This window comes from Borostomias antarcticus (genome assembly GCF_949987555.1).
Source record: "Borostomias antarcticus genome assembly, chromosome: 15".
Taxonomy (NCBI): Eukaryota; Metazoa; Chordata; class Actinopteri; order Stomiiformes; family Stomiidae; genus Borostomias; species Borostomias antarcticus.
Genome location: NC_140248.1, coordinates 10,140,612 through 10,211,153, shown reverse-complemented (window position 1 = coordinate 10,211,153; position 70,542 = coordinate 10,140,612). Strand labels below are relative to the sequence as shown.

At 42.6% G+C, this 70,542-nt stretch overlaps 6 protein-coding genes and 1 long non-coding RNA gene across 9 annotated transcripts in view; 6 read left to right on the top strand and 1 right to left on the bottom strand.

Annotated features, from left to right (window-relative positions):
- Positions 1 to 29,496: 29,496 nt before the first annotated feature.
- Positions 29,497 to 32,558, top strand: LOC311318177. Its single transcript, XR_014630794.1, has 3 exons — positions 29,497 to 31,407; positions 32,026 to 32,091; positions 32,210 to 32,558. It is a non-coding gene; the product is annotated as an uncharacterized lncRNA (long non-coding RNA).
- Positions 32,559 to 34,046: 1,488 nt separating this feature from the next.
- amn1 (antagonist of mitotic exit network 1 homolog) lies at positions 34,047 to 37,682 on the top strand. 2 transcript variants are annotated; one of them, XM_084450524.1, is made up of 7 exons: positions 34,047 to 34,190; positions 34,560 to 34,692; positions 34,800 to 34,929; positions 35,127 to 35,344; positions 35,643 to 35,699; positions 37,203 to 37,314; positions 37,543 to 37,682. In XM_084450524.1, the coding sequence occupies exons 1-7, from the start codon at positions 34,138 to 34,140 to the stop codon at positions 37,614 to 37,616; spliced, it is 777 nt and encodes a 258-aa protein (XP_084306650.1). In that variant the 5' UTR covers positions 34,047 to 34,137; the 3' UTR covers positions 37,617 to 37,682. The 2 variants fall into 2 exon arrangements, with proteins under 2 accessions (XP_084306650.1, XP_084306651.1); XM_084450525.1 differs by lacking the exon at positions 34,047 to 34,190 and adding an exon at positions 34,199 to 34,294.
- Positions 37,683 to 38,069: 387 nt separating this feature from the next.
- On the bottom strand, positions 38,070 to 40,557 carry etfbkmt (electron transfer flavoprotein subunit beta lysine methyltransferase). The gene is made up of 3 exons (XM_084450526.1): positions 40,244 to 40,557; positions 39,974 to 40,104; positions 38,070 to 38,434 (listed from the first exon to the last, which is right to left on the bottom strand). Exons 1-3 carry the CDS (start codon positions 40,531 to 40,533, stop codon positions 38,085 to 38,087), a joined length of 771 nt encoding a protein of 256 aa, XP_084306652.1. The 5' UTR covers positions 40,534 to 40,557; the 3' UTR covers positions 38,070 to 38,084.
- A 2,008-nt stretch (positions 40,558 to 42,565) lies between these two features.
- On the top strand, positions 42,566 to 45,965 carry LOC311318764 (cytoskeleton-associated protein 2; the record flags this gene model as incomplete). Its single annotated transcript, XM_084450197.1, has 6 exons — positions 42,566 to 42,604; positions 42,736 to 43,499; positions 43,645 to 44,011; positions 44,137 to 44,197; positions 44,462 to 44,696; positions 45,689 to 45,965. 6 exons carry the CDS (start codon positions 42,566 to 42,568, stop codon positions 45,963 to 45,965), a joined length of 1,743 nt encoding a protein of 580 aa, XP_084306323.1.
- A 745-nt stretch (positions 45,966 to 46,710) lies between these two features.
- Positions 46,711 to 50,531, top strand: thap12a (THAP domain containing 12a). 2 transcript variants are annotated; one of them, XM_084450576.1, is made up of 5 exons: positions 46,711 to 46,831; positions 47,254 to 47,374; positions 47,482 to 47,589; positions 47,986 to 48,022; positions 48,133 to 50,531. In XM_084450576.1, exons 1-5 carry the CDS (start codon positions 46,734 to 46,736, stop codon positions 49,947 to 49,949), a joined length of 2,181 nt encoding a protein of 726 aa, XP_084306702.1. In that variant the 5' UTR covers positions 46,711 to 46,733; the 3' UTR covers positions 49,950 to 50,531. The 2 variants fall into 2 exon arrangements, with proteins under 2 accessions (XP_084306702.1, XP_084306701.1); XM_084450575.1 differs by having other exon boundaries at positions 47,479 to 47,589.
- A 722-nt stretch (positions 50,532 to 51,253) lies between these two features.
- Positions 51,254 to 62,259, top strand: LOC311318142 (uncharacterized protein). The gene is made up of 11 exons (XM_084449378.1): positions 51,254 to 51,514; positions 52,018 to 52,135; positions 53,175 to 53,288; positions 53,516 to 53,552; positions 53,704 to 55,520; positions 55,673 to 55,703; positions 55,805 to 57,585; positions 57,711 to 57,759; positions 58,023 to 59,818; positions 59,973 to 60,009; positions 60,185 to 62,259. The coding sequence occupies exons 1-11, from the start codon at positions 51,414 to 51,416 to the stop codon at positions 61,690 to 61,692; spliced, it is 7,389 nt and encodes a 2,462-aa protein (XP_084305504.1). The 5' UTR covers positions 51,254 to 51,413; the 3' UTR covers positions 61,693 to 62,259.
- A 6,706-nt stretch (positions 62,260 to 68,965) lies between these two features.
- Positions 68,966 to 70,542, top strand: part of wnt11 (wingless-type MMTV integration site family, member 11) — an 11,054-nt gene continuing 9,477 nt past the window's right edge. The window contains exons 1-2 of the mRNA XM_084449541.1: positions 68,966 to 69,263; positions 70,524 to 70,542. The exon at positions 70,524 to 70,542 is cut by the window's right edge and continues 167 nt beyond it. The gene's annotated coding sequence lies outside the window, so the exon portion shown is untranslated. The remainder of the gene's footprint in view (positions 69,264 to 70,523) is intronic.

Genomic DNA, 70,542 nt, shown 5'->3' with positions numbered 1-70,542 from the left:
ACAGTTTACATTGTTATAGCAGCTACTATATTACATTGTTATGAGGCAATTGCTACTATACCGTACAGAGTTGTTGTCGTAGCAGCTGTGAGGCTAGCAAGCTAACAAGACTGGCTGGAAAGCTAAGCTACCAGCTAACATAGAGACACTTGTCTTTAAGTATGTTTCGAGTGGGTCAGAAGACAGATCATGTCACGGTGTCGAATGCAATCGTGCTCAATATGGCCATTTGTCAATCAGCCAGGTCAAGATTAGATCGTTGCTAGGGCGACCAGAATATTCTAGGCCGTTTCTAATGTCTTGTTGAGCAATCCCACACCTGTTGCCTACTGCTGACTGCCGGCTTCTGATGGTCAACAAGTCAGCAGAGAACATTCTTAACTTCCTTCATGACTCAGACTGTGTGGCTATTTATATACTGTCTAGGGCCTAGCAAAGGTTATCAGAGTTCACTTCACAAAGCTGTGAAGTGAGCTATCTAAATAGTAGGCTAAATCTACTTCACTAACCAACATCTATAATGCTGCTAATTCATGGAAGTATAATGTTAGCTGGCTACTGCTAATCTCACATTCATGAAGCTAGAATAGTAGGCTACCTGGCAACCCTGCAGTACCAATGCTGTAATACCATTGGCTGGTATGATATCAACAGAGTGTCATTGGAAAAGCAATACTTTTACTCTGCAGCCTTCGCAAAGCCCTATGGATGTATTATTTTTGAAAAAAATGTTTATTTTAATCCACATATTACATATTATACCTTTAAAAAATAATGTCACTGAGGCATTTTTATTCACAAGGGTTCACACAATCACAAGGGTTGCATGTAAATGTCACAGGTGCCTAACATGGACTTTTCACCAGTTTGCACAAAATGTTTGTTGAAATAAAGGCATCACGAGGGGGGGAAAACAAAATCAAAGACTAAACAATAAAACCAAGGTATAAACTCAACAAGTGGAGAACAAAAAACAAAGCTTACAGACTTAATAGTTGGCACAGGACAACACCAGGGACAACGCACAGCTACAGCAAATAATAAACAGAAAGAACGAGGGGAGCTACATGTAGGCTATATATACACATAATAACAAGAAAGGTTGAAACCAGTCAAACAATCAGTGGTCCTCTAGCGCCGAGGCTTCAAAACCCAGCATTTGTTAAAATAGACCCTTTGGCTTAGGTAAGTGAAGTTTCATGTTTATCTGACACTTAAATATGAGTGCCTCTCCTAACTAGGCCGACACTGATTTATTTTGACGGCAAAGTGAATGGAGCAGCAAAGGACTGTTGTCTGGCATGAGCAAGCGGAAAGCGACAACGGGACTGAGAAGGGCTAGCAGAAATCTAGACAGGACACGTACGACGACGACATTCTGCTTGGCCAGTATTGTGGTTGCGACAGTAGTGAGTCCTCATGTAGTCTACGGCAATATTTGCGATAGCGTAGGAGTTGGTTTCCGGCTAGCTTTCGTTTTGAGGGCCAGATGCTTTCAGACCACAACTGAATCGTAAGGGAGAACGCTTGAATCGAGATGAGACCACCCTCTCCAGGTGGGCTCGTCGCGGTTGGTTTGTTGTGGAACAGGTCACAGTTTCTATGTTCACACATGCCAAAATGAATCGTAATACGAGGGAAACGCAATTTCGGAATAAAACCCCTGGTGTGAAAGCACCCTAAGAAAAGGTAAGGCAAGCTAAGCTAGAGAGGGGAATGCTAATGCTAATGAATGTACACTGCTGACATGCAAGCTGAAGATAAACATGAGTTACATCATTAATAACCTGTCTGAGGAGTCCATCATTGGTCCACACTACAATGGTGTCAGAAGTGGCATGGACTCCTTTGTTAAAACTAAGAAGGTCAGAGGGCGCATTGAATTTGTGGCAGAGACTGGATGCTGGTATTTAAGCACTCCTCCCGTTGGGAGCTGTGTTGCGCGTACTCGGATAGGTGGAGAGTCAACCCAGGATTCTCCACTTAGGATTCTGAGCAAGCCGAAGGTCGGACGGCATGTCGGAACGGCCAAGACAAGCGGGGAGCGGATCAAACAAATGGCCAAGGAAATCGCGGCTCTTGAGGCGGAGATCAGGAGACTGGTCAACCCTCTGGGCGAGAGCAGATCAGCGTGGACTCAGAGAGGTGGAGACCTGTGCCATAGCCACGCTGGGTACTGTCACCCACGGGGCGGTGTCCCAGGGGCAAGGAAAAGCCTTACCTTCTCAGGCATCCAAAGGAGCGTTCCTGCTGCCTTGAACCCCGATCTCCCGGCTGGGAGTCCAATGCTTTCACCGCTACTCGACTTGTGCAGTAGAGATCGGCTGGTTGATTTTGGTGTTGTTCTTTATTTTGGTGTGCTGGGACTACTGCCTCTTGTGGTGCCAACGGAGAAATGCAGGTCAACATTGACCGGAGGGAGGGAGTGATAACCGGACAAACGCTATCCTGGGTGCATTGGCTTACATCCACACACAAAAAAACTGGAGGTGGTGTTAAAAATGGCGTTGCATTCATTCCAAAGGATGTTGCTCACCCAGCGCATGAAGCCAGCAGGCGGGTGTTGTGATTTATTTTTGATTAAGCCTCTGCATCCTGATCATTTTTATTGTAATCATTTCATTAAATGGTATGATATACTCTAGAGAGAAAATGCTGATGTAGCAGAGGGAATGCTGACAAAGCAGCAGGAATGTTTAAACACTAGGCACTCATCTCCATGTCTGTTTATTCGTGTTTGTTCATCACCCCTCATGTGTGTTCATCAACCCTCATGTTCTCAGATCATATTCCCCTGCTCAGCAATTTCACTGCCAAACAAAAGGGCACACTGGGACCAATTTTCCCGGCTCAGCAATTTGGTTGCCAAATAAAAGTGCACACTGGCAGTTTAATGTTTTTTAAAAATACTGGAAAGTCCCGTCCAAACCTAATGGTGTCGAGAGTGAAAAGTTAGGGGTCTTTCCGTCCGCTAGGGGGTGCTAGGGAGAGTTTTAGACACCATTAGAATCAAGCCAATTTAGGGGTGTGTTTTAAAAAATGGGTTGTGGCTAAAATAGAAGGGCGGGGATTGCCATAGGGTATATTAGGAGCTGCACAGAGCAGAGGAGTGTGTCTTCTTAAGAACTCACCCGTTTGTTGCTGTATTCTGCTGAATGAGCAATAAAACCTGTTGCATCGACTCTGCGTGTTTCCAGTGCCTCTTTGTTTGGACTTAGAATTATTTTGACTGCTGATCCAGAACTTTGACCACTCATCATCTGAGCATTAGTAAATTACGCAACACGGGAAATACCAACTACGTTAGCTATCTGATATAGCTAGGGACTAACATACATCAAAATGAACTCCTGAGGATAAAATGATCTCCTTAATCCATTTGCAGTAGTTTTCGCTGTAATCAACATGTACTACAACTTGGTCCTCTGTTAAGCTGTCCTTCAGCATCTTCAGTCTGATGAACTGGTGCCCATATAAATGTGTACAGAAACGGGGTAGGTCCTCCTTGGCAAGGTTTACAAGCCTCTCTACGCTTGCAACCTTCTTCTCCAGGATAGTGTGAGTTTTTACCTCAAACTCTGATGTAGAGCCATCTTGATGTTTCTTGGTGATTGGAATGGACCTACTGACCCACTCTTTCCAAGACACAATGTTATCTGTTGTGTTAGGATTCATTTCGACAGGGAATGTTGTTGTCTTGCACTTGTCACACCTATTGTACATACAGTCAATGTTTCCTATATCACATACTGATGAAGCCACCACTTCTGTTGATGACATGGTTCTTGTGATGCCAAGCTGGTGTAACCTTTTCAGCCTTCTGTTGAAATTCTCATGAATCTTGCATCCACAAGTCTCCCTGTCTGTAACTCTTGGGCTAACAATCCAAAAAGGCCTGTTTGCAGAACTGAGACCGAGAAATCTTCAGACTGGGATTCTCTCCAATGAACTTCTTGTGGAGATTTTCCATGGTGTCAGTCAGATACCTCTGATCACAGTTGTGATGTCATCCATGTGTAGGAAGGTTTCAAAGAGTTCCCATCCTCTTCCTTTTATTGACTGGCACCAACCTCTCTCTCCTCTTTTGCCTCTGGTTTGCTCTTTCTCTGTTTTTCCTCCAGTCTTCTTACCTTCTTCCTCAAACACTCAAGTTCTCTTTCTTTTTGCTTCAGTTTCTTCTTTATGTCTCAGTTTTCTCCTCAGTTTTGATTGTGTTTGTTTCCTTTTTGGCGTTGATGCTTGTGGAACCAATGTTGGGGGTGGCTGATTTTGTTCAATGGGTCGCAGGACCCAATGATTTTTTTTTTGCCTATTAGAATTCTCCCTCCACTTTGTTTTCTTCATTTGTTTTGCATGCTGACTTTAACAGACCACTCTCCTTTCTTTTTCGATACCTGCAAATATATTACCAAAGTTAGCCTAGCTATAACACTAAGACAAAAGTGCAGAACCAAAAGTACTCGATAGAACCAAACAAAAGTAGGCCTATATCTATATAGTTATATGCTACTATGCCCATCAATAAGTGAACTGTATCAGGTATGCAAGTTGTGGTCACATTGTATATTAAGTGTAACATCATTATGCATTAATAAAGCCTTAAAGGATAAGTATCCTTAACAGCACATTTAGCCCAATTTGTGTCTATCTAGCAGCTTCGTAGCTAACTCGAGACTGGGTGGATTGCTCAAATTATTGTCTGTACGTGTCAGAAACATTTGATGTTGGATCACCTGATTAACCTTACTGGTCAATGAATGCTGAGAAGAGAATAATCTTTCTGTTGTTTTATTCATCATCAAAAGCATGTATCAAAAACATACAGTATCAAAGCTTTGGGCTTTGGATCAATATTGATTTGACACACATAGCTTAGTTCAACAGTTATGTAACAGGATTAGACAATATAACATACCTGTGAACAGATGAGCAGATGTTTGACAACAGGTGGATGTAGCATGCTAACATGCTAGCTTGCTAAGCTAAGCTAAAGCCAGCGTGAGATAGTTTAAGCCTTCATGAGTTACGAGGTAAGCGCGCGTAAGACTCCTTGGTCCGGTGGTTCTACTTTTATACGGTTCAGTGTAGAGGCTTAATATAGGCTGTCAGCTGACCATTCTTTATTATGGCCATGAAGCAGTGATGAAACATTACCTAGGTCAAGATTAGATCTGACCTATATCCAATGTCTGGATTGACCAATGTTCCCTGTTGACAGCTCTTTTGCTGACTGCATGGTCAACTGAGAGACCCCTGACCTTCTATGACCCTTGGCCGTAGCTAAATATACACTGGTATTAGAGTCACTAGCAGTCTAATATAGCGTTTATATGACAGCGAATAAGATCACTGAAATTAGAGACAGAGAAAACCACAACAGACCCCCGTCTGAGGGATTAATTTCCCTCAAAACCAGTAACATCACAGTTGGCTTCTAGCTTAACTCATAAATGTCAATAAAACAACAATTAACATTAAACAATAACTTCAGACAATAGATGCTAACTCAAAAACACACAGTCAATTTTCAAAAGAATTGTGTTTGTTATTCAGAAAACATTAGCTTTGTCTGTAGGTTGGAGTAGGGAGCGGAGTCCTGCGTCGCTGTCCTCAATGTTCATGGGACAGTCGGCGCCAGTCTCCACTGCCTCGTCCAGAACCCCACAGCCAAGCCATCTCGCGAGAGAGAGTTTCTCGAACACATGTGGAGAGGAAACCCACATGTTAGTCACAGTCCTTAACCTTTTTTTTTTCTTTTTCTTAAAACATAAGACAGTTAAACACTTTTAAGACTGTTAAACAAAACAAACAAAAATTCGTACATTGACAGATAAATAAACTGCTTTGTCCTGTTACAGATAACTAATGACAATATGTATATATTAGTGATTATTCATTAAGAAACGTCATTCTCACGGACATGTTTTTCTGCCTCCTCGCGATGTCCGTTGAGGTCCTTCTGTTTTCCTCCTCCCCCCGTCTGATTCATTGGCACACGTTCAGTCTTTTGCCACCCGTCTGATGGTCACCGTCTAATCCTCTGCCACTCGTCTGATGGCATCCATAGGAATGTCCTTTACCACCCGTCTGATCCTTAACACTCACACTCCCTAGCATAGGAGTGTCCTTTGTCCGATCAGTCCAGTAGAGTGTAGAGGAGACTGGGTAGACTGGCACTCCATAGACGCCTTTCCTTGATGGTCTTTGGCTCAGGAGTCACCTTGCTCCTTTGTTAGTGGAACTTCAGCACAATGCAGAGGTTACAGATGTCCACATTCACTTTTGGGTAGAGGGGAGACTGGAACTCAGCATAGCGTAGGAGTTAGGGTACATTCCATCAGCAAAAACATTTGCAATTTTCTTGTTCCAATTAAAAATTAAAGTTATTATACATTTCTAATAAACTTGTTGTGCAGATAAATTTCGGACCAGCGCCTTGTCTGTACATTAACTTAAACTTGCTGCTTGGTTGGTATCAAAATAGAACTTATTTAAAACTTTAACTTGAGTTTAAATAAACCTTGCCAAAATCAAACCACACCTAAGGTTGCTACGCACAGTGAGGCGTGGCCAGGCAATTTCAGGCAAGTTTTGGAGCAATGAGCAAGAGAATATGAAGACAACAAGAAAGTTGACATTCCAATGTTCATTTTGCATCAGTTTAGGATTGAACTTGTAACTTCTGACACCAAACAACATCCTCTATCTCACTGAGCTAATTAACAACAACTCACGTTTGGTTTTACAAATAGACTATGTGTCATCATAAAACACTGAACGTGTGGTATATGCAATAGCCCATGAAATATCGTTGTTGATTAAAGTATACACTGAAACAAAGGATACAACAATAGATGTTGCATCATATACTAATGGTCTGCTCTTTAAAGTGTGGATGAGTGGCCTAAGTGATCAGAGTTTCATAATATATTCAACAAATTAAAGAGACAGCTGGTGACAATACTTTGTATTGTAAAACATTTTGATGCATTGTCGCTCAATCTTAATGACACTCTGGTCACTGAGTTTGTGAATGACAGTCTGAAGATCTAATGTATCCTCGGCAGGGGCTAGGTATGTTTGCCAACAGCGATGTCTCCGATTGGTGGAGCTTGCGTTGGATTGTGGGTAATGTAGTGTTGGTTTCAGAGAACAGAATTAAACATTTTCCAAAAATCCAATTTCTGAAATAAAATTCTGAAAGAAATCACACTACATCTATCCTTTATGACAATCTTCGCTGATGTGTTGTCCACGAGAAGTTAGACTTTAGTGGAAGATGAATAATAATAACAACATAGGCAAATACAATAGGGTCCCTGCAGCTACACTGCCTGGCTCCTAAATAAACCAATCCCCCCCTTGGACACGAAATTATCAAAATAATGCAGTGGACAATTAATGACATGTTTTCACTAAATCTTTCCTATAGGGGACTGTAATCAATAATTCAATTCCTTAGTGGAGCACAAAGCATTGACCACTCATAGCAGAATTAATGTCCATACTCCTGGCGTTCTAGAGCTATCTTTCTTCACTGTTTCTATTATATCATTTTTATTTCATTTTATTGTATTTTATCTTATTTTTATTTATTTTTCAAAACCCCATTCCCTGGCCTTCCCTTTGTGTCCCTCTCAGAGGTCTGGCTGGGGGTAAGGTGCCATTCTCCTTTCTCTTTGCCCCGTGCGGCATCACATTCCATGTTCCACGCACCTGAACCATAGGCCTCCTTTCGGAACCCTATCGTCCAGCCGCCGGAACCCCACAGTCCAACCGCCGGGCTCACCCGTCAATCACCTCCCCCGTCTGGCGCCAGCCTCGTTGGGGTACACATTCTTTTGGGCGATGACCTCAGCATGTCTCATGGTCACACCTGGCCTTTGGGGTATGATGAGATTTCACAAACAATGAACAGTTGATAATCTCTGACGCTCTCTACTCTACCTGCTTCCTGTCGCTGTGGCCTGTCTCCATTCACTACTGCCTTGACCCCGCCCCCTCTCTGTAATGGAGAGAGAGACAACATTGGTCAACAATCACACTTGGCTTTCACACAGTGGTAAATGCAGGCTAGAAAGAGATGTTTTGTTTCTGCCAGGACAATTTCCGCATGTGTGCTCAACACTTGTCTTGGCATTCATGTACTGCTCTGTTCTGATTCTGCCATGTTGCTCTATCTTCCTTTGGATTGAATTAAAAACACACAAATTAACACCACAGTATAATACTTTGTTAGTACAGCTCTAAGATGAAAGTAAAAATACAACAATCTCAATGGTAAAGACAATAATGGCAATTGATTGCGCTTAAGTCTTAATTACCATACCGACGGTTCATGTTGGTATCCTGACCTCCATTGCTGCGCGACTGGTCTGGTTCCAATTTTATTTCTGCTGCACACAGAGACTTTAACAACAGATTAACAAATTCCTTATTCAATACTACAATTGTATAACTACAGTGTAATATAACAATTTGTTCAATTTCTCATATAATCATTGATTTTCTCTCCACATTCCTTTCTCTCATTATTTCCTGGTGATAATAGTGAGTAAAAATCGACAGATTATGATTTGGACAGTTCAATTAAAATTTTCAAAAATATAAATTATTCTAGCAACAATTCAGCTTATAAAACTAACACTATTATTCTAAAAAACATTCTATACCTATTTCTAATATTTTACATCTATTTTCTTATAAAAAATATAAATTATTCTAAACAATGTCTTGCCCTGCTTTTTAACACTACCCTAGCTAAGAGCAAACACTAATTGGGACAATGTTTTTATTAAAAGAATGATTTTATAATTCTCTTTGCTAAATGACTTTGCAGAAGATAAAATATTACTAATTTCTTCCCCTGCAGGGCACTAGATTTCCAATGAGATTTTCGCTTGGGATAGTTAGTCTAGAATATAATTTAGCAAATAGTATTTACTCTCTCTTCCTTGCCCTCATGTACACACTAATCTTTTCTTTGTCCCGCCTATGCCACTGAGTTTAAATAGTTCACTTAATTACTGCTTCTTGCTTTCCCTATAACTCAAATAAGTCATTGCCTACTTTCCCATCAGGGATAGGTATTAGTCACTAAAGTCGTCACTCTAGTCACTACGCTTCCCCTATTACTTTTTAACAGTAATTTCCAGTCAGGTTAAGCATGTTACTTGGTTAATTGGCTACTCACTCACAGCTCACCTGATCCTCTCTTCAGTGTAACTCTTGATGGTTAGTCTCCAGCTCTCGGACGTCAGGTCACGATGGACAATACAATCCCATCGTAGAACGGACCTTGGCTCCAGAGCACCTCACAAGTTAGTTCAGTCAGTTATTAGATTGTATGTCAATAGAAATATTTATCTCCAGTGGAGATAACATTTCTTGTGTAGTCATATTGTATTCGCTTGACCCAATGGCTGGTTCACCACGGCCGCTCTGTCCATCCTGCAGGTAAAAATACACTTCACAGATGTTACCCAGCTACGTCGTATTATTAAAGCTTTGATCAGAAACCTTAATCACGTGCCTTCCTACGAGCCTGCAAGATGGAAGACGTGGAGCGGTGGCACCCAGGCGATTAACCAATTAATCACTGGGTCAGTTATTTGTCTTAAATCTGCGCGCCATTCACCACCGGTGACGGTGTTGGCCCAATCAAACCACGTTGGTAGACGCACAGGAATCGATTCTTCTTCACGACTTCGTCTCTCCTTACTCTTCACGACTTAATCTCTCCTTACTCTGGAACAATACTCTCAGGAAGTCATATTATTGTTATGTTGTACATTCATTACAGCAATATTTCCTTAAGTAGTCTATTGTTCTGTAGATTCTGATCGCTTGATATTGTTACGTTATTTCACACGCGTTACAGTGCCAATTCTTAAAACAGTACTATATATATCTTCAGGGTATTTCAAAATGCAGTTTCAATAGTTTAATATCATAATTTACTAACAACTAATCATAGTTTTGACTCAATTCAATATTCTTTGGGGTACTGTAATTTTGAAAGAGAGAGGGAGAGACAGAGACAGAGACAGAGAGGGAGTGAGAGAGAGGGGTGGGGGCTAGCCCGCCCGCCTGAGCCGGGGCCGTTGCTATTAATAGCCTTAAGAATTGTGTGTAACCTTCCCCAACTGACGCACACACCAACCCTGAAGATTTCTGCTCTCCTGCCTCTCACTCTCCTGATCTCCCAAAAGCGTTATAATAGCACTTTATTCAAATCAGCTGGCTTTTTTAGTGAGTAAGTTTCAGCACATTAGCATAGCTGTAGCGCTTAGCATTTTAAGCATCGTCACAGTTATTTTTATGACAGACATTATTCTTTAGTCGTCACTCGCTTTTTCTGGTATTTTCCTGACGCTTTCAACTACAATTCATTTACTGGAATCTGGCGTAACCTACAAATGTCACTTGTTTTCGAATTCCCTGGTCTGGTGTTTGTATCCGTTAGTTTGCGGTTAAATTATCAAATTAGGTACGGTACCGGTACAATTACGACCGAATGACTTCTCGACCATTCTACCATGAAATCAGGCCCCGTTTCTACATTCCTTCCCCGCGGAATCGTTTATATTTCCACTTTTCTGCCAAGGTGATGCGTCTAAAATCTGCAGTTTTATAATCAACACATCCAATCGAGAAGTCACTATCTGGGGTCCCTTGTTTTGCTGTTTTTGGTTACAACGCAGGGAAAACGACTGTGTCAGTCCTGGCCAACTGCCAGCGGTCGGTCCTTTCCCTTAGATCTTAACAATGCGTCTGTATATCATTCACTTCTAAGGAATATCTATATCACTCATTCCAAATCAATCAAATCTCTGGGAAATAGCACTGACTGGCGGTTGGTGCTCAAACATACATATTTTAAGCATCATTTTCCTGTTAGTTACAGTGACAACATTAAACTTATGCAAATTTTCACACAGCTTAAATCTGGCATTATTCCCGTTCAACATTCATTGACCCTTCAATCAATCAGTTCCATATCAGGTTCTTTTGACTGAAATATATTCAATCCTTGCCTGACAACGCCATTTTGATGTTGGATCACCTGATTAACCTTACTGGTCAATGAATGCTGAGAAGAGAATAATCTTTCTGTTGTTTTATTCATCATCAAAAGCATGTATCAAAAACATACAGTATCAAAGCTTTGGGCTTTGGATCAATATTGATTTGACACACATAGCTTAGTTCAACAGTTATGTAACAGGATTAGACAATATAACATACCTGTGAACAGATGAGCAGATGTTTGACAACAGGTGGATGTAGCATGCTAACATGCTAGCTTGCTAAGCTAAGCTAAAGCCAGCGTGAGATAGTTTAAGCCTTCATGAGTTACGAGGTAAGCGCGCGTAAGACTCCTTGGTCCGGTGGTTCTACTTTTATACGGTTCAGTGTAGAGGCTTAATATAGGCTGTCAGCTGACCATTCTTTATTATGGCCATGAAGCAGTGATGAAACATTACCTAGGTCAAGATTAGATCTGACCTATATCCAATGTCTGGATTGACCAATGTTCCCTGTTGACAGCTCTTTTGCTGACTGCATGGTCAACTGAGAGACCCCTGACCTTCTATGACCCTTGGCCGTAGCTAAATATACACTGGTATTAGAGTCACTAGCAGTCTAATATAGCGTTTATATGACAGCGAATAAGATCACTGAAATTAGAGACAGAGAAAACCACAACACATTCTAGACACACCACAAATAGGGCTAAAAGTGCCACTAAGAATACATACCTTTAATAAATATGACAATGCATTAAAAACACTGTACATTGAAGTATGCTTTATATAATTGTACTTGTACAATGACAATAAAGACAGAAATAATAATAAAAAAAAAAAAAGAATTCATGGTCCAATGTCACATTTTACATTTAAAAAAATGTCATGACATTGGATCCCTTCACTGATTTTAATAATTCATTACGCATCAGAATGTATCAATTACCTTCATTATAACATTTTAGAAAAAGCCAAATGACATTGGAGATGGAAAGACCATCCATAATGGATTAATGAATGACAAACTCATAATGTAGGACATTCATGTATTTGTAACACGTTATGACCAGTGAATCATACGCACAGTTTTACTTTCTGATCAGGAGGGGCAATCAGTTGCCAAAAAAAGATTATAGGCCTAATAGCCCTGCATGCGCTTATTCTGTTACAGCTGCATGATTTACCCACAACAGTTCAAAACACAGTGCGTTTTCTAACCCATATCCACATTTCGTTCAACTCAATTTCATTCATTCGAACTGGCAACGTGCCTCCTCTGCAGTCCATTCATTCATTCATTCATTCATTTAATCATTCATTCATTCATTCAAAATGTTGAATAGCCTACTGTTGAGTAATTACTAATCTTCAGTTGTTGATGAGTGGTCAAAGTTCTTGATCAGCAGTCCAAATAATTCCAAACAAAGAGGCACTGGAAACACACAGTCGATGCAACAGGTTTTATTGCTTAATTCAGCAGAATATAGCAACAAACGGGTGAGTTCTTAAGAAGACACACTCCTCTGCTGTCTGTGCAGCTCCTTATATACTCTCATATATACTCCTTATACCCTTATGGCAATCCCCACCCTTCTATCTTAGCCACAACCCATTTTTTAAAACACGCCCCTAAATCGGCTTGATTCTAATGGTGTCTAAAAATTCCCCTAGTGGACGGAAAGATCCCTCACTTATCACTCTTGACACCATTAGGTTTGGATGGTACTTTCCAGTATTTAAAAAAAAACACATTAAAACGCCAGTGTGCACTTTTATTTGGCAACCAAAATGCTGAGCGGGGGAATATGGTCCCAGTGTGCACTTTTATTTGGCAACCAAAATGCTGAGCGGGGGAATATGATCTAATCACAACACTACTACTGGTTAGAATACATGACGTGTCAACATTCTTGCGATGATGTATCTAGAATACATTTTTGAATGAGTTGCTGACAGTTTGCACCTCTGGCCACCAGGGGGGGGCAATTTGGCGCCGATTGCTTTGATTGGATCGGAGGGCTAGGGGCGGGAGGCACTTTCCATACAGCCACTGCCTTGGAGACAGCAGTGAGAGCTGCTCACTGAGCTGCTCGATGGTGTTTTGAGCCCTCACTGCTGTCTCCAAAGCAGCTGCTGCCTGGAAAGTACCTCCCGCCCCTAGCCCTACGATCCAATTTTTTTTTTTTCCCATTGTCAGTGAATATGTGTATCAATTTATTAAAGACATGGCTTCAGGTGGATTCATGAGAACCACCCGGTAGCTCTGTAGGCTTCATACACCGCAAGGCTCTACAGATTAGGCTACTTGGTGAACTGACCCGAGGGGGTGGAGTTGGGTAGCCCGGAGAGGGCTCCACTGCCCCCGACCCAATATGACGCGAGGGGGCAGAGTCTCGCCACCACGCCACGGATTCCACAACTCAGCCCTTGAGTGGGCTAGAGACACAGGGTCTTCACTGGTGGGGGCATGTGGGTGGCCCGGAGAGAGGTACATTGTCCACGACAAGCTCTGACCTGAGGGGGCGGAGTCTCGCCATCACGCCACTATCCACGCCACGGATCCCACAACTCAGCCCCTGAGTGGGCTAGAGACACACTTGTCTTCACTGGTGGGGGCAGGTGGGTAGCCCAGAGAGGGGTCCACAGCCCCCGACCCAATATGACGTGAGGGGGCGGAGTCTTGCCACCACGCCACTGTCCACGCCACGGACCCCCCAACTCAGCCCCTGAGTGGGCCGGAGACACACTTGTCTTCACCGGTGGGGGCAGGTGGGTAGCCCAGAGAGGGGTCCACAGCCCCCGACCCAATATGACGCGAGGGGGCAGAGTCTCGCCACCACGCCACGGACCCCACAACTCAGCCTTCGAGTGGGTTAGAAACACAGGGTCTTCACTGGTGGGGGCAGGTGGGTGGCCCGGACAGAGGTACACTGTCCACGACCAGCTCTGACCCGAGGGGGCGGAGTCTCGCCATCACGCTACTATCCACGCCAATGATCCCACAACTCAGCCCCTGAGTGGGCTAGAGACACATGGTCTTCGCCAGTGCGTGCAAGGAGATTGCCCAGAGGTCACTGTACTGCGCTCAATCAGCTCTGACCCAAGTGGGTGGAGTCTCGCCACCACACCACTATCCATGCCATGAACACCACAACTCAGCCCCTGAGCGGGCTAGAGATACACGGTTTTCACCAGTGGGTCTATGGAGATTGCTCGGAAGTAACTGCACTACACCCGAACCGCTCTGACGCGAGGGGGTGGAGTCTTGCCACCACGCCACGGACCCCATGGCCAATGGGCCTAGGATATAGACAACTAACTACCTGTGGAATGGTGGTGGAGCATCCATCGGGGACCCGCTGTAGGTCCGTTAGCCTTGTGTTATATTCCGCCGGAGGTCCGTCAACTCGTCCATCGGGGACCCGCTGTAGGTCCGCTAGCCTTGTGTTATCTGGGTTTATCCCTTACCTTTGTCCAGAAACAGAAGTTGAACCAATTGCAGCAAAATAGCTAACGTTACAGGAATCACCAGTGTAATTGCTTTAGCCACTGACTGCTACCATTAATGTTATGGAAGCTGCTGCTAGTTGTTGTGAGCTCATGAGCTAACTGGCTATCTTGCTCTTATTGTGCAGGATTAGCATTGGAAGCATTGGAACTGATGTGTCCAGGCAACAAGAACTATCTTAATTTACCAGACATCATTTCATGTCATTTCAATTCACAGTTATTTCAGTGGCATGACTAGCTTCCGTCCTACCAGTCCTGAACAGAAACAAGCCAGCCACTGTCGTGGAATTTTACAACTAGTCTCAAGACTATTCAGATTCTTTTCTTTTCTTTAAAACCTATTCATCCAGTCCCCTGCCTTTTGCTATTGTAAACACCTTAACCCTTTGTTTCTCTCTCTCTTTTGTAATTCCAAACACCTCCTCTACCTCGCTCTTCCTCATCTCTTTGTTTAAGTCAGAAGGGCCACACCTTCGTCCTTCCCGTCCTGGCTCAGACCTTTTGTTCCTTTGTTTATATTCAAAGTGTACCACACATAGCTCCGGCCCTCGTGTGTGAATGCGGTTTTCCCTTGTGAGACTCTTGCCATGGAGCAAGTCCCAAAACTATCTTTCAAACATCATCTCTTATAGTCTTAACCTTGGCCTTTCTCCCCTCCTTTCCAAACATCACATCAATATCAACCACTCAGTGGTACACACAATTAATCTCAAGTTAGTCACTCATCATTTGACTATCACCCAACACAGTTTTCACCTTGCAGAAATCACATGATCTAACAATGACTCTTCTTGAGAATGACTATGCACATTTCCTATGCAAAAAGGGAAACCTTGGTACCTGTACTTTCCTATGCAGAAAAGGAGTCATTCACAGGCACACCCTGTCTTTGTGATTGTGTTGTTATTATAGTACATAATATTGGTTCCGCCCTATGTTGTTGGACCCGGACCGGGACCTGACATGAGGTCCAGAGTGCCTGGAAGTAAGGGATGAGCAACTTGTGATTAAAAGCCAGCTCAGAAACCCAGCCTGTTTATTACTAGTTAGGAACACTGGAAATAACAAACATAACAGTGATTACAGTTTCAAAGGTCACACACAGTTAGATCAATTAGAACAGTGTTGGCTTTTGAGGTCTTCTTTGTTGCTCTGCGTTGTGTAATTTTTTGTAAGCCTTAATAAACAGTTGCAGCACCATCTAATTATGAACCACAATGTTAATTGCCTTTCTTGATGGAATCACCAACACGGGATTGGAATTGGCGAAAGGTGATTTATTATACAGAGATACACTCACATGGAACACAGTCCCTGTCTCTCCCTGCTCTCTGCTGCCGTGCGAACTGTGGACGAAGAAGATATACAACTCATAGAATCACAGGAGGGATTGATGAATCTAGGGAGAAATGTCTGTATAACATCTACAGAGTTTCACTGCTGTGTATTTGAGTTGATTTTGTTTGTTTGTTCTCACGTGGACACAATTCTAGTACTATATAGCTGAATCCCAAATCGCGCACTTAGGCGAAAGGGCAGAGCACTCCCGGCCTTGTGGCCTTACATGCGCGTTCCCGCCAAGTCCATAAGGGCTCAGGGTAGTCCCAAAACGGAATTGCTAGGTCCACAAGTGCGCCACTGCCGTCATTTTGCGCACTTTAACCGCACTTACCAAAAGTCCGCAATTTTGCTTACTTAGGAGCAGAAAATACCCACAGTCCACCGCGTCTCGTGACACAGTGCTTGAGTGCATCCGAGTCATGATCCGAGTGCATCACACATAAATGATGACATTTGCCAATAACACAACATTTATCTTGAAATCCACATGCTGCAAACATATCCCACCCAACATAAATTTTAAATTATTATTAAATTAAAACAGAAGTCAATTTGCAGAGCCGAGCGGAGCTGAGGAGTTGCGTCAGAGCAGCCTCTGCGTGGAGGGATGCGGCAGCCAATGAAAACGAAGTGGGAGGGGCATTGAGCTAAACTGGCTTGGGAATTGTTGGCTCGCCGCTGGAAGTGCTGTCCCATTTAATTCACGGCCCTGCACCCTCTGGCCCTTCCAGCCGACGTCAATTAAGTGCTCAGGCCGCAAGTGCGAAGGGCTGCAAGGGTGGTTTGCACACTCAGATTGGGATTCAGCTTTTGTGATGGTAGGGATTGAAGGAGACAGCTGCTGCTAATGCTGTGGCCGTGGGTCAAGAGGTCACACTTAGGCGCCACAGGGGAGGGGAGTTCTCTCCCTCTGGGGTGTCAATTGCACCTCTTCATAGGATACCATAAACAGCACCACTAGGTCTGACAACCATTGGTGATTGAGAAATCATGTTCAGGGTGACAGGCAACACATCTATGACAGTATGGTCACTCCTCAACCAATCTGGCTTCACTAGGCCTAATGGTGCTGTTTATGGTATCCTATGGAGAGGTGCAATTGACACCCCAGAGGGAGAGAACCCCCCCCCCGTGGCGCCTACAGTAAGTGTGACCTCTTGAGCCACAGCATCAGCAGAAGCTGTCTCCTTCAATCCCTACCATCACACAGTGTCCACGTGAGAACAGACAAAATCAACTCAAATACACAGCAGTAAGACTGTAGATGTTATACAGACATGTCTCCCTAGATTCATCAACAGTTATTCTCTTCATGATTCACTTTTGTTAATAGGCAAGGCAAGTTTATTTATATAGCACATTTCAGCCACAGAGCAATTCAAGGTGCTTTACATGAGACATTAAAAGCATTAAAACAAAATGCAAGACATTATAGACATTTAAAACAAAAAGCAGGACAAATAGAATACAGGAATAAAAGTTACAGTGCAGTATACAGTGTCGTGGAATTTTACAACTAGTCTCAAGACTATTCAGATTCTTTTCTTTTCTTTAAAACCTATTCATCCAGTCCCCTGCCTTTTGCTATTGTAAACACCTTAACCCTTTGTTTCTCTCTCTCTTTTGTAATTCCAAACACCTCCTCTACCTCGCTCTTCCTCATCTCTTTGTTTAAGTCAGAAGGGCCACACCTTCGTCCTTCCCGTCCTGTCTCAGACCTTTTGTTTCTTTGTTTATATTCAAAGTGTACCGCGCTTTTCTTTTCATCCCTCGACCACTGTTTGATATCCGTCACCTTACGATGACGTATAGACGACTCAGCCAACCAAATGTCGGCTGCACCACATCCTTGTTTTGAGCACATATAAGGGGGGGTACTCGGCGAGCTCTTTTACTTCTGTTCTGGTGAACCACTCTGTATTTTATCTTGATGTCCTTTTGCAATCGTATTGTTTTCTTAATAAATCTGACTGAACCTTTTTGAACGAACCTTTGGCAAATACTCGAAACTTCTACTACAACAGATAAACATAACTCCTCTTAGAAAGCAGTGGCAAAAAGAAAAGTCTTCAGGCTTGTTTTAAAAGAACCAAGAGTTGCAGCAGACCTGCAGTTTTCTGGAAGTTTGTTCCAGATATGTGGGGCATAAAAACTGAATGCTGCTTCTCCATGTTTTGTTTTAACAGAAAGCAGACCTGTGCCAGACGACCTGAGGGGTCCGGATGGTTCATAGCGTATGCGCAGATCAGAAATATATTTTGGCCCTAGACCATTCAGTGCTTTGTAAACCAAGTCAATTCTTTGACAGACAGGAAGCCAGTGTAAAGATCTTAGAACTGGTGTGATGTGATCCACTTTCTTAGTCTTAGTGAGGACTCGAGCAGCAGCGTTCTGAATCAGCTGCAGCTGTTGGATCGATTTTTTAGAGAGACCTGTAAACATGCCGTTACAGTAGTCCAGTCTACTGAAGATAAATGCATGGCCAAGTTTTTCCAAATCATTCTGGGACATAAATCCTTTGATCCTTGATATATTCTTCAGGTGATAGTAGGCTGACTTTGTAATTGACATAATGTGGCTGTTGAAATGCAGGTCTGAGTCCATGACTACACCAAGATTTCTGGCTTCGTTTGTGGTTTTTAGCATTACTGATTGAAGTTGAGCACTGACTTTTAATCGTTCATCTTTGGCTCCAAAAACAATTACTTAAGTTTTATTTTTGTTTAATTGGAGCAATCCAATCATTGATTTGTTTAATGCACTTACTCAGCGCTTCTATGGGATTATAGTCTCCTGGTGATATGGTGATATAAATTTGTGTGTCTGCATAGCTATGGTGACATATTTTGTTGTTTTCCATAATTTGAGTTAGTGGGAGCATGTATATGTTGAACAGAATAGGCCCCAGGATGGAGCCTTGGGGAACTCCACAGGTCATTTTTGTCAGCTCAGATTTGTAATTGCCTATAGACACAAAATAGTCCCTGTCCTTTAAGTAGGATTCAAACCAATCTAACACTGTACCAGAAATTACCAGCCAATTTTCCAGTCGGCCTAGTAGTATATTGTGGTCTACCGTGTCGAACGCAGCGCTGAGTAGTACTAAGACTGAGATTTTGCCATTATCTGTGTTTAAATGGATGTCATTAAATACCTTAATTAGAGCAGTCTCAGTGCTGTGGTGTGGTCGAAATCCTGACTGGAAGACATCAAAGCCATTACTTAGTGCCAGGAAGTTATTCAGTTGTTGGAAAACAACCTTTTCAATTATTTTGGATAGAAATGGGATTCGATATGGGCCTATAATTGTTCATTTGTGAGGTGTCTAGATTATTCTTTTTGAGTGGCTTGATGACTGCCGTTTTTAGGGTTTGCGGGAACACACCTGAAAGAAGAGATGTGTTTACAATTTGTAATAAATCAGAGGCCATGCAGTTGGATACAGTTTTGAAGAAGTCTGTAGGTAGAACATCAAGGCAACAGGTGGAGGATTTCAGATATTGTATAGTGTCCCCCAGGGTTTTATGGTTGATCAGATGAAATTGTGTCATGGTATTGATTTTAAGAAATGAAACCATTAGGATTTTGCGAAACCATAATCTCTAGATCTGGTCTGAGTGAGAGAGAGAGAGTGAGAGAGAGAGTGAGAGATATGCTATCACAATCAGAGTCGTGGAATGAATGATACTGTCACAGTTTTCTTGTGTTTTTCTGTGCTAACAGGTGGAGTTGGAGAGAAGGACTTCCAGGTTGACTTGGGACACGAGTGATCAACGTGTGCTGGAGTTCAGCAGGGAGGACTACACTACTCCGGGTGGAGACGTCAACAGGCCAAGACGGGACATTTGAACTTTCACACCACACAATAACCACATCTTCCATTCACAGCTTGCTGGTCAGGGACAGGATGTGGAGGGTGTAGGTTATTGTCATTCTGTGAATAAAAACTCCAGGTTGCACTTGAGATATATTCATTAAAACGGAGACAGGTGTATTGTGAAGTATATTTTGTTAAAAAGATTCTGTATCTCTGGGCTGGGGACACTCGGATTTGGAGTAATTTTCCTTTCACAGCAGAGCACAGCAATTAAAGAACGTCTCTCAGGGAGAAGACACGTTGATTACAAACTCACAGACTAGATTTGGGTGGTTTCAAGTTGTTTGTGTCTTATCATCCTGTGGTTTTCCGTGGTTAGACCAACACAGTCAGCCGTGGAAAACCTCGCTTCGAAATTGGGTTTATGAGGTAGCTACGTCAGTCAAGAATGTCACCATGTTTTGTGTGACTCCCAAGCGAGCGGAGTGCCTCAAATGGCACACCCCTTTAACTCTACTTTAATGCTACGATACATCAACTGTTCCAGGGAAGTAGCAGACGCTGAATTAGAAAGAGGGATTGTTCAGATGATGGTGTTAGATTCCACTCTGGAGGGACCTACAGAGAACGGGGGGTTAGGACCGCAAAAGTGGGCTCAGACAAGTTCCCTAGTGTATCTTCCGTTGAAAACCCAGGGCTGTTTTTGTCTACAGAGAGAGAGGGGAGCAGGGAATGTGGGGCACAGCCAGTGTCTGCATACTAGGCTTTGTACTGCTCCGAAATGTGGTAGATGGAACTTGAGCACCCTAGGGGGGAGACTGCCTAGACGGTCCTACCAAGGAACTGGATGGGTTCCTGTTTGTTTGGGGTTTTACCTTGCCAGGGGTGGTTACCCATCAGGATTACGGGACTCAGCGGTAGGAGGTTAAAGGGATAGTGGGAGAAAGACCGATTAAACATTCTGAAATCCGCTGTACTAGGAGAGAGACTATGGCGGGGGTTGTGGACGGCCTACTCACTCAACATGGGGTCTAGAAAGATAGTTTGCTTTTCTATTTCGCGCCTAGCGTGGGGGTCGAATTATTAGTGACGGACATTGAGAAACTTGCAGTGGCATTTGGGACGTTGTCCAACAGAACAACTGATGCTTAGGGTTTGATTAATGAGGAGATGTCTAGCATGCGGAAGGCAGTGTAAGAAATTAAGGCGGACATGCTGTTTCACCATTGCGGATAATCAACTCCCGTTGCAGAATCAGATTGAACAGATCAGAGCCATGACTAATTCGCTACACATAGGTGGGGTGTCTCATTTCACAGATCTGTTTGGTTAGTTGCAGGGCAATCCGGTCATATCTTTCTTACGGCAGCTAGCGACACTTGTTTACACATCTCGCTGTATCCTTAGCAGGGCATGTTCTGCAGGGAGGTCACGTTCGCACGTCAGTAGACTGGAGATGAGATCCAGTGCCCGTAGGTTCTGTAAGAATGTTCTAAGGGACACATGTGAAGCTATGCTACTGTATGTAGGGCGTACCTGTATGGATGTTAGGTTCATACAGTAACCTAATAGTTAGTTATTTAGTTTTCCTTTGAAATTGTAATCCTGCTAGAGGAAGCAACGATTGGGTTATTATGTAACTGTTCATCCGTTTATCTTAAGCACGCTTTTCTGTTCAGTTATTCTTTTTCTTTCTGCATAATGTCTGTTCAGGTTTAGATTTTGGAAGTCAACATTTCTCTTGATCATTATGATTCTGCGTGTTCACGTATAATCTTAGGAGGGATTGTTGAATATGGTTGATTTTCAGAGAAATGCCTTTTAATATGATCCTGTTAGCTATTTCCTAATTATGATGATTGACCTCTGAGTATGGCTGTCGGCTTGAGTTTTCGGTAAGAAACGGTGTCCCTCTTCCATAGACATTCCATGGCTGGTACACTCTGTGCCAAACACCATTGTTGTGGTTAGAGATAAAGGCCTGGGTGCCGAGGCGGCGTAGGTTAACGTGACCAAACAAGGCCACAGAAGAGACCAGAAAGACAGTCTTATCGGAGAAGAGACGAGGGAGGGGGGACACCACATAAGAACGTTGCAACGAGACCAATGCTTTGATTTGGGTCCAGACAGCATACCGAGAGGTCAACTGTTCATAAGACTATATGCCATCGTCTTTTGTATGCAAAACCTTCTGGAATAAACATGCTTTTGCTTGAGGCTCAAATCCCGTGTTGGAGAGATTTATTTGGGATACATCAGAACAAGGAGACACTGGACTGTGTGGTACATTGTGAGATTGGGGGCCGTCTTTTATTGTCATCGAAACACAATGCAGAGCTGAATAAGGACAATGACAAAAGACAACGAAAGTCATCACCACACATTTGTGACAGTAGGGCCCCTCCGGGGGAGCGAATCTGACTTCACTAGGCCTTAAGAGACGCGTATGGGTGGGGCGAGAGAGTACTATTTAATGTATTGACCAAACCTTGAGACTTTGATTGTGAATGCGGTAGACTCTGTTTGTGGCTGCCCAGCCCCGATAAGACCAAGCGGGGGAGTACGGAAGGAGACGCAGGCCTCGTTTTCTGCCCACAGCTCCAGCCAGCCGAGAGACAGGGAAAGACAGGGACTGTTTCCATGTGAGTGAAGTTCTGTCTAATAAATCATCTTTTGCCGCTTCCAATCCTGTGTGGGGGATCAATGGGTATCACATCAAGAATAGGCAATTAACATCATGGTCCATATTAGATTATGCTGCAACTTGTATTAAGGCTTACAAGAAATTACACAACGCAGAGCAACAGAAGAACTCCAAAAGCCAACAATTGATTCAGTATAATATCAGCATAGCTAGCTGTATAGTATTACTCTAGTCATTTTCTATAGTGTGTATTACAATAGTAATTCTTCAGAAAAAACAACAACAAAGAATTACTATCGAAATGCCTAAAACTCAGTAATACTATAGTATTTCCTATAGTATTTCCTATTTCCAGAATCTCGTGAAACTCCACGAGTCAGACCGGGAGGGGGTCTACTACCACTGTGTAGCATAGAACCCGTGGCATCTTGGGTAGTTTTCTTTTAATCCTGATTTAATCCTGATTTAAGCAGTTTTTGAGACTTTAGAAGGCTTTTTTTTTTAAATGCCACATCAGAATCTTGTGAAACTCCACGGGTCAGACCGGGAGGGGGTCTACTACCACTGTGTAGCATAGAACCCGTGGCATCTTGGGTAGTTTTCTTTTAATCCTGATTCAAGCCGTTTTTGAGACATTAGAAGGCTTTTATTTTGAAATGGCACATCAGAATCTCATGCCACTCCACGAGTCCGACTGTGAGGAGGTCTACTACCACTGTGTAGCATAGAACCCGTGGCATTTTAGGTAGTTTTCTTTTAATCCTGATTTAAGCAGTTTTTGAGACTTTAGAAGGGTTTATGTTGAAATGCCACATCAGAATCTCGTGAAACTCCACGAGTCAGACCGGGAGGGGGTCTACTACCACTGTGTAGTATAGAACCCATGACATTTTGCGGTAGTTTTCTTTTAATCTTGATTCAATCCCGATTTGAACCTTATTTTAAGGTGGACCGGATAATTCCAAACGGGTTCTGAGAAACGGGTTCTAACTTCAGCCTCGTATAGCCAGCTCTATAGTAGTAGGCTACTATAGTAATTTTCTATAGTGCGTCCCAAAAAACCATAGGTTTCAGTAGTACAATGGTAATACTGATAGTTTTTTGTGGTATTTCAATAGTAATTCTATATAGTAATAGCCTACTATAGTGTTTTTGTAAGGGTGTTGACCTGCCTGGAAAAATTCAAGAGGCATCTGCCTGCAGGCCTACCTTCTCAAGACACAGTGTTGCTACACCACTCTCAGGACACACCATCACCACGCCCACACCACTCTCAGGACAATGAGGCCACGCTCACACCACTCTCAGGCAAAAACTACCAGAGCGATTTTCACGAAACTCGGTGGAGGGGTGTAGAATGGGCCAACCTAGAACCCATAACATTGTAGAGCCGATCCGAATGACTGGGGGGATATACGAAGGAAAATGAACATTTGGTGAAGGACGGAACGCTCAGTGAGAATGAGAGGATTTGACGCAACGGACCGCCGCTGCGATATTCCTGTCACGGTGACCTTGGGCTCGAATAACTATCACCTTTTTAGTTATTCTAGGTAACCTTAAAAAGCTACTTATAGCTAAATTAATTTAGAGCTTTATCCTATAGCCGTTCTTAATCTCATCTTATAACACGAATGTAACAAAAGAGATAGAGACAATTATCCTAAGCTAACATGCAGTATTTATACAATACATCAAAGGTGCGCCCACGCTGCGGGGGCGAAGCATAATTCGTCAATGGCCAGTTACTTGCGTCAATGCTGACCATCAGCAGTTTCAGTTCACATAAGCATAACTTTAAAAAAGGTATGAAGGAACTCCTTATAAGGTGAACATTTCCTTACATCTGCATCACACGTGCATCAATACAGATGTCAATCAGACAGTTCAAAGCTCAACAAAAAACACAAAATGCATCAATCAAGCTACATGCGTATATGAAACTAACACCTACGTCAATGCAAGAGGAGAAAAACTCCCCTATCACATAAGACATACAATACCTAAAGCCGGAAACACCATATTTGGAAGCTACAGTATGCAGATCCATAGGAAACACCATATTTGGAAGCTACAGTATGCAGGCAGAAAAGAGAGACGGAACAGAGACAAGAGATGAAATCCCCAGGTACCCCAAGGTCAAAATGGACTGTGAATGGCCACTCGTTCAACAGGGGCAAACAAACTATTTACATATTTACAAACGTGTTTATTCTGTTGCTGTATAACATTAGCTTTTTTTTTTTTTTACAGTGCAACCCTAGTAGCCTACATCAGCCATGTGATGATGATGGGTATGGAACAAACAATCAAACTATTGACTTATTTACAAACTTTTTTTTTTTTTGCTGTATAACTATAATAATAATTAGTTTTTTTCTTTAGACAACGTCAACCTAAAGAATAATGGGAAAAAATATAGCCTACATGGCTTAATTAAAACTTAACCTAACGTCACGAGTATCTAAGTAAACTAGCCGTTTCTGACAATATGATTGGTTGTTGCGGGAGGGATCCCAGCGCGTGTGGTGTGTGTGTGGGCGAGCGAGGGAGAGAGGACGTGAAGGCAGCCAAAAAAGTTCTCTCTCGTTGTGACTCATGAGCTGAGCTTGCTTCCTTGTCAACACAATAATTCCCCAAATGACCAGAAAAAGTAGCTAGTCGCTTTTCATGAAATAAGTCGCCAGGGGGGTCTGGAAAGTCGCTAAATCTAGCGACAAAGTCGCTAAGTTGGCATCACTGGGTGTGCGCGTGGCGATGGTGTGTCCTGAGAGTGGTGTAGCAACAGTCTTGAGAAGGTATGAAAAATTCGGCTGCAGATGACAGTCCATAATGGCGGAAACGCTACTTGAGCATCCTCTTCAGGCGGGTGAGTAAAATTCAACTAACTGTTTCCTCTTGGCATTCCATTAATACTCGGTGGAGTGGTAGTACATAGCTGGTATGGGGTTGGGCCACAGAATGTGAGCTCACTAGATCACGATGGTCTTGAGGTTCAATTTAACTGTGGCCATGGACGTACGTTCCCTCACACTGCCCGTGACGCCCCGAAAATAATTGTTGGCTTCGGCCGCCTTGCGGCCACCATCGCCTTTTTGCACCGTTAGAATCTCGAGGTTGCTTTAAACGCGCCAATAGTCCTACCCTGCTCTCTCACTGTACTTCTCCTGAATTATCCAAATGCTGCAAAGACTGCAGTTCGGTTCGAATTGGGAGAGCGCACATCTAGGACAACATACTATATGCAGGTAAGCAGCAAGGTCTGTGAATTGACTATCAAGAACATTAATTATGACACTGTTCAAAATTTCGCATTGTTCAACTGTTCTTTTCCTTACAAAAACAACTTCTAGAGCAGATACATGAGTGTGCCCGGTGCTAGCTAGCTGGCTTCACAAATCGCATCTTTCCGCATGTACGGTCAGCGTTCAAGTTAGCCCTGGTCCAGGTCGGTATGCTATTCGGGGCTATATTAAGTGATGGCGAAACGAGGCTTTCTGAAGCATCGAACCTTTTAGGCACATTGTATTGCAAAAGGATTTATTACTAGAAGCCTCATTTAATGCTTTGTTCGCTACTGACACCTGCTGGCAAAGATAATTTAGAGCAGCCAATATCACTGTGCAGCCACTTGAGCGCTGAAACATAACTGATTCTGATTGACAACTTCATCACTGATTGTTATCTTAGCTACACCTGTAGGCCGAACCTAATTGGTGCGTGCTGCATATAAAGGAAGAGGAAAAGTATATTTGTCTTGCTATTTATCTGGACCCTGGGTCTGAAATAAAGTTTAATTGAGTTGGAGTCCAGACGAGACAAAAGTGTCTACTCTCAATTTAGTCAGACGAAAATATTCAAGAACAAACAGGATGTGACGTTCGATTGTCAGTTGGACAGAGTCGATCGGATCTCAAACAGATCGTGTTGAAGGTAATCAAAACGCATATTAATGCCAGGTGTAAATGTAATCAGGCTAAATCATTATCTAGATACAGATCTCGATAGGAGACACATTTTAATGCAAGGTGTAAACGGGGTCTTATTGACGTCACCTGGAAAGTGATTGAGTGTGAGAGGATGCCAGGGCTCTAAATGGTATAAAAAGGAATGGGACAGCAAATTGTGTTACTTTACATTCTTACTATTGTGGGTTTGGGACTTTTTATTTTATGTTGTTTTTCTTGTAGACCTAATGCCCCTACATATACATTAATTTTGGGCTAAGCCAATCCCCTTTACATTATCACAACCCTTTTTTGTTACCCTCAATACATTTCTGTTCAACTTGTTGAAATATTTTCATTTTGTGGTCATCCACTAACTATATTACTGCCTGTGGTTCTTGTTTGTGATGAATCCAAAAGTATTTAATCAAGAATGGCAACACACATTTCTTCACAAATACTTCACAACTCTTTCGATATTCATGCTGGAAATCTCAATTCAAAGAACACTGCATTGAGATGGATTATTATCTATGATTTATGGCAAGATTCATAAACAATAGCCCATATTTTAAAACAAATCAAATTATACAAATCCATAGGGTTGATAACCTACAGTATACAAAAAATGCTGAAACCTAAATAATTATAAGGCCACTTGCAGATAAGCAAGTTTAGCTGAAAACATGAAAATATTTTTTGTAATATGAACATTGGGGTTGGTTGATCCATCCGTGCTTGTTTATTGGCCGTTCCTCATATCCCCGGTTGTGGCCCGTGTTTCACGTCACAATGACATGAACTGTGGGTAATTCCCTTAGGCTCTGCAGAAGTGCAGACTTACCCCTCAATTCCACTTACTCCATTTCCAGTGCATTCCGGTTACCGTACGGCAGCCTGAGTTGACTGCAGCCATTGTAGACAATGATTGTGTTCCCACCAGATGCGGTGCAGAAGTGTCCCAGAACCGTCTCTCTGCGAAGCTCCGGTAGAAATAGACAGCAGGTCTATTTCAAAGGTACAGCCCCAATCCCTCTAGGTCAATGGGACAATCCCTCATGCACTTAAGGTTGGGACTCCGCCCTTGTGTTTCCTTTCTTCCTTGTCCGCTCCACCTGCATCTCGTTACTTTGATTAGCTCTCTGCACCTACCTCACCTGTGCCGTCAGCAATTGTCTCCCTCCTGCCTTACACACACAGTCCTGACACTACCTCCTAGTTTGGGGGAATGTATGGTTAAAACTGAGGAATGTTGAATAAGTGATTTAGCAACCTTTTCCCATAGTAAGTTTATCAACAACGGAATCTTTGTTTTCATGAGGCCATATTTCAGAGGCTCAATCTTCACTCTCTCTTCAGGCTTAGATGTAATTTGTTTATTTGTTGCTTGCTTTTCCATTGCTAATACCTGTTTATCATTTTTGTTATTTCAGAATTTGGTGTCTCTCCACCCTAACGTGAGATAAAGAAAAGACGGAAAAGCCTACACTTAAGAGCAGAGAATGGAGACCTCTACGAGAACCCAAGCCAATGTTGGACAATCTTCAAACCCCCTCGTCATCAGAGAAGGTCATCAGGACGGAGGTCAACTGAGGAGTTCAACCATCATTTCTAATCAGTATGTGTTGATTGTGCCAGTTTTACCACAGACACAGGGTGGTCAGCCATCCAATCAACAGTCTTCAAGCAGACAGGTGACCCCCTCTCAGCCAGCATCGGAAGCAGATTTCTCAAGAGGGCAATCCTTATTAGACAACTCAGATTCACAAACTGCTTGTGTATATGCACAAAATGGAAACCTTCCCCAGCCTGAAAAAGGCAAATTTGAAAACCTGTCTCTGTTGCAGAGCTACAAAGAACAGTCTAAGGACAGTCAAGTGTCATCTCAAAACTCTCCCACAGCCATAATCACACAACAGGGCAGGCAAGAGATGGCTTCGTGTGGTATCCCTCAGCAGGCAGTATTGATTCAGCAAGCTTCAAATAGAATGATTCTACCTCGGCCGTTACAATACAGCGGTACCTCAAACTATTTATTTTGTTCCGATTCTGTCCAAAGTGCACAGACTTCCAGCCCTTCCAGCCATGTTTTGGTAACACGTCTAAATACTTCAGTTGGATTACAGAGAATGACTATAAAAAATGGAGTCCTCCATATGAATGTGCATGACAAGATGGTGCCATCAGACCAGACAGGGACACAAGCTCTGCAGCACGGATCAAACCAAGTGTTGTCCTCTTGCATTGGGCTATACAATACTAATAGCCTCAATGCTTTGATATCTCAGACAGGAGCATTTGTGGCAAACCATAGCGTACAGTCACCGCCATCTGACCCTGCACCACCACCATACCCTGTCAGGCAGGGTTTCAATGCGGCTGTAACAAAGGACCAAAGTGGAAATGGATTTATGGTGGGAAATGTAATTTTTATGGGAGGTAAACCTAATGAGAATATTCTAGTCCTGCAGGGCCAACAACAGCAAGGACCATCTGTAAGTAATGGATCACAACTGGAACAGATCAATATGTCTCACCTGCTGGTTCACCAAGTCCCACAGAATGATATCCGAGTTCACCCGTCTGCAGCACCAGTGTCCTCTACTCGGCACAGGCAAAAAGCCATTGCAGTGGTACAACCACTTTCTCAAGCACAGCAAGTCATGACCACTGATACATTAAGCATCAGGAAGCCTGTTGAATTGCTACTTACAAACACCACAACAGACACTGAAGCTGTGGGCAACCCTGGCCGAATTTCCCATGAAACAAAATCACAGGCCGGAGCAGAGGGCCTTCAATCCACATCCTTGCTTGCTGAATCTAAGCAAGGAGACCCGCATATTGGATTGGGAAGTACCCCAGCAGCTAAGGCTGAAGGAGCACTGACTCTGGATTCATCAGCACCTATTGACACTGGACAGTCCCCAGAACAGCTGTATGCAGAGCAGGACCATTCTCAGGTGTTTCCCAGTGTGAACCATCAACCCACACTCACTCCTACTCAAGGGAAAGACACTGAATATGACACTGTAGTGAACCAAGTCCCTGTAAACCATTCAAGTAAGGAAACGATGGAAACAAAAGGGCCAGTAACTTTATCTGAGGACACTGTTGAGTTGTGCTCAGTTCCAGTAGTCGAATGGACAAACAGGAAATTGATGGCATTGCTTAAGTGGGGCCAATACTTTATCCATAATGGAGATTGTGCTGAAACAGATGTTACAAACACAATATTAGCCCATTATTGGGATGGAAGTTATAAAAAAATGGTAGACATGGCAACCTCTGGTTATTACAAGAATGTAATGGCTGAGGTAGTAGAGGTCTGTAGGGAGTATGCGTTACCACAGAGTGTCATATTTTCATATGTCAGGGATGAACACCTGAGTCGTCTTAAAGACAAATGTCATGTTCTGGGACATAATACTGTATATCCTAAGATTGTGCACAAGTCATCATGGTTGAATACCAATGAACAGCTAGATGACATAGATAAAGAATATGGCTTGCCATGGTGTTTGAAGAACAGCCAACATACTCATTCTCAGAGAGAGGAGCAACTAGAGCTGATGGGAACTGAAGATGACAGATCTGAAGCAGCCAGTGAGATGCAAGAAATGATGCCTCAGTCTAAGACTGTATCTCCCGGGCCTGAACCCGATGTGGCTAGTGAAATTAAAGAGTCTTGTCTGACACACAGCTGCACACAGAGAGACATACCTGTAAAAATGGAACGTGCAGAAGATGATGGCTCAGGTGATCCATTTTACTCTATGAAGATCCATGTTCTAGCTCCAGAAGAGGCCAAATATTTGTGTTTGTTTGAAGATGTGCAGGTGCAAGGTGAAGAGAGTGCAGATCAGCAGAGAGGGGCCACACTTTGCTCTGTGGGGGATGAGTTACCTGAGGAAATGGATGTGGTGTTGACTGAGGCGAAGTCAGAGAACAAGGTTGAGGATCTAATGGAAAAATACTGCTGTCTCTCAAGTTTGATGGCCAAACTGCGTGGCATGAACTGCGCCATACCCTGCCCATGTCAGTGCAAGTCTGAACTTACTCCTGGAACGCCCACTTTCAAAGACGACTCTTTTGGGGAGGAAAACTCAGTTGAGCGGAACTTTTTGGCAGTGCCAAAAGTTCAGGACAGGTCTGTGGTAGAATGTGGGAGAGAAGTGAAGTCTAATGTGAATCCAATGAAAGTCAATGTTGGGAGCAAAACATTTGGAAGAAAGAGGAACCAATGTGTGGAAGGCTCTTATTTACAATTGCCTGTCCCGAAGAAGTATAAAATTAAAAGATGCTTGCAATCTACCTTGCAGCCTGCTGTACACAACTGGAGTGTAAACTGTAATAAGTCATTTGGGGAGCATAACACATCTGATGAGGATATTGAAGTTATCAAATCAAAGGCTACTGAGTCATTTGAGGAAGAACAGCCACAGGCTAGCACCACCCAAAGGTTGACAGGATATGATCATGTGACCAGCAGCCTAACGGTCAGTGTTGTACAACTGGCCTTGTTTGGCTCCTCCCCCCAGCGGAAGTATGGAACTGTAACAACTGGAAAAAGCAGAGGCAAACGAACCAATCCTTTTACAGACAGGGCTCCAACGCCCCCTCCGACCATTAATGTGAATGTCAGTTCCTGGATGAGAAAGGGCTCTTCGGTTGGTAACCTGGTGATGAAAAGCCCTGAGGTCAAGAGCCCCAAGGCCAAGAGTGCAGTCAAAGAGCGGCTTCTCAAAGATTGGAAGGACAATTTTGTGCCCACAAAGACGACAAAATCCAAGCGAGATGGGTGCCCTGAAGTTAGAAAGAAGTATGTTGTGAATGCTACGTCTACTAAAATGGATGGAATTCTGTCGGCAGTCCCTGAGGACCCAGCTGGATCAGAACAAACCAGGAGCAAGAAAGAATCCATATTAAATGGTCTTAAACTAAGACTGAAAAAGGCTAAGATTAGCCCACCTGAGAAAAGTAAATACGAGATTGGGAACCCTGATTTCAGTCCTTCTCAGGACAGCAGTGCTCTGAGTTTCAGTGTGCTGCCAAAGTCTTTCGACTTCAGAGAGCAAGAACACACAGACCGTGACACAACCACAGGTTCAAAGGCAGGCAAGTAATGTCAAACTTTTAAGGTTTCCCTCTGTCCAAGTTTGCTTAATAAAGAGCATAATGTAGATTGGGGACCCCAGTGAGTCAATGTGCAGAAAAATATGTAGGAATTAGATTTTAATAAAAACTATATATAATATGTACTACAGTGATTTCTGGAGTTGTATTTGTTACTTCCTCATCTAAAACATCGCCAAACCGGAAGTGACGTAGCAGAAGGAAGTCGGAGTTCAACAACAGTAGAACAACAAAAAAATGGCTAGTATTGCGATATCTAACGCTGTGTTCACATTATAACAGTGAAACAGGTGCAGTATGTGCTATTGCAAATAGCTAATTCTGGACTCAGCAGTTTGCTGTGACGATAGACGTTTATGCTGTGACAGCCTGCAGGGTCTGGGACTCCCTTCTGCTACGTCATCGCTGAAATATGAAGAAAAAAAAACCTTTCTCACCATATTTCTGCCCTTGGTGTCTGTAAAGATGGATTTTTTCAATTCTTTTTAGTTGGCCTAATCATGATCAAAATGTAAATTCATTTAAAAAATCAAGCTGCAATATGCTCTTTAAAGGTAAGATGTGTGCCCTATTGTAAACAATCAACCCTTATTTTGTCAGATATGGGTGACGACGCTGTCAGTTGGAAATATAAGAGCTCAAGGACTACAATCCAGAAACCCAAAGGTAGCTAGCTACAATGCACGGTACTGATTGGGAAGATGAGTTATTAGAATAGGGGGGATACTCATGCATATGTTTGATTGGTCACTTTTTTTAAATGAAACTATAACTCTTTCTCTAGTTGCCTGGTCCACTGACTCTGAGAAGAAATATTCACCTCTCCCTTGTACTAAACCCAACCCCCCCAAGTCCACCAATGCCTTTAAAGAGTACCAGATGAAATACACAGAGAATATGGAGCACATGGAATACCAGAAGAAATACACAGAGAATATCATGACTTGATATTCTCCATAATTGATTAGAGGTGAGAGTTCCTCAACCGGATGCATTAGCATACCCTACTGTAGCCTATGCCTACGGCTACAAATTGGGAAAGACTTTTGATTTTTCCTTGACTTAAAGACTCACCTATTCTACACTGAATGTATGTGCATGCACCATTGTGCCTTATTGTAATATTTTTTACTTTCTCCAAAACTAGTCAATACTATATTTTTTTTAATAAACATTCAAAAAGGAAATGTACATCATGGTGTTATTTCTGACCTGTGGGTGATTGCTGCAAACTGGAACGTCACACTTGAGATGAGATAGCCCTGCCTGTATGCTTATATTCTGAAGCCATGTCATACTGGGAGGCAGGAAGTGTCATGCTGTAATGCAGTTGTAAACAGGGAATGACTGATGTACAGAACAGTGTCTTCGCATAGTGTTGACACCTTGTGTGTCGATGATTGTGTCGGGTGTGCTTTTATAGCGTGTGAAAGTTGGTGATAAGGTGCAGAGTAGTTAAAGGGAGTGGGCGGCTGGGGGAAGGATTTATTAGGTGGGCTAGCTTGCAGAAGCTAGCCCAACTTGTGATATTCCCACTATTTCTTTATTAGGTGGGGTAGCTTGCAGAAGCTAGCCCAACTTGTGATATTCCCACTATTTCTTTATTAGGTGGGCTAGCTTGCAGAAGCTAGCCCAACTTGTGATATTCCCACTATTTCTTTCTTTCTTTCTTTATTATTATTCTCCCCGCTTTTTTGAACCTTAACTAGTTCTTCATACTTTGTGCTAGAAACTTCATTCAAACTTTAAAATGTTCATGACGTTCAGCTCTTGAACGGATCCATTCAGATTTTTGATATTTTTGATAGTTTTTTAGAAATTTAACTTTTAAAACTATTTTTTGTCCCATTGAAACTGCTTAAAACTGCTTTTGAGACCACCACGCCACAGACCCCACAACTCAGCCCTTGATTGAGCTAGAGACACACAGTCTTCACCAGTGGGTGCAAGGAGACTGCCCGGAGGTCTTCATGGTGGAGTCAGGTAGGTGGCCCGGAGAGGGTTACACTGTCCCCGACTGGCTCTGACCTGAGGGGGTGGAGTCTCATCACCACGCCACTATCCACGCCACGGGCCCAACAACTCAACTCTTGAGTGGGCTAGAGACACAGTCTTCATTGGTGGATGCATTGAAATTGCCCAGAGGTCACTGTACTGTCCCCGACTAGCTGTGACCCAAGGGGGCGGGGCCTAACCAGCACGCCACTATCCACGCCACGGGCCCACAACTCAGCCCCAGTTGGCTAGAGACACATGTGGTCTTCACCGGTGCGGGCGGGTAGGTGGCCCGGAGAGGGGTACACTGTCCTCGACCAGCTCTGACCTGAGGGGGCGGAGTCTCACCACCATGCCACTGTCCACGCCCACAACTCAGCCCCTGAGTGGGCTAGAGACGCACGGTCTTCGCAGGTGGGTGCATGGAGATTGCCTGGTCCATAGTAGTTCTAGCAGTAGCTGTTACATACAGCTGCAGCAGCTAGCCCACCTCACATTTTCTCCAGGAAATGTACTTTCTAGTTTGATATGCTATTCATATCAAATATAGTAGACTGCGCAGCTAGGCTTTTCATATCAAATATAGTAGACTGCGCAGCTCTCTTGTATAAGCCCCACCCCCAAACAAAAGACTCATGAGAGGACTGCAGACGACGTCGTCTAAATAAAGCTTTATTTATTTTCACGCCAACGGTAACTAAGCAGTAGCAGTTTAGCATGTTAAAACGCGAAGTTGACTTCAGTATGGCAGTGGACTCGCTTTTGAATATGTGAGTAACCTTTGCAAGTTAAGCCTACGAAGCTGGGGACCCAAGCATTAAATCAGACATTGTTCTTTTCATTTGGTCTAAAATAATGCACCGCACATTTGCTGGTAAGATCATGGTTAACTTACATTCCTGTTTTAACGAGCATTAGCTAACGTAAATAGCTATAATTAAGAAAATATATAAAAGCAGGTCATTATTTGTGCTTGTACACCATCAGTGTAAATGAGCTAGGCATCCACATCACTGGGTTAGCCTGCACAGCAGGTGGAGTTACTGCCGTAGGGTACTTGGTATGGTAGCTAATGTTTAGGCTACTGGGTCCCAACCATAGAGGAGTTTGGCACGACCAGTGCTCGTTTTCATTCGCAGATGTGCTGGTTGTGTGGCGATCTATGCAGACCACTATAAAAACGACATCGTGGCCTTACCTGGGGACATCAAGGACAAATTGGTCCGGATCATGACGAGCCATGGCACAGTCACTGACCTCAACATCAGTCAGGTATGGTATCAGTAATCGATGGCTGTAAGGTTGAAATATACAATCTGGTGCTAACTAGCATTGCTAGGTATCAGGTACATTGGTGTTAATGCTATATGTACCCTCAGCTATTGCATCCTGCGATACAAATACTGAACCTGCAGAACTGCCAGGTCTCAAACTCCACTCTACTCCAGCTCCACTGCCCTCAGCTTAGGACCATACTACTGAGGGGCTGCCAAAGCATTACTTCTGAGGGTACTTCTCTACTCAGCTCACCTCTACCTTTTGTCATCACACAATAGGAGTATTGAATCAGCTAACTGCGAGGATATCACAACATTTTACTTCCATTAGGAGCCTCCATAGATGATCTTTAGGCACACAAATGATCTAATTCATGAACATGATAAGTACAATGTGACAACCTTCCTTCCTTCTTTGGTCCTGCCTAGGTGTGATAGCCGTGGCCTCCTTCTGCCCTGGCCTGCAGGTTGTGGATTTGTCTGAATGTACTGGGGTGACAGATGAGGGAGTCCTGGCCTTGGCCCACAGCTGCCGCTCCCTGGAGGTCCTCTCACTGAGAGACTGCCCAGCCATAGGAGATGCTGCCATGCTCGCCCTGGCTGGGAACTGCAGGCTGCTGCAAAGCCTCTACCTCTCTGGAACACAGGTCGCTAACCACCACAATTCATGTTAACAATGAGCATTGTCTGTCTGCAGCGATTGGCCACTGATATCAATACATGGTTAAATTTACTTACTTCATGGGGTTTAACCAATTAAATTGCCAATGGCAGATTTAATCAACTCTTCTTGCATTGGCCTTGGAATCAACTTTCTCTTTCACAGATTTTACAAGATTTGGAGAATGGCCACAATACTAAATCTGCATGCACACACAGATACTGTACACACACACACCTGTCAGCACCCTCACATATATGAACAGACCTTGTTTTTATTCTCAGATCACAGATGTTGGCATCATTGGACTGGCCACAGGACTCAGCTCCAACAATCTAAAGGTAAGATGGAAAAAAAAAAAATCAATCATAAAGATTTGATACCTTAAAACTTCACTTCCTGACAGTGTTGCCAGATGGGAAATATCTTAAAATAGTATTTTGAGGAAAATTATCACACCCCATAACCAAGAGAAATAGGCGTAAATGTGTAATTTAAAAAACACGTAGGCTATTGAGACAAACAACTTTTCATTTTTTTAGCATATAAGTGGACAGGGCACAGGAAAACACAAAAATGTGTAGCCTTTTCCGATATGAGAAGCTCATGGTTTAATCATACTTGGTCTCTGAATGATGTCCTGTGAAATGTAGGCTATTCGCAAACCGAATGTTGAAACGACCGTTAATTTGAACTGGAACTATTTCGCTGACCACACTACCACTGTAAATCTCCCTTGTAGAGACCACACATAGTCCTCTGTGGAGCGGAATTTACACTATATGGACAAAAGTATTGGGACACACCTCTTAATCATTGATTTCAAGTGTTTCATTCAGTCCCATTGACACAGGTGTATAAAATCAAGCACCTAGCCATGCACTCTGTCTCTACAAACATTTGTGAAGCTGCAGGCAAGCCTCACATCACCAAGCGCAATGCCAAGCGTCGGATGGAGTGGTGTAAAGCACGCGGCCACCGGACTCTGAAGCAGTGGAAACGTGTTCTGTGGAGTGACGAATCACGCTTCTCTATCTGTCAGTCTGATGGACGAGTCTGGATTTGGTGAATGCCAGGAGAACGTTACCTGCCTGACTGCATTGTGCCAACTGTAAAGTTTGGTGGAGGAGGGATGATGGTCTGGGGTTGTTTTTCTGGGATTGGCCTGGGCCCCTTAGTTCCAGTGAAGGGAAATGTTAATGCTTCAGCTTACCAAGACATTTTGGACAATTCTATGCTTCCAACTTTGTAGGAACCGTTTGGGGAAGGCCCTTTTCTGTTCCAGCATGACTGCCCCAGTGCACAAAGCAAGGTTTATAATGGCATGGTTGGGTGAGGTTGGTGTGGAAGAACTTGACTGGCCCGCACAGAGCCCTAGCTGACCTCAACCCCATCAAGCACCTTTGGGATGAACTAGAATGGAGATTGCAAGCTAGGCCCTCGCGTCCAACATCAGTGTCTGACCTCACAAATGCTCTTCTAGATCAATGGGCAAAAATTCCCAGACAGTACAACATTTTGCAGAAAGCCTTCCCAGAAGAGTAGAAGCTGTTGTAGCTGCAAAGGGGGACCAATTCCATATTTAATATTATTAATGCCTATGAATTTAGAATGTCATAAAAGCTCCCATGTAATGTGTAGGTGGCCCAATACTTTTGTCCATATAGTGTATATCCTGATGATGTCGGGACTCGGGGAAATGAATGACTAAACTGATAATTATTGATCGTACAGAGGGCAAAATTATTGGACAAATATAATTATTGTACATCTGGCAACGCTTACCTTTTCCAAGTTCCTCTCTATTGTGCCTCTGAATAATGTATACATTTCCTGTCTTGTAGGAAATGGAGCTGGCTCGATGTGCTAACCTGACAGACGAGGCTGTGACAGCTGTGCTCACACACTGCCCCAACATCCGCATCTTCAACTTCCATGGGTGTCCTCAGATTACAAGTATGCTTCCAAATCTGGCTGTCAATGTGTTTAGTAGTTATTCTTTTGTCTTGTACTCCTGAGGAAGGAATGTGGACTGCTAGAGTCTCATGGAGTCTGAGCACACAATATAGGATGAGGTCTTATCCGTTTATGACTTTTATCTGTATGACTATACAGCTGTTAAGGAAACCACCCCTATGAGTTGTTATTAAACTCTTGAATCAGTTTTTTTTTTTTGTCCCTCAGATCGGTCCAGGGAGGCCCTCCATAACTTTATAGGCCCTGATAAGATACATCAGGTGTCCTGGACAGTCTACTGATGAAGTATTGAGAAGAACCGAATGAAGAGACTAACTTAACAGTGTAACAATCCTTTGTATGTCAAGGTCTACCACTGAATCTGTGTCTTTTACCAGTTATAACTATATGCACACAGGTCACTTGAGGAATGAATGTTGATTCATTAAACAGGTAGGGAGGGGAAGAGCTTCACAATAAGTGAAAACTTGTTTTAATGGAGTGTGACCACCCTCTTCTGTTACATATGGTAAATTAATTGCACTGTTTATTGATATACTAGACCTAGAAACCCAAAACCTGTAATTTATAAACGTGTATGTGAGGCACTTTGTGATATTCATTCTACAATTAATTATTTGGTATTAACACAAGTACATACTGTACTGTAAAACAATCAGAACAGTCACGGTTTGTTGTATTGGAGATGGCCGCTGTAAAACGGTCAAAAGTCTTTTAGTGTAGAGAGAGACCAGGTCCTGGTGGAGTAGTCAGAGCTGAGGCTGGTAGTGCCACACAGTGCTGCAGGTCAGCCCATAGTTCTCTTCCCGGACCGCCGCCGGCAGCTCATACTGGGCCAGACGGTGCAGCAGTCTCCTAATGCCGTGGCCCTCGAATTGGGCTCTCCCTGGGTCTCCTATCAGAACCTGGGTGCCCCGCGTCTGGATGCAGTGGTCCAGCCAGCCATGGAGGCTGTCGGCCAAGGCTTCCTCATAGAACATGTCTCCCAGGAGGATGAGGTCATAACCTGCAGGCTCTGAACCAATTATGTTCTCCGTCACGCCGACAAGGGCGTTCAACCCATTCAGCGCACAATTAATCTGGGTGGCCACCACTGCAACTGCAACGGAAAGGATCAGACACAGTTTCCTTTAATCGTGTATCAGATATGGTTGTATATACTTTTTTTGTTAGAGATTGAGAGGTTGGCAGCACAGCAGGTGTAGGAGCTGTTAATGGTGGCTATAGCTATACATAAATACAACTATATATACAGACGTGGACAAAATTGTTGGTACCCTTCCGTTAACGAAAGAAAAACCCACAATGGTCACTGAAATAACTTGAAACTGACAAAAGTAATAAATAAAAATTAACTGATGAAAATCAGCCTTTGCCTTTGAATTATGGTTCAACAGAATAATAATAAAATAAAAAACGAATGAAACTGGCCTGAACAAAAATTATGGTACTTTTAACTTAATATTTTGTTGCACAACCTTTTGAGACAATCACTGCAATCAAGTGGTTTCTGTAACTCAATGAGACTTCTGCACCTATCAACAGGTATTTTGGCCCACTCCTTGTGTCCAAACTGCTCAGGCTGTCTCAGGTTTGAAGGGTGCCTTTTCCAGACTGCATGTTTCAGCTCCTTCCACAGATGTTAAGTAGGATTTAGATCATGGCTCAAAGAAGGCCACTTCAGAATAGTCCAATGTTTTGCTCTTAGCCATTCTTGGGTGTTTTCATCTATGTGTTTTGGGTCATTATCCTGTTGGAGGACCCATGACCTGTGATTGAGATCAAGCTTTCTGACACTGGGCAGCACATTTTGCTCCAGAATGCCTTGATAGTGTTGAGATTTCATTGTACCCTGCACAGATTCAAGACACCCTGTCGTATTATCCATCTCTTCAATTTGTCATCAATTTTCCTCTTGCGGCCACGTCCAGGGAGGTTGGCTACAGTCTCATGGACCTTAAACCTCTGAATAATATGTGCAACTAGTCACAGGAACATCAAGCTGCTTGTAGATGGTCTTATAGCCTTTACCTTTAACATGCTTGTCGATAATTCTCTTTCTAATTTCCTGAGACAACTCTCTCCTTAGCTTTCTGTGGTTCACACCATGATACCAAAGAGCACAGTGACTACTTTTTTGACCTTTAAATAGGCAGACTGACTGATTACAAGTTTGAAGACACCTGTGATGCTAATTAGAGGACACACCTTAGTTTAACATGTCCCTATGGTCAAATTATTTTTTATTTTCTAGGGGTACCATCATTTTTGTCCAGGCCAGTTTCATTACAGGATGAGTGGATGAGCAATTAACTCCTGCTATTGGTGAGGCAGTATCATGCATGCACAGGACATGCTTCATTGAGACAGCATCTTTCTGCTTCAACTGGTTGTTGGACCACATGCCATTGTGATTTAGGTAAACTGTTAATAATGGTATAAAAGAGTGATGATATAACCAATATTTTAATAAATAGCCAAATAACTTACATAAAGCGAACTAGTTGCCTATGCTTGCCATCCCACAACCAGTTCAACCAATTAATGACTAGAATATCCAAAACTATTCATGCGCTGTGTATGTTTGTCTACATTAGACTGTTGGTCAGATGTTGCCTACAGTATGACTGATACCTACCAGGGTCTATATCATTAGCTACTACATGCGCAGCTCCACAGAGTTTGGCAGCAATGGCTGAGGCTCCACAGCCACAACCCAGGTCCAGCACTTTCTTTCCCCGCGACACTCCAGGGTTGCACAGGAGGTACCTGGGGACAAGTGAGATGACATCATGATTCATTATTTTAATTTGAATTACTTATTTTGTTGTACACATGACATGATTCATTTTTCCTATGATGAGAGTAAAATAATTAACATATAAAGACAAACAAATAAATTGTCTACCTGGCAAGTGCTTGTCCCCCAGGCCAGTATATGGCCCAGAAAGGATCAGAGAATGGCCAAAGCTCTGGTCTTGCGTGCCAGAACCGACAGTTTGGGGTGAACAATCTCAGTTGGATCTCTGGTGTCAAATTGTTCTCTCTGACTATCTCTGTGTTTTCTACAATAAATGCTTTGATATCATTTATATCAGAATGGCAGCCTTGAAGACTTCTGCTTGTGCTCAAGGCTTTGTTAATTTTATCATTATTAAAGTGTTTATGGTACAAACCTCCAATAAGCGTTTTAATCATTGTGCTATTGCCTTGATAGCCAGGTAAAACAAGCCTATGTTAGCCAACACTGCAGTAAGCCATTCTACTGCACTTTGTTCATACAAACAGTTTGAAGAGCGAACTCCATCCATGAACAATACACTGCTGCATTTCAGCTAGGTAACTACGCGGATGTGCCGAGTGGACAAAATATGCAACTTTCACTTAAACGTAGGCCTATAGCCTATCCGTAAACCACAATACGCTGATCTTCAGGTTAAGGTTTTTCTTTTTTCCACATTCCACACTGATATACTGTGAACCTCAGGTAGGTAGGGACCATGGATGTATTGGTAGGGACCCTCCATGGTAGGGACGGATGTAGCCTAAATAATAACGCACATGTACCCTTTTAATTATTTCCCCGAAGTACCATAATCGCTATGGTTGGTTCCGCTCTACCTGCCGCTCTGTGATTGGAATATTGGTACAGTACTTTCATTTTTTATTTCAAACCTTTTTTTATACTCGTAAAGCATTAAGGCTTCCCTCATTTACAGTGTGGACGAGTTCACAGACACACAAATATCAACCAGACCTGCAAACTCTGGAGTAGTGAAAAAGGTGACGACATACAAAAATAAACCCCTCTAGATTCACTGAAACTACCATGGTTAACATAAAAAAGGTGACTGTAGCCAAAAGGTGACAAGTTTGCAATGCAAAATACAAACAACTGTTTAGACAGGCGCAATTGTGCGTCGATCATATTTAATTATCCTGTAGCCATACACTGTTCAGGATAGATTTCTCAGATCCTGTAGAATATTTGCTATATAGAGACCAAAATGAAGTAGCTCGTGGAACATCCAAGTTGGGGTTCGCAGGGTTATGAACATCACTTTTACAAAACAAAAACTCACGATTCAGTGCTTACTTTCTGTGGGATATGCTACAGGGCGTTTTGTAATAGTCATACTGCGCCACCCTGTGGTTATGTTCTTTGTGAGAGTCTGTATAAACTCGTGATACCTGCGTTTTGTCCATGTGTTGACGCGACGGTTGTGGCTAGACTATTTTTGGGATGGGGAAATGTAGAGACCGTAACCTTCAACCTAACCTTAACCCTAAATGGCCTCTGCATTATGGGGACTACCCTTTACCGTCCTTCTACACCGGCTGTACCCCATCTAGCCACGACTCAAACGAACAGCTACTGTTCTCCCGTAATCCAATCCAATCCAGCAGTGTTGCAGCAGTAAGGCACAATCAGGGACCAATTGCAGTAGGTGCACATACAACAAAGGACCTGAGCCTCCCCATGAAAGTAGCCTAGTTGTCAGTTGATATTTGGGATGAAACTAGTTTGATTTGGGCCAGTATTTCGGTATTTCATCTTTTGCATTGTTCAAACATTCAAATGGACAATCACGAGTCCCTCTTCATTTAACCCGCCTCCAGAATATCCAATTGCCAATGAATTCTGCCCGGGGTTTAATTCAATTGGCTGAATTTAGTTTCTCCAACGCACGTTGACCAATCAGGAACAACGTTTCTGAATCTGAATGCAGCGCCCCGCCAAAGTCAAACAAATCTGAGTCGAGTGAAACCAACGTCGTACCTCTGTTGTTATAGTTCTTGCACCATATCGGTTCACTTTTGCCTTGTTTGTCTCAAGTTGCAAAGGTAAGTACGTTTATATAAGAATGTGAGCAGAGGTGTATTGCGATGAACAATATACAGAGAATTATCGTGCAAGTTTATGTAGCAAGCTGATGTAACTAACTTTACTTTCGTAGAATATACACTAACAACGTTAGCTGCAGACATGTTGAGGCACGACTGCCAACCTATTTACATTATACTAGTCACCACAATCTCACTGCAATATGTAGCTAATATTAGCTAGCTCCCGTTGTAGCTATGTATTATTGTCTTCATTAATTAGTTTTGATGTTGAAACCCCATTTGCTTTTGTCTAGCACTAATGTTACCGTACGTTTATTTCGGGCTTTTATAGGGAGTGCTGTTTGGTTCAAGGACCGTTTGGTAACGTTACACCGAAGATACGATGGAGACCATTTCAGGAAAGAATGTCAACCTCAAAAAGGTAACGCTACAGTTAACGTTAGATGAATGTTGGATAACTAGTGTGTGTTGTGTGAGATCTACCTTTCCACAAAGATTGTGGTGGCTCCAATCTAAACGGACTCCTGTCCTTTTTGTTTGCCTGTGTATTAGGAGAACAAAGAGAACACTAGACCAACAATTGGGTCCACAAAGTCATTGATTAAAAGCGGGATCCCCAAAACAGTGTCTGCTGGATCTGTGCCTCAGCATTCAAACAATAAAAAGGAGACTATCCTAGGACAGGAAGAGGCCAAGAATGGGCAGAAAGGTGCGACTGCAAGCAAAGCTAAAAAGCGCAACACATTCAGCCAGGCCTTCCTCACTCAACAGGCTGTCAGACAGAGACGGCTTGTTGCAGAGGCCCCAAAGCCGCCAGCTACCATGCCCCCTAAGCCTGTCCCTGGCACCTACAAAGGCAGAGTTGTCCAGTCCAAAATTGGGGCCCTCTGGAAGTCTAGTAGTACAAGCCTAGAAGGAGGGGTAGACAACAAAGCCACCATCAGAGTTGAAAGCCAGAAGAATGGAAATTTGACCAAAGTAAGGTCCAAATCCATTGCTGACTTGCCTAGGCGTGGCACACAGAAACTTCTTCAACATCAACCCTCTCGATCTAAGTCAGTGACTGATGGACCGTTTCCAGTCTCCAAGTTGCCAGCTGCCAGCCGGACTATACCCTCTCACTCTGCCAGAACAGCTTCATCAGGAACCCTGGCTCGCCCAAACTCCAGCAAGTCTGCCATGATTTCCAACAGTAAAGAGTCAAAGATCAGCAAGCCCAAGATGCCTGTGACAACAGAAAAGAAGGTCCGCAAGCCTCCTGTCTCCAGCACCCTTAGCCAGTACAGAACATCCATGGAGACTGCAGATGAGCGAAGGTTTGTGTTCATTTAATGTTCTTTACATTCGAAATGTGGTTGTGGCTAAAAAATAGATAAGATAGAAATGTAGGTGTATGGCAGTATATCACATGCTCATGATCTGTTTTGAGTAAACAATTCTTTTCATATCTTTGACCCACAGAGCAAAGCTGGCAGAGTGGCTGTTGTCCAAAGGAAAGACTCTGAAAAGGCCACCAATCTCTTCAGCCGCACCCCCAAAGACTAGACCAATTAAGGAGTCTGATGTCCCTCCCACATCCCAAAGTGTCACAGAGCTGGAGTCCCATGTAGAGCCTCAGCCTGCTGCCCAGTCTGACACTGAGTCACAGCCTGGTCTGCAAGCTCCAGGGCCTATCCCAGCTTCTCGGCCTGAAGAAGACAACCAGGGACACAAGGAGGAAACTGCATGTGGCTCAAGTCCCTTGATCATGAACACGACTCTGGACCTGCTTGAGAACTCTTCTATGGGTCTCCCCGTTGATCCAGAGGTCAGGCTCGGTATGGATGAAGTAAGTCCTTCATTCCTAAACAATCCTCGATTTCAAAATGATGTACTTTTATTCGTAATGGTGCTGAATTGGAAGTTAACCGACTCCTGTCCTTTTTCTTTCTTTCTTTATTTTTTTTATCATAGATTATAATAAATCTTTGTGATGCTTTGGAGGCCATGGAGACATCCTCTGCTTGTGTGGATGGTAAGTGATGGGGTCAAATACCGGAGGAATGCATGCACATCAGATTAGTGCAGGTGCTGGACCAAACAAATACTGTAAAAATGAAAGAGGTCCGCACACTGAAATGAGCTCCCAAGGTAACTCACCTTGGGAGCTAATTTCAGTGTGCGGACCTCTTTCGTTTTCAAAGTGATGGGGTCATTGGGCCATTTTTACTCAAAGCAATAATTGATGACTGTTGCTTTCATGGTTTAATTGGACCGTTTTTTTCTGTCATCCTGTTAGAGCCACATGAGGTGGGTGAATTTGATGAGAAGCTGGTAGATGGCAAGCCAGATAATATCAAGTCGGAGAATGTGGAGGTGAAGAGAGAGGCTGGAGAGTGGACCTTAAAGAAGGATATGTCCTATATCGAGGAAGTGGAAAGTGATGATGATGATGACCTGATGCAGACAACGCCAGAGACAGAAGGAGCATCTGTGGTGAAATACAGTGTGAAGACAACTCCATACCTGCAAAGGTGAGACTTTTGTAACCCTGTGTGTTTATTTATTTATATATATATGAGGGATAGTGGCACCACTGATTGTAAATTATCCCAAAGTGTTGAAAGGTACTATACATCACATCTACCAACTAGTTAAAGGTATAATATGTAATATGTGGATTATTGCCCCAATCAAGTGAAAAAGAGAATGCACTGTTTCAGTCATACTGTGATAAGATCTTCACTCCGAGAGGAACATAACGTTACACTAATCAGTAATCACAATCAAGTATTTCAGAGTGCCATGTAATAAGTTATGTTAGATGCTGTAGTGTGGAGATAATGTTAGGTCTGGCTATGCAGATTCCAAGAAAGATAACGATAGCTAGTTAGCTAGCTTACCGGTGTAGTAGAAAAGTAGCCATGTCACCATGCGACTTTATCCCATGAAACTCCATAAACTCCGTCCAACGAGCAAAGGCTGGCCCGATATCTATCCGACTTTTGCTCCTTCGGTCACTGAGCTTTTGAGATTCGTATAGCACGGTTCGCCGGGGCTCAGGCAGAGAAGTAGGACGACGAAACTCTGCCATTTTACCAAACGTTTAGCTGAAAAGAGTGAGCGGAAGACGACTGAAAAGCTGCCGTTTCATAGTCGCACACACTAACCAACATCTATAATGCTGCTAATTCATGGAAGTATAACGTTAGCTGGCTACTGCTAATCTCAGTGGTGAAGCTAGAATAGTACCTGGCAACCCAGCGGGCAGTACCAATGCTGTGATACTATTGGCTGGTATGATATCAAGTGATATCAACAGAGTGTCATTGTCGGCTGTCAAAATTTCATAATGTAATAATTTCAGACAAAATATTATTTTTTTTATGGAAAAGCAATACTTTTACTCTGCAGCCTTCGTAAAGCCCTATGGATGTATTATTTTTGAAAAAATGTTTATTTTAATCCACATATTACATATTATACCTTTAATAAAATGTTCTTCCTCATTTTGTTTTCCCCTCAGAGTCAAGAGAACAATTGAGGGTGGGGCAGGTATAGCTGGCTCAAAACAAAAGGGCACCATCAAGGACTTGAAGTTCCTGACCCCAGTCCGCCGCTCCTGTCGCATCCAGCGCAACTCATCCTGCCTACCTGGCATGCTGACAGACCACGACCCATGCGTGTCCTCGCTGGCTGAGCTGGTGCAACTGGACGACGATGCCAATGCCTATATTTACAGGAAGAACCCTGCTCTCTTGGAGGAACTGCCAGACCACCCAAGAGACCTTGAGAGGATCTGAGTTTTATTGTCTGCAGTGTCTGCTTAGGCCTGGGAAGAAAGATCAGACACAGTGGATTAATAATAACAAAAAGTGTGTTTATAACTTGCATTATTAACCCCAATACATGTATGCTCAGTAGAGCAGTGTGTGGACTAAACTTTTACTAATCCTATGGGAAAGATTAATGCATTTCTTGCCTGACTGGCTTGATGCCTTTTTCGAGTTGTCACTTCTCAAAGATCATTTTACTGCTACTTCTACTATCACCTTCACCTTATATTTATTCTGTTATCTTTTTATCATCAGTTTTGTGAATGTTCTGGGATTTTGTTGGTTTATGTTCAAGGTGAAGAAGAGTTATGATAACATTATACACTTTTACAGTATACACTGCTTTGTTTAACAATTTCAACAATTTGACCCTCTGGAATAAAAAGTTCATATCTTAAGACTGCAATTTGTCACGTATAAGATGAAACTGTAAATACATATTTTTCACGGTTAAAATAAGACACTATACAATAAAATATAATGAATGAATTTTGAGTTGTAGTGATTCTCTAGTAGAAAGCTGTAGCAGCAACAGTTATATCCGGGAGGGTAGAGGTTATATTATACCTCCATGGGTAGAGGACGCGAGGCGTCCATGGCATTTTTATTTCTTGAATTTGGCAAAGCATTATGGGAAAACCGCTTGCTTGCAGCAATCCATCCATGTTGCAGCCCCACCAGGCCGGTCATCTCTATAGGGAGTCATTTACGGAGTCGAAAGTTGTGCTTTTGATAATGGCGAGCAACTGCGCTGTTGAAGATTGCACCAGTAACAACCGTAGCAGGTCCAGCAGCGTGCCCCCCCTCTTCAGGTTCCCAAGGAATCCCGAAAGGTACAATTCAAGCCGTAACGTTAGACTTTATGTGTAGCTAATAAGATCGTGCTAGCCAACGCTAGCTAGATTAGCACTAGCTAGCTTATTAGCTACAGACAAAGTAGAAGGGGTTGATTATGATGTAACGAGAGCTAGCTATATATATAGAGAGATGAAAACTAATGAGTGATTATCATTAGCTCAAATGCATTCGTGCTAGCTAGTTACATATAACCAATTACTTCTTTGTTAGCTAGTTAGGTAACGTTAGCTTAGCCAGCTATGAAGTGAGATGAGTGATTATCATTAGCTCAAATGCACTTACTAGTTGCATATTGCATGTAACCAACTGCAGTACTTCATGGCTACATTGTTAGCTAGTTAGCTAACGTTAGCCACAGCAGTGGTAGCTAGCTAACGTTACTTTGTCCTTTTCTCAGATGCAAGAAATGGGTGGAAAACTGTCACCGCACAGATCTACAAGACAAAACACCAGACCAGTTGTACAGATACCAAAGACTTTGTGCAAAACACTTTGAACCATCCGTGATAGAAACTACTGTAAGTGATGTAATTTTCATGATTCACACCATTGTCTTCAGATGGCTGTATGTGGCAAACAGGGGAACACGATGGCCATAACTAATTGTTTAATTATTTTCTAGCAGATTCACAACACAGCAGTACTGAAGGGGGAAGCCATACCAACAATATTTGATTCATCAAACCATCCCAGTAACCTTAAAAGTGGGCAATGCAAGCGGAAGAAAGAACCGGTATGTATATTTTCTCTGCTTTAAAGGTGCAGTATGCGGTTTGTGATTTCCTGTTAGACAGGACAAATTTGGAAAGATTTGGAAAAATTCAGCCCCCTATCTCCAAAGCCACTCCTCCCAACTGGGAGAAAACAAATACCACTACCTAGGCAGGTAGGTAGGTTGACAGGCAGATAAGCCATCTAATAATTTCAAGTTGCTCAAAACTCAGAAAGATTGGACGCACTTATTACAGTCCTGCAACTTCCACAGATTAGATCTATTTCATTTTAGTGTCGGAACACTTAATTTATTGATTGTTGCCAGGATGTAATGAGACCCACCTACTGCACCTTAACTTGTATATTTGACCATAAAATTATAATTGTTTTTCTCTAATGATGTTTTATTTTACAGACTAAAGATGATCAAACCGACATTAAAATTAAGAAAAGTAAGTAATAGCCTTAGGTCCAATGCATGTCTTTTGTGTCGTCACATTTTCTCTCTTGAACCTGGAAATTGCTCAGGCAACTCAGCGTCTCTTTCTCTGTTGTCCTACAGAAGACTCGACAGAAAAAAACGAGAATATCAAAGATGCCTCCCAAATAACCTTTGAGCAGGACCAAAAAGAACTTCTCAAATCGCAGTTTGAAGTTCTTGTGGTACTGTGCAAACAAAATATTCATCTGAATATGCATACTGAAGAAGTGCAGGAGAGCCTCACTACAAGCAATGTCCAGACACTATTAGAATACAGAATGAATGCTGGGGATGAAGCCCTAAGGAAGAGGTTTGAGACGACCCCTGGGAAAGAATTGTGCTCCTCCACCCAGCAAAGTCAGATTATTGAGGTGTGTGAGAATAGCATCCGTGAGGACCTTTTGCATGAGGTCAGAGAAGGCCGGTTCTTCTCACTAGTCACTGATAATTTGGTGGAGATTGAAGAGCGGTGCCACCTCCCTATATTTTTGCGATTTGTGGACCAGTCCAACTGCCTGCGGGAGGAGTTTGCAGGACTACTTCCTTTTGATGGAGATGAAGAAACCCTCACAGACCAGCTGCTGTCTGAGGTGACTGAGAAGTGGGGCTTGAATATGGAATACTGCAGGGGGCAAGCCCACTTGAGTTCTGGTGTGCATGCGAGCAAAATGAAAGCCATTGCTACCAAGATAACAGAGAAGTATCCCATGGCACTGCATTCCATATTATCCACAATTGCTTTGAATACCTCACTGGCAAATTCTATGCCTCTGTCAGGAGTACAGATTGTCATGTCAACTTTTAAGAAAATTGAGTCATTTTTCAAGGACTCTCCCTTACTGCAGTTAGAGTTGGAACATGCCATCTCTATTTTCTATCAGGGAAAGGAAGAGAAAGCCAATGAGCTGAAAGAGGCCTGTCACACCAACTGGACCTTGAGACACGATGCATTTGAGATGGCGGTTGATATCATAGAATCTCTGTTGCTCTGTGTGGATAGTGTTCATGACAATGAAGATCTGAGGTGGAGTGATGAAGTGACACACAATGCCTTGGAAATATCAAAGGCACTGGCAGATTTTGAGTTTGTTATAGCTTTGGTTGTGCTGAAAAACACCTTGTCATTTACCCGCGCCTTTGGTAAAAACTTGCAAGGACGAGCGACAGACACCTACTTCGCTGCAAATAATTTGACAGCTGTGTTGCACTCACTCAATGAGGTGTCCGACAACATTGATGTGTACCATGAGTTTTGGTTTGAAGAAGCCATAAACCTTGCTGCTGCAATGGAGATCCCAGTGAAGGTTCCCAGGCTGTTCCTGAGAAAGCATCGGTCAGAGTCTGGAACAGAGGTGCAGCCAGAGAATTACTACAAGGAACACCTGTCTGTCCCTGTGGTGAGCCATGTCCTTCAGGAAATGAAGGATCTCTTCACTGAAAGTCACGTCAAGGCCATGAGATGTCTATTACTCATCCCGGCTGTCATGGGGCAGCTGAAGTTCGACACGTCCGGGGAGGAAAACATGGATGTTTATAAAAGTGATCTTCCTAATGCAGACACACTCTCTGCCGAGCTGCACTGCTGGTGGGTGAAGTGGAAGCACAGGCTCAGGAAGGATGTCACCCTGCCCTCCAGTATCTATGAAACGCTGCTGCTCGCTGATGTGAAATTTTTCCCCAATGTGCTTGCCTTCTTGAAGGTGCTTGCAACCCTGCCTGTCTTGATTGCTGAGAACAGTTGCGATGCTGCCCGCAAACGCTTCAAACAGTATGTGGAGAACACACCTGACAACTACATATCCAAGAGTCTTACCTTTTTGAACATGCATTATGATGTTACACATGACTTGGATTTCATGGTTGATAAATACATCAAGAAGTACCCTGAGAAAGATTGATTTGGATGGAGAAAATTTGCCTTGTGTTTGAGTCAGTCAGTTGTTGCCTCGGTCTATTGTATTGTATAATTTGTCTATGTATATTTAGATCTGATTACAATGTGCTTTTTTAAATGTATTATAGATACATTTTTCACGTAGACAAATTATGTAAAATGAAATAAAACATCTCTAACAAGGCTTGTGAGCCAATAGTATTATGACTCCTGATTTCTCCCAACACAGATACCTTGTGGTACCAATGTAATACTATTGGCTCACACAAGGCTTATTAGAGGTGGAAACCAAATCTCAGACAGAGATAAACACAATTCCTTTCAGACCCATCAACATTTAAAACATTATTTCATGAATCATGGGGGGGGGGTACTTTTATTCTGCACCTTTCTAACCTCTGTGGATGTTTTTGTGATTTGTATGATTTCTCTACATAAAAATGTAATCTATATCGCCTTTAAAATCTATGATTGATTATACATTGCATACCTTTTCTGTTGCGCTCATAGTGTCAATATTGCAGTTTGTGGGGAACTTCCTTACACCGCAGTGAAAAATTGAGCAGCTGTATGCCTACTGTGTAATGTCACCATGGGGAATTAATCAAGCTTGATATTTGTCATTTGCTAATGAAAATTGTTTCTTTTTTTTAAATAAACCAATACAATTTGACTTTTTGTCTGTCCTTTTTTTCTTCTTCCTGAAAGCAGATCATATTGGACACCATACCACACATTTACATTTACATACACATGATTATTTGTATTTGATGAATGTGGAATGATGACATTATTTATTAGTTCTTAATCATTTTAGATGTTCTAAAACTACCAGTAAAAAGTGTCCATATAACTCAAATCAGGCGTGTTGTTGTATCCCTGTTGTGTGCTATGCTATGGGTAATTTGATTTGGTGTTCACTTTAGATGGCCCGTTTATGCTGCACAAATACAAAGTTTACATATTGTAGCGTGTGGTATGCATGAAGTCCAAAACCTTGTAGCTCTGTGTCACGTGACAATTGGCACGGTTGACTATGAGAGGCCTCGTGGTGGTAATATGATAATATCCTTTTTCGGTAGCTTCAACCTGGAACTCACGTTTTATTTTCAACAGAAATTTGTTTTGTTTTTTAAATTATTATTATTTATACAAATTGTTATCTTGGCGCAGAGGCGAATAGTTATAATTCTTCTAGTGCAGTGAACTGCACATGGTAGGCTACTGAGATCAGTGCGCCATTCAAGCGCTGCACACGACCATTTCCGTCCCCTGATAGAGTTCTTCCTGGTTTAAACACACGGAGAACCCCACGCATCATATCAACTTTTTGAGAATGATATAAGTTAATTGCCCGGAAAGTTCATCATAGGAGTCTGTAGGAATTGTAAACTACAAACTCGACACGTATGGGTTCCGGATTTTTGTTTTAATCTGAGACATGACTTATTCTGATCCAGAGTAGTCCATGCAACCCAAAATGCCCGACTGCTGTGCCGCACCAAATTGTGATCTACACAGAGAGAATTCAGATGTTCTGTTTTTCAGATTTCCTTTGGACCCAGAGAGGTAAGCGTTTTTAAATCTCTGTCCTTTGGTGATACATTGAGTACAAATGCTATTGCGTCTGCTTATAAAGTTGTTTATCCTCTAGTTCAGAGCATTAGCAAGCTACGCTAGCCAATGGTAGTTTCATTGAAAATTGTCAGTCTAATCCCTGGAATGAAAGGCTCACAGACCGTCTCCGTTGCATAATAGCCTACCCCAATGACGAGAGTTTTAACCATTTGTATTGGGTCTGCTGTATGCAATGTATGTTTCGTTTCATTCCAGTAATTAGACGGGGCCTAAGTGCCTAGAATATGGCTAGCTACAGTAAGCTACCATGGTCTTCATTTATTAACCAGCGTTAGCTCACCTCATTCAGGCTGATGGGGGTGAATTGTTTTGAAGCTATGTAGGCCTGGTTGTTGTGATTCATGTGTGTAGACCTTATCTACTTACTAGAAGTAATCAACCAGGTCTATGTAGTGGTTATTTAATTAACCATCCATTTTCAATGTATGTAACAGATGCAAACAATGGCTGAATAACTGTCGCCGTCCTGACCTGGCATCAAAGACCCCTGAGCAATTGCACAAGCTTTACAGGCTATGTGCAAATCACTTTGAACCATCCCTGATTTGTCATGTAAGTACTGTATGCTGTAAAAAATGCTATATTACTCTAATGTGTGCATTATTCCTCCCATCCTTGTCTTCTGTCACTTTGACATTTCCAGAGGTTAGAGTGTGTTGAACTGTGATATTGATCACCTTTATTGTAAACAATTACTCAGCATTTATTTTGGGGATGGAGGTAGGGGTTAAAATTAATTCTTATTTACAAGCTAATGGCTGGTAAAAAAGTTTGTCTTGTACTTTTTTTGATTTACCAGGTAAAAAAATCTGTGTCTTGTATTTTCTTTCATTTATTAGCCAGTTGGCTGGTAAGGCAAAAAGTTAGTTTTAACCCCTGAATGTAGGTTATGTTGTTACCTCCTCCCCAGCGACAGCACAGGGGGAGAGGTAATGTTTTCGGTGGCGTGTATGTCCATATGTCCGTCCGTTAGCAGGATTACGCAAAAACTACCAGACTAATTTTCATGAAACTCGGTGGAGGAGTGTTGCACAGGCCAACTTAGAACTCATTCAATTTTGGAGTGGATACAAATCACGGGGTGGGTTCATGCAGTGAGCCAAACATGGCCGGCCATTCACTTTTTTTGGACTACATTTATCGTCAATGGGGGCCATATCTCGACATGGGAAGGTCACAGATACACAGGGTTTGGACTAGCATAGATTGCGACGTAACAAATGCAGCAATACCAAACATGTCTTGCTCGTACGCATATGCGCGCGCACAGAGTTACGAAATGCATTCATGGGCAGGGGTCTGTGCTCTCTCAGCACAATTTCTAGTTGTTAATGTTATGCAGGCCATATAAGTCATGGAAACATTTCTGTAGTAGTTGCAATCTTGTGTTACAGTATTCACATGATATTGCATGATGGCTTAAATCATGTAAACTGCAAAAACCATCACTAAATTACAAGATCAGTAATTGCAAGGCACCAGATAAAGGAAAAAAGGTAATTTTGAATGCCACGAAATAGGAGATTTATGGTTGTAGTTTTAGGGGACTAGAACTGAAAGTGTAAAATTTAATTGGAATTTGTCTTTTCAGGGCACAGAAGATACTGAGGCAGTGCTTAAGGTGGATGCCATTCCAACAAGATTTGACTTTTCAAGCCATTCAAACAATCCATTGGCCCACACCAGGAAAAGGACAAGGGATCCTGTAAGTACTTTAGTTATGAAAAGTACTTGAATTATGTTTGGATAGCCCTCTCTTGACTCCAGTGAATGCAGGTCATTGCATCTAAAATAAGAAATACAATTGAAATCACTTATGTAACATTCAGGCCATTTGATCATTTGTTTACATGTCACCATATGCACGCTTTGATACCAATGCAAGCAATAAAATATGTTGGGCCGTTGACTCCTTTATTTCCGCCCACTTAGACTGAAGGAGAGCTTGCTTCTTTGAAGAAATCTAAAGGTAACTCTTTTTGAATCTATCTGTATTGATCTATCATATCTATTCTGTATCTAGATAGATAGATAGATGGATAGATAGATTTTACACAATTATATATTATTGTCACCTGTGTATGTATTTACCATGCATGATGTTGTCTCCTTTACATTAGATGACAAGGCGACACATGAGTTGAGCGAAGTGGAAGAGGTTCCTGGAGAGAACATTACAGGTGAATCACAGCAAGAGGACCAAAATAGAGAAGATGCCTCCAACTCTAAAGCAAAGGAAATCCTTAAAGTTTATTTCAAGGAAACTCTTGCTTTCACTGGATTCAGCATTGGCAATGATGCAAACCCCAACCCAGATGAACCTATGGGAGGCCACAGAGGACAGCAGTCTCTCAACCCTGTCTGTGTGGAAAAAATTGACCAGAAAGAAGTGCTTCAGTTCAGTGAAGACCTCATGCAGGAGGAGATCCGGAACAGTTTGAGACTGGCACGTTATTTCTCCATTCTGCTTCAAGATGTCGCAACTATTGAGGGGAAGGAACAAGTCCCAGTGTTCATTAGATCAGTCACTGTGGCTGGGTTCCCACAGAAACACCTTATGGGTTTCCTGCCCTGTGATGCTGACGCAGAGAGTCTGTTTTACATGCTTCTCTCAGAGATTCGAAACAAGTGGGAATTGAGGATGGAGCATTGCAGAGGACTCACCTACATGACCACAGGCAGCATGTGTCTGAAAATGAGAGAGCTTACCAACAGGATTCTTCAGGAGTTTCCTCAGATAGTGCTGGCACCCAGTGACCCGTACGCCTTTAATATTTGGCTTATTCGCTCCATGCCTATACCCTCCATTCAGAAGGTTGTGAATACAGTTGAGGAGGTGGCCCTGTTGCTTAGAAGAACACCAGATCTTAGAAAAAGATTGGAGGGGAAGATCAGGTCAATATATGGCCACCTGAAGGGTGAAGTAGACAGGATCCAGGATGGTTGCCAGAACGACTGGGAGTATGGTATTGATGCATTTCAGATTATGCTGGATATCCTTGAGCCATTCCTAAGTTGCATCAATGAAATGACCACGTCTTCGACGACAGACGCAGACACTGCAGAGCAAATGGCTAACCTCAAGCCTACCCTGAAGAATTTCAATTTCATCATGACACTAGTTGTTCTGAAGAACACCCTATGTTGTGTCAGCATACTCAACTCAAGTCTCAGGGGAGCCATTAGCATCAGCAGCACCTTACAGTACACCATCTCCAATGCCTTAAAGCTGGTTAACAAGTATCTGCAGGAGATTGCAATCCTCCACAGGAAGTGGTTTTCTGATGCTGTGGGCCGGGCAAAGAAGCTTGGTGTGGCAATCTCTCCTCCAGAAGCCTTATCTGAGACAGACAAAGGAGCAATGACTGACACCCCCTTGGAGGACCTGTACAGAGAGACTATGAGCAAGCAAATCTTGCAGTATCTTGTTGATGAGGTGAAGAGAGTGTTTAGTACAGAGATGGTGCGGATTCTTCGATGGCTTGCATTGGTCCCATCTTACATGGCTGACCACAATTTCAGTATCCGCAGGGATAAAGTGGCAGATGCCAATCTGAACAACCTTGCAAGGCCAGACACATTTTATGATGAACTTGGTTGTTGGGAGGTGAAGTGGAGACATGCAAGCAAGCGCAGGATCTTGCCAACAACAGCGTTTGCCACTTTGAAAATACCAGACATTGGGTTTTACCCAAATGTACAAAGCCTGCTGAGGGTTTTGGGCACAATTCCCTGTGTGAACGCAGAGGCAGATGTGTATGGGCAGTACAATATGGTATTGGAGAGGTACCAGTCCTACCTAAGTGCCACACCAGAAGACCAGAGACTATGCAACATGGCATTTGTCTTTGTCAATCAAGATGTGCACTTCAATGTTGAAGACATGGTTGAGACCTATGTACAGAAGCATCCTGAAATATTGCAGTTGCTGCATATGGTAAGCTATCAATATTTCAGTCTGTTAATGGCTTATATGAATAATAATTGATTCTCAAATAATCTAAATGTTGAAATATGTTGATGTACATTTATAGGTTTACATATTCCATGAGCATAATGTTTCTAACGTTTTTTTTTCTATGTCGATAGGATGATGACATGGTAGAGGTGCAGCCCACAGGTAAAGCAGTTGGCTTTTGTTTATTTTGTTAGTGATATTTTCTTATATAGGCACATCCACATTGATTCATCCTGCTTTTTTTGTCCTTTGCTGCATTGCAGTGCCAGCCCTTGAGAATGATGGAAACCACACTGAAAAGGAGAATGAAGAAGAAACACAAGTCATGACCATTGAGATGGAGGCTGAAAGAGTGGTGCAACCGATGTGCGCAGAGACTGATAAAGAGGCTCTCAAATCTGCTTTGCAGGCTGCTGTGACAGCTGCCTACAACAGCCAGAGAAGGCAGGCTGGTGAGACTTCCATGGAACAAGATGGGGAGGTTGAATATGTGTCCAAGTCTGAGATGAAAGAAGTGCTCACAGTATGCGAAGATGCAGTCCGGGAAGGCATTCTGCTTGAAATGGGGAGTTCATTCTTCTCCTTGTTCATCGACCATGTTGTGAGGCTGGGAGAGAACGACCATCTCCCCCTTTTCCTCAGGTTTGTGGACAGTTTTGATGTCATGAGATTGGAGCTAATGGGGTTCATTGACGCGGATCTTGACTGTGATTCCATGTCAGAGCACCTTTTTGAGATTGTCACCAAAGTATGGCGCCTAGATTTGGGCTATTGTCGAGGGCAGGCCTACTTAGGATCTGGTGAAGTCTCATACAAGTTGAAAGCTTTTGCCTGCAAAATCCAGGAGAAGTACCCGCTTGCTATATGCACACACAGTTCATGTTACTCGTTCAACACGTGGTGGTCCAAATCCACCCCCGTGTCTTCTGTGATACGAGCCCTGGATACGTTTGAGGATGTCCTGATGTTCTTTGGCAGCTTGCCTACACTTGAGAAACAGTTAGACCATGTAATTGCATTTGGCCTCAGGGAAAGCTATGAGAAGGTTCAAGAGTTACAGGGGAAGTTCTGTACCCTATGGCAAGAGAAGCATGACTCCTATGAGGTCTTCGTGCAGATGCTGGAGCCCCTGGTTGAGTGTTTGGAGAAAATCAATGACAACCCACAAAGATGGAAAGCTGACGTTTCTGAACGAGCTGGAACACTGCTGCGCCGGATAAGGGACTTTGATTTTATTGTACCCATGGTAGCCCTGAAGAACTCCTCCTCCTTTACCAGAGAACTAAGTGCAGGACTACAGAAGGATCATTTCAGTGCTGCCTCACAGCTTTGCCAGATCAGTGGTATTGTGGGTACCCTGAATAGGGTAAAAACTAACATCAAGGTGTTTCACCAGAATTGGTTTGACGAAGCTTGCGCCCTGGCACAGAGCCTAGGTGTGCAGATAAAAGTGCCTGACAATTCATCTTTGCCCAGGGATAGCATGTTGAAGCCAGCTATGTATTACAAAGATGCCCTGAGTGTGCCCCTCGTGGATAACCTCATCAATGCTGTGAAGGACCATTTCTCTGAAGACCACAAGGAGGCTCTGAACTTCCTCTCCCTGGTTCCATGCTCTGTGACTGTGAGCTACATGTTTGAGATCCTGAAGTCAAAGCCTCCGCTCTACAGCAGTGATCTTCCTGACGCTGACAATTTCTTCACTGAATTGTGCTGCTGGAGGGTGAAGTGGAAGACCAAGGTTGCGTCATTGACTATCCCAGAGAGTATATTTCAGACTCTCCGCTTGCCAGTCATGCAATACTTTGGGAACATCAACATACTGCTGAGGATCATGTCCGTGTTACCCAGCACAGTACTGGAGGATTGTGGTGTTACGATGCGCCACAAGAAGTTTCAAGATTACTTGAGGAACACCTGCCCCAAAGACAGGTCCCCATGTTTGGCCATGCTGCAAGTGGGAACTAACTTCAGCAGAGACCTGGACCGGATGGTTTCCCAGTGTTTGAAGGTTACTCCTCAGACATTGGAGGGTATCTGCTTGGTAAGTTATCATTTGTCAGTTATCTCCATGGCTATTGTTGTCTTACTACTTTACAGACTTTTACAGCAGCAAGTTAATGTATGTATTTATGTTGTTATATTCTTTTTTCAAAAATGTTTTCTCAGGATAAAGAATCCAAAAGTCTGTTGAGGAGCTCTGAAAGTAACATGGAGGGTAAGTTTAACATGACTGTATTTTAAAAATGTAAATGATATGATTGTTTTGGTAAACCACTGCTCTGGTGTTAACATAAAGGAAAAGTGTGCGGTTCAGTGTGACCAACCTGTCTCATACCTTTGATTTTGTCAAATACTGTAAAAGTTGCCTTTGGAAATATGCTATTTACTTTCACTTATATTTCATTTGGTGATCAAATTGTATTTAAACATGGCATCATAAGGGGGATTTGCTGATAGTGTTTTTTTTTTTTTCTCCAGTGGATGACAAAGATGGCGTAGAGGAGCCGGAGATGCCACAATCTATTGACAAGAAAGAGGATCAGGAAATGAAACCAGTGGGGGAGAATGGGCACAGTGGAGATAACCGCCAAAGCTTGGAAACTGTGTTCAGACTGGCGGCCCGCTTGGGGAAAAAGAAGTGCCCACTCTCTGAACTCTCCAAAGAAGATCAAGAGCTTCTCATTCAGGAGCTTGGCATGTGTCACTGGTTTGGAAGTGATAGCAAGCGTGTGCTCAACATTGGCGAGGAGGAAATTGTACAACTGCTCACAAAATCAATCAGGGAAGTGATACTCCAGGAAATACAGGAGTCCCCTTTCTTTTCACTGATCACAGACAAACCTGTTTCAATTGCTGGGAAGAAACACCTGCCTGTTTTTGTCAGGTATGTTGGTGAATGTGCCCCAAAGGTCGAGCTCATCGGTTACTTACCTTTTGATGAAAGCTGTGACATTGATGTACAAGCAAAGTCTCTTGCTTCAACTCTCACTGAAGACTGGGGGTTACAGATGACTCACTGTCGTGGACAAGCACTCATGCGCATGGGTTCAGGTTGTCAGAGCCTGAAGAAAATGTCTCTTGATTTCCTTGAGAGCTACCCTCTTTCAGTCATCACACCTAGCGAGTCTTGCGGTCTCGCCTATTGGCTGGCTGGTAGTATGCATTGTCCTACTGTCACAAATATGCTGGATGTCGTGGAAGACCTACTGCTGTTCTTTGACCAGTCACCTGGACTGGAGGGGCAGTTGGCACAAGCTGTAGATGGGCTACTCAATACACCTAGGGAGGCCTTGGAAGGGATTCCAGAAACCTGTTGTTCCCGGTGGAAGAAGAGGGAGGACTTCTTTGATATCCTAGTTGACACATTGGAGGGAATCTTAAGCTGCTTGGATTCAGTCAGTTCCAGTGCCACAGGTGCCATGTCATTACATGCACAAGTCCTCTCTACTGCCGTGAGAAGCATGGAATTTATTATCACTCTTGTGATCCTTAAAAATGCCTGTGCTCCTCTCCGAAACTGCAGCACTGTCTTCCGCTGTGGCAACCCAGCCGATATAATCTGTGAGTTGGAAAAGATCCCTGTCATCATAGAGACGCTGAGCAAGATGCTGGAGAACATAGCCAACATACACTCACCTTGGTTTGAGGAGGCATTCCAACTAGCATCCAAGGTGGCCCCAGAGCAAGTCTGTTTCCCAGAGAAAGCCAGCAGCTATTCATCTCCAGAGATGTACTACAGGGAGAATATGAGTGCTCCTCTCCTCAGATGTCTCATTGAAGAAATGAAGTACAACTTCTCCGACAGCCATTTGAAGGCCCTGAAGGTCCTGTCTTTACTCCCCTCATGTAATCCCCAGCCCATTCTCCCAGAGTCCACTGACAAGCTGTACAGTCTGTACTTAACCGATCTTCCAGAGCCAGACACAGCAGAGCAAGAAATCAGTAACTGGGCCACTGTGTGGACAGAGAAATATCAGGATGTGGCACCGCCAGCATCCATATCTGAGACACTGCTCCACCCCGAGTCAAAGACCAACCCCACTGTCACCACGCTGCTCAGAGTGGTAGCTGTCCTACCGAGCGTTAGCATGGAATGTGACCTCATGAAAACCACCCTGAACTCCATCAGGGACATTCTTAAGGGCACTATCTGCAAAGGCAGCAAAACTGACACCGTGATGCTCCGCACGCACCACCCGACTGTTCGAAGTCTACAGGAGGTCATTGACAAGTGCATCGAGGTTGACGCAGAGAGCAGTATATGTCTGTCTCAGGTAAATTAACACAAGGAATAATTTCATATGCAATAAATGTGAACATTTTTACTCATACTACAATCAGTTGTGTATGGCATGTAATAACTGTAATATGCGTGCAAATGAAAATGATTCTATTCTCATCTCAACTGGGTTGTTTTACGTGTTACAGGTGAAGATGATGGTTGGAGGACTGAAGCTGGAAGGTGGTAAGTAAAAATGGAAATTAAATGAAAATCAGGCACTTTAATATTTTAATTTCAATTAAATTAGATTTACTTTAGATTAATGATCTAAGCCTACATGTGATTTTGGAATTAGTTAAAGAGTGACAATGGTGGGGGAATGGGGGAATTAACGACATGTCTTCTGTGATTCTGTTAGAAATGGAAGCTGTAGATTTAACCCCTTCTGAAAGACCTCAGCATCCAAAGGATATGGATGTTAAACCCGCTGTTGGAGAGCTGAATGTCATGGACGGAGAGCAGAGACGAACCCTATCTTTCTACGAGCCACCTGTACGAGAGGAGATCCTCAAGGAACTCTGGGGTTCCCAGTTCTTCACAATAATAACCGAACGAGTGGTAGAGATTGAGGATGAGCTGTATGTCCCACTGTGCATCAGGTACTTGGACAAGCAGGACACTCAGTGCGAGGAGACTGTGGCTTTTGTCCCATACACCAAGGACGCAGCTGTCCTGGCTGATTCCATCGAGACTGCCTTGTCAGAGAAATGGGGACTCAACATGGAATTCTGTAGAGGACAAGCCTTTCTAAGCGTTGGTGAGGTAGGGTTTCAGATGAAGGAAGTCACCACGGTGATATCACAGAAATACCCCCTGGCTATGCGTACGGTTAGTTCTGCTGTGTCTCTGAACGTGTGGCTGGCCAGGTCATCTCCTGCTGGGGAGGTGGCAGAAGGGGCAGCCTCCATAGAAAACATGCTACAATGGCTCACGGAGGACACACAAAGACAGACCAAACTGGAAGACATGATCATTCACATGTTTCAGCATGATGAAGGGAAGGGTAATGAGCTGAGAGACAAGCTTATAAAAAATTGGGAGAAGAGTCACGACATGCATGAGGTGATGGTAGAGCTCGCAGAAGTAATCATGCTGTGCCTGAACGAGCTGAAAAGTGAAGAGAAAGAGCATAGCCAAGCATCACACTTCCTTGATAGAGTCAGAAGTTTTGAGTTCATCTTCTCGACAGTTGTGCTCAAGAATGTTCTGATCTTAACCAAAAAGCTCAGTCAGGCTCTTCAGGGAAAGCCTCTGGATGTATTGCTAGCTATGAATAACTTGCCCAACCTCCAGACTTCCCTCAGTGAATTGAAGAGTGATATTGACACCCATCATAATGCCTGGTTTGAGGAGGCCGTCACTTTAGCTTCCAAGCTACAAATAACGATGTTGCACGCTCCGCTTCTAGAACACCTGAGCGAGTTTTACAAGAGAGCAGTGAGTGCTAATGTAGTAGAACACACCATTGCTGAGGTCACCGAGCTCTTCACAGAGCAGGTTCTGAGTACCTTGAGTTGCCTGGTGATTGTGCCTTACGCAATGTCAAAAATGGAGAGCAGTAGTGTGAGTGTGCACATGCTACGCATGTACAAAGATGACTTGCCTGATATGGCCTCACTCCCTGCAGAGTTGAAGTCTTGGAAAGATAAGTGGTTGGATCCCATGGCTGGCTATCTTCCCACCACAGTCCTCGACACGCTGAAGGCGTCACATATAAGGAACTTCAGCAACGTTGAAACGCTCCTTCGTCTCCTGGTCATTTTACCATTCTCAAGGAAAGAAAGTACCTTTAGGCAGGGAAAGAAAAGCCTACAGGGATTCTTGCAGCAGGAGAAGAGGCCCATTGCTGAACTTCATCCTCTGTAATGGTTGGAGGTCTGCCCTCAAAGCTCATGAATATAAACCAGGCTTCTAAGAGGGTGTCATATACTGCTGACCCATTGTATCGTCACACTTTATTTAGGTCTCAGTCCTATTTTTTTTAACTTAGTAGTTATTTCTCTGTATACATGAATGATCGAAGTCATTTTGAAATTTTGTTTTCTTGCAAGCATATATTCTTTTTGTTTGAACAATTTTACTGCCTAATGGGACCAATGTCTTGCCAAAAAAGCAATGCTCACCTGAGGGTTACCAATGCTTGTGTGCCTTTATGCAAAACTAATAGTTACTTCATGCATCATGATAATACAGATGTCAAAAAAGATAGTCCCATCAGGCTTTTGGAGTAACTTTTTTTTCTTTAAAAAAAATCAGGATCAGTTACGTTTTGACTGTGTTAGTGAATCACTTTCATCCATTCATTGAATAAGTTGTATCATACTCTCCCTTGGCACAAATATAAATGGTTAGTTATTTCATGTTGATGTGTTTTATGATGCTTTCCTAGGTTTCCTGTCTATTTAGGGGGGTTAATTTGCTGCAAATGGATCTCCAAATACTGTCTCCTTAAGAGGAAAACCTTCATATATATTTGTCAAAAAATTAATAAAAACTTGTGAAAAGACTAACATTTGTTTTTATTTGATCACTTTAGATGGTGCAGTGTCAGCATGGTTGAAGGTTCTCAGGCAGTCACAAGAGGGCGGTGTACGCCTGGTTATAGAGCAGACAAGGTTGAGTTTCAGTTGGCACGTAGTAGTAGTGTTCTGCTAAACTGAAGATGAAAAAAAGTGTTTCACTTTAAATGTTTACATACATGTGAACTGCAGTAAATGGGCTATATGAGATTTATGGTAGATAAAAGCAATACGCCCCATAGCTATTTGAATGGTATTTCATTAGGCTACTGTTATTAATGAGGCACGGTAGCTAGAACAATGAAGTGTACTCTGTATTTTTTTCTATAGGGAAGGAATTGGAGCTTTTACCCTTGAAAAAGACAAACCATGAGAGCAATTTTCAATGGAAAATTTAAAAAAGGATCCCAAAAACAAGGAATTTCCCACTGGAATCTCCAGAAAATTAATTAGCATAATGTCAAAGATTGTGTGTAGTTTGTGCAGACCCTCCAAATAATTGTCCCTGTATTTGGGAGCTTTCACATTTATTTCTAGGTTTTGAGCGAGGGGCTGACGCTGACCACATATTCCACAAGTAATATATTATTTGTTTGATCAGTGTGCCATTTTCTGGTCAGTCCCTGCTGCACAGCAGAATGGGTATCCTGGGCTGTGTGTTTACATTTGAGACACAACTGAGTTGCCCCCCCTCCAAAAAAAAATAAATATATTTTTGGACATAATTCTCAGCCATCAGTCTCATTGGATTCAAATTCAAGTGAGAAATGTGTAATTTAGCTGAATAGGGAATTTGAAATATCAGGAACAATACCTTTAAATTAGATGCACTGTGTATTGTATGTTGTAGTATTATATGTCTCACCAAATTAAAATGGTTTCACTCCATCTTGATCCAACTCATCCCCACCTCAAAGACTGGTGACCTCACCTAGTGTACTTCAAGGGGCATGTATTCTTCCTGTGGGTTTGTAACACCAGAACCCTCCCTGACAAAGAGTTGATTGTTGGTGCTCAGCTCAGTGTGAAAGGTGCATCTCTATGTCCTCGGTCAGCTGCTGAGCGAACAAATCTTCCCGACTCACTGTGGGCTGCCAGCAGCCTTGTCTGCAGGCAGGTTTACAGCTTAGCCCACAGAGAGGGGCTATGTTCAGGCTAGGAACTATTGTTATTCAGCTCTTGTCTCATCAACCTCTTTGTGGAACTGCACCCCTCAAGTCAAAATAGTGGCGGACCTCATTATAGGGGTTTTTGTCCTCTCTCTCCAAGGGGTGAACATTCTTAGATTGTGAAGATATTGTTTCAAGTTGAGTTGTTTTGGTTATTGTTGACCTATTATACAGCAAGTGAAGGCCTCCTTGTCTCCCAGCAAAACAAGCAATTGCAATCATTTAAGTTCTGTGCCGGTTTCCTTTGGAAGTCAAGGTTTTGCACTGATGTAAGACCTGTGGCTGTCTGTAATCATGTCCACACACAGCTTGGATTTAACTACCCTCAGGAGGGAGAGGCAGAGGGCTTAAGTGGATTTTATTTCAAGGTTTCTTTACAGGGGAAAAAGTGGCAGTCAGGATACAGAGTCACCAACAGACCATTTGGTTTGAGTTACTGAGTTTAAGTTATAACACTTGTTTTTATGCTCTTGCTATGTAAACCTTCCTGTTACACCCTTATGTGTGAAATGTACAGGAATGTCATTGATGAACCTGTTGTCCAGAGCTTTGTTTATATAACCTTCAGATGTTCTTGGGCTATTGATGCAGTACAACTTTGGACATTTCTGGCTGCACAGTCACTCTCCCTAAGCTGGGCATCGGTGATTGGTCACTGATTGCTTGTGCACTGAGGTTGGCTCATGCAAAAATGCGCCCCTGCTCTAGTAGAGAGCAAGTAGGATTACCTGGCAATTTGAAGTGATTATTTTACTGCTTTGGTAACCCCATTTCTTCTCTCCACTTTCAGGATTAAGCATCACTCATTGACAGGAGTGCTCTTGTTCTCTGATACTCTCCACCCATTCTAAGCGTGGAGAAAAATGATAACAGATGTTTCTGCACAATTTATCTATTGTGTGGTGGCAACACTTGCCCCTGAAACCCCTCCGTATTTCTGTAGTGTTCATGGGAAGTGGGAGAGAGGGTCTGTGAAGGAGAGCACCAGGTAAAGTTGTGCTCAAGTTGTTGTCATCATCATCCAAACCCACCCCACAGGTGATGCTGTCCTTATCATCTGCTACTCCCACTTCGTGATGGAGGACCTGTTGGAGCCAGCGCTGCCAAGTAATGTATATTTCCATCATTGAAGTAGTATGTATAATATGCCCTTATATTAAAGAAGGTGCACAAGAAGTCAAATTATATTTTTCAATAAGTATCCATGGCTCATTAACTGCTATGTGTTTTTATTTGTCTATTACCTGTCCTCTCTTGAATTTTTTTCACTCCTTGAACTTCTATCTGTTTAATCATTAAAAATCAACAAATGTAACAAGATAACTATACAAACTATGAATCATTAAGGCCATTTGGAAGTGTTTCACATTCTTTATAAACCCTTTTTAAAAAACAATTTCTAAACATTTTCTGTTGAAATAATTACAATGCAAATTCATATAACAATAAGATGTTTTGTATGCCTTTTTATCAGAAATAAGCCTCATGGTAACATGAAATGGATTCTAAAAATCTGATCAATAACTCATTATGTGTGGTCAGACTTCATTGAAGCCGTGAACTCATAATTATATGTTGGCAATGAATAGCCAGCGCTGTTGGACTCTGGATCCTGTAAGTACATTTGCCAAAGGGTTCATGAATGGATAAACAGCCCTATACATTGTGTTACTGCAAGTCTGACGACTCCTTGAAGACCACATGCAATGTTTTGAAAAGTGCCACCCATCTGTTACTTGAAAGAGCATTGACTCCTCAAAGCAAAGTTGAAGAAAGGTTATAAACAAATGGTACATAAAAGATTTGGTCCAATCTTCTCCTGTAGAGCATGAATTGGATGTTGGTTGTTGTTTTTGTGGTGGTCCCTGCTGTGAAGTACACTCTTGCCTGTTTTCACAAGAGGAGCACCTGAGAATGTACACCAAAAAAACAAGAGATTTTCGCATTGGTGAACAGCACTCAAAAGCTAATCATTGCTGACATCTAGTGCTTTTGTAAACATAGACACAATGTTTTTGTGATAAATCAATATAAACTGACCTCAACTGACCTGTGTCAGTCTGTTTCCGAATACATGGCAGTGTTCCAAAGTCACCTAATGGCAAAATAAAGGGCTTTGAATTCCCTCATATTCGAGGGTTATGTGTTTTGTATTTGGTGGTAAACATTGTTGACATGACAACAATATTGTTACCATCTGTATGTCCTTTTTAAAAAATTGTACTCAATCAGTACTAAATCATTTGGATTAATCTATAAGTTGCTTGTTTATTAATTTAATTAGTTAGGGTGGGTGATGCTTGTCTGTATCATTTCTGAAGTTGTTTTTTCTCTCACAGGATGTTTTGCTTATTTACACTTTTAATCATGAACAAATGATGTGGAAACATATGTTTTTAACTTACCATCCCTAAGAGAACATTTTATTCAATTGTATTGTATATCAACTTTCTGATAGATCTTTCTCAAAAAATAAGTTGTCTTGTCACAGTAACTAGGCCATGGATTCATTTGGGTTTCTTGACTGAACTGCCTATAATAATTCCTGTATCTGCCAGTTGATGGGAACATGACTAAGGAATGGTTAAACAAATTATTCTCAACAGTCCCCAGTTTTATTCAGCAGATATAAATTGAGCCTATGTGCATGCCTGTCCACTCTCAATCATGCTCACTCCCTGCGACATTGTGACTTATGACAAATAAAAGTTGTTTGTTTGACTAATGGCAATTTAAAAAAAATAATAATAATAATAATTCCCCCACATTATGGTGAGGAGGATCTACACAGTGCATGGGCCAGCAGCATCACGATGAATCATAAGAATAAGGACCAGGAGGGATGGGGGGAGGAAGGCACGTCCTCTCAAAGTCCTGTCAGACAGTTCAAGCTTCTTAGGGGGGTTGGCTGTGTCTTAGGGCCCATTCAGGCCCAGATCCCAGAGGGGAAAGGTGAGTGGCCTTATCTTCCCCTGGCTAGCCACCAGACTCTTGATATAGCTATGCTCCTCTTGAGATAGGAGAGACAAAAGACCAACATTGTATGCAAAAGGATCTATTCCTCCCAAACATTTAATCACTGTATTCAAACCACTTTTGCCTCTTTGGAGGATAGACCAGAGTTTGTGACTTAAAGCTATCTATCTATATCTATTCTATCTTGACACCTAGATCAACATACTTTAAAGTGTGATGATGAGTGAGTAATATTTTGGTGAAGGCTCAGCTTTTGAAATGTTTTGCATTTCTATAAAGTTGTGTGGCTTTCTTGACCCCCTTAGCACAGTCAGAAGATTTCCTCTCCCTCAGAGTGTTGGTTGAAAGGTGAGATGGGGGATCAAAGGCATGTGTGTTGATCCTGGCTCAGGCAGGAATGGAGAGCCTCTGTGTAAAACGCTCAGCTCTGAGACGGCACTAGTTCTACAGTAAGATCTGCGACACCCTCTTCCACCCACACAATCCATGCTCATTCACAATTGACAGACACATTTTAGCCCCTCCAGAAACAGACACGAGACGCTTGTGCTGCCGTACGGTAAATGGGATACATACTCGACTCACACATGTGACTGTCATAAAGCACTGACTGGACTGTACCATGTTTGCCAGACGGATTTGGATACAGTATCCCCTCTTGCTCTGAGGGGAAGTGGGCAAGTTCTGGTTCGTAAATGTGTCTAGCCTTGCATGATCAAACCTGTGGCTAGACACCCTGACAGCTCCTAATCCCCCCTCCAATCTGGAGAAGGCAGAGCAGTATCTGTTAGCATGTTGGGCATGTAGCCTACAGCAAGGTCAGTGGTTGGAACAATGCTTCTGGGCAGGTCTAGTGCACAGCCCACTCTTGTCTGGATCCTACTGGAGGAGGAATCTCAGTGCAGCTACCCACTATAGGTCTCCCATATAGGCTACAGCTGCTGCTGCCCCCCCCCCCCCCCCCCCCCCAAAGTGCCATGATAGAGAGGAGGCAGGATGCTTATGGGATGCTTATGGGATGTAGACCTTGTGCTCTTGTACTCTTGAAAAACACACAAGAAAATCCAGTCTTTTCTATGGCAACCATCACATCACAGTAGGGAGTTGTGAATTGTCAGCCAACCCTCTATCTTAAACGTTTTAATAAAAATACTGAATCAGAAAAAGATTCACACACCCCCAACAACACACAATAGTCGGATTTCCCTGAAAGTCTAAATAGCGTTTACCTTGTCTTAATATCACGGTCATTTAGAAACGTTGCATGGTGTCTAGCTGCATTTATGGAAATCAGGAGGAGGGCAAAAAGGATAATTGGCTAATTTAAAAACAACGAGTGACCATGACTAAATGTAATATAAAGACAATTGTTGGTGGTATTTTCTGTATAAAAATAAGAGATTATTTTATTTCGAAAATATTCAGAAAACTCCACTCAAAGAAGATTGACATTACATTACAGTCATTTCGCAGACGCTTTTATCCAAAGCGACTAACAATAATTGCATTTAACGTAGGAAAAGGCAATATACTAGCCTACTACTTACCAGAACTCACAAGTGCATCTTCTTTCTAACACAAGTGACTAAGAACATAATATAGTGCTGAAGGCAAAGTGCAAGAATAGCAATCTAAAATACAATAGCCTAAGTTCTTAAGATTCGTTGTACTTCTTGAAGAGATGAGTTTTGAGTCTGCGACGAAAGATGGGCAGCGACTCTGCTGTCCTGACCTCAGTGGGCAGTTCATTCCACCACTGCGGGGCCAGAACACAGAAGAGACGATAAATAGTTTCCGCCCGGTTTCGAACCGGGGACCTTTCGCGTGTAAAGCGAACGTGATAACCACTACACTACGGAAACTGTCTGTCGCTCTGTTTGACCATAGCGCATTCTGAGTTATACGGCATCATAATCATAGGCTTTATGTTCTTTGGTCACATATGTCATTAATTGACATGAGTAGCCTTTTGGGCACAAAAATCAATAGTTATAATCGCTGCTAAAGGGACAATGTGTGGGAGGAATGATTAATATAGGCTAGATCATCGATGGAAAAAACGATATACCAATATTAATTTAATGATTAGCATACTATGACAGTTATGATTAAAAAGTCTGTATAGGCTCGGAATAAGTACATATAAATCCCAAAACAGCCCGGTTTTCATTAACCTACATTGATATTTCCATTTGAAAAATAGGTATGATAGGCTATAGTTAGACAAAAGGGAGGACAACCTATTAAAAAAAGGATAAAACGAGAAAAATAAACATTGCTGTGTCTCTCATGCAGAAGACGATCAGACCATGCCATCACACTTTATTTCAAACTCATCTTGAAAGTCCAAATCCAACGCTTTGTTATGCTAATGCCTGACATCACCAGTGAGATCAAAGCGGCGCAGGAGTACTTATAAAGTGAGGCTGTTCCACAGCCGGGAGTCCCACAAATTCTGCAGCGCGCGATAGGCCACTCCAAGCTGAGGAACCTGAGAGAGAGAGAGAGAGAGAGAGAGAGAGAGAGAGAGAGAGAGAGAGAGAGAGAGAGAGAGAGAGAGAGAGAGAGAGAGAGCGAGAGAGAGAGAGCGAGAGCGAGAGAGCCAGAGAGAGAAAGATAACCACTGCTGGGGAGTTAAACGATGCTTACTTCTTACTCGGAGTCACTTTTATTGCGAAGTTGTGGATTTACAAATATCTATGGCGGATATTGAATGAAAAGGATATTTCACGGAATTTAGATCGACTTTGAAACGAACATCACTTGTGAAAAGGTGAGGCGCAAAGATTGGACGATATTATGAAGTGAAGTAGACTTTATGGTTTTATCATAAGGCTATCTTTGAAACCATAGTCTGATAGGGTGTTAAGCGAACATGTAGGCTATGCATGCTATTAAAAGCATATTGATTATTGATAGGTCAATTAAATCAGTTTGCCGTTAAGAACTTTGACTACTGCGTAAAGTAAAACGAGTTCGAAATACGCTAGTCTAATGAGATATTATGCTAGGCTTCTTCGCAACTTGCTGAGTAACCTATATGCCGACAATATAGGCTATTTGTAGTATTTTCTATGAAGCATGATTGGGTCACAATCGAAAACAAGTTTCAGAATGACCGTTCGACCACCAAGATCATCCCAGTCATGTCCAGGAACACGCTGGGCTCATAGGTCATGGCAATAGAATTGATTTTTGTGTGAGATATGTAGGTCTAAAGAAGCGTTCAAATGAAAACAAATGTCTGTTGCTCTAAAGGGAATTCAACTTTTTAATTGTTGATATTTAGAAAAATCATGTTCATAGAGTTTTATGTAGGTCCAGCACTTAAATATCAATATCTTGCGGATAGGAAAACAGTTGTTTTCCTATTCAACTGCACTACGCTCATTTTGATAAGCATATCCACATGGTAGAAATGCTTGAAATATGATAGCATGTGCATTTTCATGGATAGGCTATTGAATATTCGTTTGTCCGTTTCTCCCCACTGTAAATTAAGAAACAGTGAGGGGATTTGTGTTTTAAGTATAGATTTAGAGCTTTCTTCAAAGAGATTCCTTATCATCATACGCACAAATGAAATACCATATCAGAATGTGATCATGCCAGATATACAGCCGTGTCGCTGGAGGGTATATGCTGGTTTGTTATCGTCTTCCACTGATCAGAGATCATCATATTATCTAAAATTCCAGAGATTTTTTCTCCCACAATTTACCAGTGTTCAACAGGAATAAAATCCATACACAACTAAATTGTCCATATTGTAGCCTAGTTGCGCATAGGCCTACACAATGGATGCATCTTGATGGTCTTAAATATTGGAGGAAATCAAGGGCACTGTTGGGAGTCACGGGTTGAGTACCTTATGTGCCATTTTCCTAAATGTGCTCAGGGAGGTTTTTAATGGTTTTCTAGTATAATAATGTGGAATATTCCCAAACGTATTTGATGTGCTTACCTGTCATTGGAATATCGTTGTGTGCATGATTTTGCTTGATGCTGAGTTTTCTTTCATTCTATTTAACAGAGGATAGACTTTGCCATGA

What these genes read in the sequence shown, in the direction of transcription:
- thap12a (XM_084450575.1), top strand. Translation starts at nt 46,734, where the DNA reads ATGGCGAGCAACTGCGCTGTTGAAGATTGCACCAGTAACAACCGTAGC. An exon ending in TTCCCAAGGAATCCCGAAAG is followed by an intron (nt 46,832 to 47,253) that starts GTACAATTCAAG and finishes TCCTTTTCTCAG; the next exon opens with ATGCAAGAAATGGGTGGAAA. An exon ending in CATCCGTGATAGAAACTACT is followed by an intron (nt 47,375 to 47,478) that starts GTAAGTGATGTA and finishes ATTATTTTCTAG; the next exon opens with CAGATTCACAACACAGCAGT.
- etfbkmt (XM_084450526.1), bottom strand. Translation starts at nt 40,533, where the DNA reads ATGATTAAAACGCTTATTGGAGGTTTGTACCATAAACACTTTAATAAT. An exon ending in GGGGGACAAGCACTTGCCAG is followed by an intron (nt 40,105 to 40,243) that starts GTAGACAATTTA and finishes ACTTGTCCCCAG; the next exon opens with GTACCTCCTGTGCAACCCTG. An exon ending in AGCTAATGATATAGACCCTG is followed by an intron (nt 38,435 to 39,973) that starts GTAGGTATCAGT and finishes TTTCCGTTGCAG; the next exon opens with TTGCAGTGGTGGCCACCCAG.
- LOC311318142 (XM_084449378.1), top strand. Translation starts at nt 51,414, where the DNA reads ATGCAACCCAAAATGCCCGACTGCTGTGCCGCACCAAATTGTGATCTA. An exon ending in TTCTTTGAAGAAATCTAAAG is followed by an intron (nt 53,553 to 53,703) that starts GTAACTCTTTTT and finishes CCTTTACATTAG; the next exon opens with ATGACAAGGCGACACATGAG. An exon ending in GGTAGAGGTGCAGCCCACAG is followed by an intron (nt 55,704 to 55,804) that starts GTAAAGCAGTTG and finishes GCTGCATTGCAG; the next exon opens with TGCCAGCCCTTGAGAATGAT.
- amn1 (XM_084450524.1), top strand. Translation starts at nt 34,138, where the DNA reads ATGTTAAAACGCGAAGTTGACTTCAGTATGGCAGTGGACTCGCTTTTG. An exon ending in CTGACCTCAACATCAGTCAG is followed by an intron (nt 34,693 to 34,799) that starts GTATGGTATCAG and finishes ATGTACCCTCAG; the next exon opens with CTATTGCATCCTGCGATACA. An exon ending in TCTACCTCTCTGGAACACAG is followed by an intron (nt 35,345 to 35,642) that starts GTCGCTAACCAC and finishes TTTTATTCTCAG; the next exon opens with ATCACAGATGTTGGCATCAT.